This window comes from Gigantopelta aegis, chromosome 6 (assembly GCF_016097555.1).
Source record: "Gigantopelta aegis isolate Gae_Host chromosome 6, Gae_host_genome, whole genome shotgun sequence".
In the NCBI taxonomy this organism is placed as follows: domain Eukaryota; kingdom Metazoa; phylum Mollusca; class Gastropoda; order Neomphalida; family Peltospiridae; genus Gigantopelta; species Gigantopelta aegis.
In genome coordinates, this window is record NC_054704.1 from 55,590,083 (window position 1) to 55,653,750 (window position 63,668).

At 37.5% G+C, this 63,668-nt stretch overlaps 1 protein-coding gene and 1 long non-coding RNA gene across 2 annotated transcripts in view; both read right to left on the reverse strand.

Moving 5' to 3' along the window:
- The window catches only part of LOC121376065, a 34,810-nt gene extending 31,465 nt beyond the window's left edge, over positions 1–3,345 (reverse strand). The window contains exon 1 of the long non-coding RNA XR_005958395.1: positions 3,286–3,345. This is a non-coding gene — a long non-coding RNA (uncharacterized LOC121376065). The remainder of the gene's footprint in view (positions 1–3,285) is intronic.
- A 19,092-nt stretch (positions 3,346–22,437) lies between these two features.
- LOC121375868 (glycine receptor subunit alphaZ1-like) lies at positions 22,438–60,520 on the reverse strand. Its single transcript, XM_041503544.1, has 9 exons — positions 60,462–60,520; positions 58,784–58,876; positions 42,347–42,411; positions 39,574–39,641; positions 35,344–35,570; positions 35,139–35,221; positions 34,482–34,619; positions 25,135–25,514; positions 22,438–23,730 (listed from the first exon to the last, which is right to left on the reverse strand). Exons 2-9 carry the CDS (start codon positions 58,852–58,854, stop codon positions 23,584–23,586), a joined length of 1,179 nt encoding a protein of 392 aa, XP_041359478.1. The 5' UTR covers positions 58,855–58,876; positions 60,462–60,520; the 3' UTR covers positions 22,438–23,583.
- Positions 60,521–63,668: the final 3,148 nt, after the last annotated feature.

Below are 63,668 nucleotides of genomic sequence, written 5' to 3' on the forward strand. Positions count from 1 at the left end.
CAAAATTTCACATTTTTCTGCAAAAGTACCGCTAAGTGAAATGTATTTTTTATTATTTCCTGCAAAATGCTGTTAAGTATTTGTTTTGTGTTCACATGACACATTTCATTTCTTTGGTGAACATATTAACCTTTATATTAATCACACCTAACTGTTTTTATCTAATTATTATGTTCGTGCACGGATAATCTCAAGGCGATCCTTTAGATCCACCTAATGGTACAACTCAGCTGGAAAGCAGTCTAGGTGTCATCGTCACTAACCGTGTTTGATTCATCATCTGTGTCCTCATTATCGCTGTATTCCTCATCTTCAGAATCAGTTTCTGTGTCATCCTGATGAATGGTCTCAAGGATGTCTACAAGTTCTACTGGGAGTACATCCTTCTAACTCCACTTTGGTTCCACTCCATTATCATTTGTCCATCCATGTCCTTCGGTTGGGTCTGGTATGGGTGGTTATGGCATATAAGCACGTTTCCATACCCCAACCTGGACGTTTACCCGTTTCAGGTGCTCCATCAGGGTGCTTTAGCATGGGGGCATTGACTCAGTGTCCCATCGTCTCCGCATTTTGACAGCGGGCGAACATGGCGAAGGTTATTTACTTTCTTTATTCCATTCTCCCCGTACATTTCGCATGTTGCCACTTCCGCAGGTATTGTCCATGCTTCCCCTAGTTCTGCGAATGCTTTCTGGAAGTTATCATTTTTCATCAACATTTTGAGGGGTTTGACGTTTCCTTTTGATTTAAAAGCACTGGTGCTATCACACCCCATGAAGCAATGCAAACCCAGCAGTGCTAAGCACAGTATTGGAGTATGTGACTCTGCTAAGTCACTAATGTCAATGCAACGCTTTGTGCGTCCCTTTCCTGTTTCGAACAGAATTTGCAGGTCGTTCAGCAAGGAAAAAAAGATACCTTTATCAGGGCTTTTCACTCGCACAGTTCGAAAACCTCGCTGCTTTGCATATGCACAATACAACACCACCCTTGTGTCCGTTGTGTCCGTGGTGGTGGTGGTGGTGAGTTTAAGGGGGGCGGAAGTTGGAATACGAATTTAGTAGTTACGTCAAGGGACCTAAAGCTAACATTCGACTCATGTCTGGATAAAATTATTAAATATTAAAGTGCTCGCCCAAAAAGTCATCTAGCATAAATCATTGTAGACTGTGGCCAGAGTGCACGCTACGGAAACGTTGATACATGTACCATTTAAAAAAAAAAAACATCGGACAACGTTGGTGCATTAGATCACAGTTAATGTCCAACTATTAAGTATAGGATGATGTATCGAACGATTACTACACAATAGCTGGTATTCCTTGGACTTTATTTTTGTTGCAAACAGCAAACAGAAATATGGTGCAAAATATCACCAGGATTTTATGTTGGAGGGACCACCGTGTGTGTGTGTGTGTGTGTGTGTGTGGTGTGTGTGTGGTGTGTGTGTGGTGTGTGTGTGTGTGTGTGTATTAGTAATGTTATGGGGCGACAGTCTGATTGGAATGGACTCTACTGTGAATCTGATTTTAATCAGATTAAGGCGACAAAAAATACATAACGTGGGTAAACCCCCAGACGTGATTGTATGTGTGTGTGGGGGGGGGGGGGGGGGGGGGGCGGGGGATCCGATCGAGACACATTCGCTTCTAAGTCGGACTGTATGACATACCTATTTTCACAGGTTTTGTTAACATTTAGTGTAAAAAAAACCCCACCTACATTATTACAGACATGAAAGCCAATTCCAGACACAGTTTGACACCCAATAGCCGATGTATTTTTGTGTGCTAGGATGCCGTTGAACATTCATTCATTCATTCATTCCAATTCCAGAAAAAGCCTTAAAATAAGGTTTTGATAAACGTATTTGTTAAAAGAAAACAACTGGTGTAATTTGATAGTTTACAACATTTCTCTTCAAAATTAATCTGGTTGCTATGTTGAAACATTGCCTTAGAGATAAAAATTGGGTAAACAAGTATACATTTACTTTTTTAAAATTATTTTAAATGATAAACTGTCGCCAAAGTATCACCTGAAATGATTATAAACGCCCACTGGTGTATTTTAAGTTAACAGTTAAAGTTTGTTATGTTTAACGACACACAAGAGCACATTGATTTCTTAATCAACGTCTGCTGGATGCCAAACATGGTAATTTTGACTCAGTCTTCAGAGACTAAACGGCAAGAGCTATTTTATAATGCAATTTTGCCACAGACAGGACAGAAAGTACCACGATCTTAAATATACCCAGGCCCGTACGCAGAAATGTATGGGGGGGGGGAGGGGGTGCGTAAACGACGACCCAAAAGGCGGAGTTGCTAAGGAGGTCCGGGGGCATGCCCCCCCCCGAAATGTTTTTAAATCTAGAATGCAGGAGATGCATTTTCCTGCATTCTGGGAAGTAAATTTGAAATTATTTCACATCGTCAGACTATTTTTTTTTTTTTTTACACATCCACGGACGGACCTCGGCAGACTATAGGGGGTCCGTACGAACCCCTCGCATCCCCCCCCCCCCTGCGTACGGGCCTGGTACCAGTCGTGGGGCACTAGCTGGGAGGGGCAAAAAACAATCAGAGAACAGGTTCGATTCTACCGTGAATTGTAAGAAATACAAACTTGAAAATGTCACTGCAAAAAGGAATGTACCGAAACTCCGAGTTTCATAACCCATTCGCAATATCTTCACAGCCCGAAATGTTGAAATTTATTGGCGTATGATGCGTCATAATATCGTGAAATGGCCTGTCTACCATAAATCGTTTTGAAGACTTTCGGAAGTCATTGGATGTTATAACCCTGATAAAACAAAATTCTCATAACGGTTTGTCGGTCATTCTCTATGATATCAGGGTCATTTTCCTAAAATATGTCATATTGCGGTACCCGCCCCTAAATACAGCTTCAAAGTTAACAACTTAGTCAGACTCACGATAGCCTTTTCATCACTTTACCCAACTTGTTTCGAATCACAGTATAGATACGCAGGCCCGTACGCAGGGGGGTGGGGTGTGGGGGCGGGGGTGGTGGTGGTGGTGGTGGTGGGGGGGGGGGTGGTGGTGGTGGGGGTGCGACGGGTGTGTACGCACCCCCCCCAAATTACTAAAGGTCCACTTTTCTCTATAAAATTTAAATAACGTTACGTAATCGTTGTTGTTTTGAGGGGTTATTTTTATGTTGATTGGTCCCATCACGAGCAATTCGTACCTACCCAATAAAAATCCTGCGTACGGGCCTGGATACGATATAGTAAGGTAACAAATTGGTACTTACCTTTAATATATTCATACGTCAAACAGTAAATCCAGAAAGAAAACCGAAGTAAAAATAAAAATTATAATAAAACACCATACTGATAGACGAACAATGCTCAGGCAATACGTTGCTACGTAAACGTCACGTGTAGACGTTTATGACGTCATAAAACTGTACGACAAAACAAAATGCAGTCAAAGGGACGTAACACCAGCCAGAGAGAGTTTAACGACGCAATCAGTGGGTGTAAGGCCATTACATCGACTTTTCCCACTCTAACCACTAACAACTAACCTACTCTCCTGGACAGACAGCCCAGATAGCCGAGGTTTGTGCCCAAGACAGCGTGCTTGAACCTTAATTGGATATAAGGACGAAAATAAGTATAAATGGAATGAATCATTCAGCGATACAGCAGGTGTTCGTGAAAAGATCAACGTATCATTTCCCATCAAGGTATGAAAGAGATTTTGTACTTTCTGTTGTATTATATTTCTATTTATTGTCTTAATGCGTGAAATAAATGTCAAATGTATCGAAATACCAAAACTAGGAAAATAGGGCCGGAAAACATTATAGAAACTTAAAGAAAATTCTCTTCTTAACCGTTTAAGGAGTTTTAGACTATTAACTACTCAGTTGCCCCCCCCCCCCCTACAAAATATCCTAGCTACCGCCCTGCATCTAAAGTGTGTGTGTGTGTGTGTATGTGTGTGTGTTTGTGTGTGTGTGTGTGTGTGTGTGTGTGTTTGTCTCTCATCTTTATTTATATAGACTTAGGAAAAGAACCCTGTACATTTTCGTTTTCAAACGAGTGAGTGCCGGGGGAGGGGGTCACGCCTCTAACTCTTGGTTCCTACGGGCCTGATCAAATATATTTGTGTGTGTGTGTGTGTGAGAGAGAGAGAGAGAGAGAGAGAGAGAGAGAGAGAGAGAGAGAGAGAGAGAGACAGACAGACAGACAGACAAACAGAAAGGGAGAGCTATAGAGAGATAAAAGGGAGGGATGTGTGTGGGTGTGTGTGTCCTCTCTCAGATTCCTCTCTCTCTCTCTCTCTCTCTCTCTCTCCTCTCTCTCTCTCTCTCTCTGTGTGGGTGTGGGTGTGTGGGTGTGGGTGTGTGCAAGAAGTATATTAAATGATATGAGAGCTTAGTGTAGAATATATGTATTGTCCATATGTATATGTATATATGATTTGTTGCAATCTACAATCAATCTATTGTGCTTAAAATATAATATGCAGACATTTTGACAGCAAAGCTAATTACGTGCAAACATAATTCATTACTTGTCTAGATCAGAAAAAAATTCGATTTCTTTTGATTATTTATTTTGGCAACATCTGTATTCATTTCCCAATGGAAAACAATATTGCACGAGTAATAATATTAGTTTACCAGAGTAAATTAATTAGTGTCGTTGTATTGCCTTTTATTTCGTTATTTGACCTACACACTGCTCAGCGAAGCTGTTACCAGCCATTTAGTTATTACACAAAGTTTTTTGTTTTCCATCGAACCCCCCCCCCCCCCACCCCCCCCCCCCACCCCCACTTCTATCTAAATTATGTGTTTCTCTTGGGTTATCTCACCACTACTGGGAATTATGATCTACTATATTTTCCTGTTATATCCAATAAAACACGCTGACAGTGACACGCAAGTTTCCTGCCAGAACAGAGAACTTTTAATTGTTTAGCGTGAGAGAGAAGTTTTGCTGTAGCCAGAGTATGGTTAAATTTTTGTGCCCCACCCAACTCCAAGTTAGAAGACGATTTAAGTATGGATTTGAATTTGATTTTTAAAAAATAACAAATTATTCCAACAATTCACAAGAATGTAGCTAATAAATCTCCATCTTGTTAGAAACTGTTTTAATACAAACAGAGGTAATTTACAAATATTCAGTATTTCATAACACCTTTAATAACTGGCCCCTCCAGTTAGCCCCTCTAACCCAGTTATCGGCATCTTCCGACGCCTATGTCTTTTCGATTTAATGTCAAAAATGGGATTCAATTTTCTTCAAGCTTATCAAGTTTTATAACAGAAACCGTGACAAAATACATGTAAAAATACATCGCTATATACATTGCTATAATTAGTACGAAACTATATGTAATTTCTTTCTGATGTTGATTATCACTTTAGTTTTGCATTGACCATAGTTTGACACCCAATAGCCGATATATTTTTCATGCTGAGGTTTCGTTAAACATTCATTCATTCATTCATTCATTCATTCATATGTAATTTCTTTTATTTGTGTTATTTAATTTATGCTAATAGCGCAGATATTACATTCTTTGAAGATGGAACTCCATACAATCAAGAAAATGTTCACGGCATTTTCCACGGCAATTTTTCCGTTAACATGTTTGCATCTCTGTGGATTGTAAGTAACTTTGAATGATTAGTTTGTTATTTGTGTTGTTTGCCAATATGCTGTAAGATTTATTTAAACCAGTGGCGGTATTCGTTGATTAAAAGTGACATAACAGTTAACACGCGAATGATACGTGCACGTTCAAGAATAATGGGGTTGCAAGGGGATGACAATTTATCATTATTATATAGGGTAGTCAGTCCGCAGTGACGTGCCAGTTTAATCTTTATATTTTAATTATGTTACATCAAAGTGTCAGAATATATTTAAAGCGATATAGAATTAAAATAATTTTCTTTAATAACGACATAATTTCTGTTAGGAAATCTGTCACCCAAGACCAACCCACAGCATTGCCGATTGCCGCGGCCATTTGCAGGGGTTGCCTGGGTAAGAAATAAAATACCCAACTCGGTTTCGTCAGATAGTCAGAAAGTAAGCTCGTTTCATAAAAATGATATTTAACGAAAACGAGTGTAGTATTCTATATTATACCAGTATTACGGACTTTTTTGTATCACACTATGGGTACTCTGTATCATAAATAAATATATTGACAGTATGTCAGCAGTATTTTGTAGAAAGCTTCTAATTAAACAAACAAAACGCATAGTATAAGTTGGAATTATTCTGGCACTTTGCAACAGCGGAGGAGGGGGTGTATCTCGACAGTAGAACACCCTGAGGTGCGAATGTTCGCAGTGTCGATCGTCCTGGTCGGACTTCTGTGTTTCTGTACCTACCTCAACCAATGCCCCACAACGGGTACATCAAAAGCCGTGGTATTTACTGTCCTACCTGTAGAAAAGTACGTATTAAAGAGCACTTGCTGCGTTAAGTAGTACTAAACCAAATAACTTCCGGCTGGGTCAAAGTTCGAGGTGCACCGACTTTTGATAGAGAAGTGAACACCACAAGTCCTGTGATTGGTGATAAATGTGAGTGTGTTGGTTGTAAAAAAATAGTTTCATCTAGGTGAAAAAAAGAGCAATTTTATTTCGTCTAGTACCACTGTATCAAGTATCCTTGTGCTTGAAACATGTATGGTGTACCTGTAAAAAAAAAAAGTACTCGAATTTTGTGCGGAACTAGGGTAGTCATAGACGCTACCCGTTATCTCAGAAATGAGCAGCTTGATTTTTTCTGATTCACTTTAAGGGTGAGGGGTGGTAGATTTATATCCGTGGCGTTTATGTCGATTGATACGCTGCAGGTAGGAGTTTTAATCACATATGTTACTATTGTCGTCTATGGGATTTGATTTGGTAGTATACACTCTTTACGATTTTAATCATGATATCGATATCACGTTTGGTTTTCAGAGTATTGGTAGGAGAAGCCGCTCTTTCTGTCGACCAAATATCGAAATAAACATATGTTGGAAACCAAAAGGCCGAAAGTTAAAATGTGCCGATTGAAAATATTATTTTTCTTTCTGTAAAAGTGTTCCCATCCAACACAATAATTGCACAAGATTTGGTATACCATTTGTTATACCAGCGTAAGTTCCTCATTAAAAAAACTATAAAAAAACTTGAGCCGCCTTTTGAGTTCTTTCCTTGATAACTACACGTAGTTTGACCTCTGCAGTATTTAAGTAGCCGATTGGTTTGAAGTTACTTGTTTACTGCCACTTGTATAAAAAGCAACACGAGGTGTTGATCTGACTCCCGCCTGTTACCGACTACGGTTGGACTGCTGTCCCTCCTTCACTCACCCCAACCCTTTCCTGGCCCGGACGGAAGAACCGGCCGAAGCCGGTACTTGTGCCCAGGACAGGCACGCGCTACAACAGCTTGCTCTGAATGTGCACGTTAAACAATGTTCCATTTCATTCCAGTTGATCTGACACGGTAGTTGTCAAGGGAGCGTACTCACTAAAACTAGAGGGCGGGACGTAGCTCAGTGGTAAAGCGTTCGCTTGATGCGCGGTCGCTCTAGGATCGATCCCCGTCGGTGGACCCATGGGGCTATTTCTCGTTCCAGCCAGTGCTCCACAACTGGTGTCACTAAGGCCGTGGTATGTACTATCCTGTGTGTGGAATGGTTCATATAAAATATCTATTGCTGCTAATCGAAACCAGTAGCCCATGAAGTGGCGACAGCGGGTTTCCTCTCTCAATATCGGTGTTGTTCTTAACCATATGTCTGACGCCATATAACTGTAAATAAAATGTGTTGAGTGCGTCGATAAATAAAACATTTCCTTCCTTCCACTAAAACTAGCAGTCACGTAGCTGTCTCGATATTGTTGTATTTTTCATAGCATATATTCTGACATGAAGAAGAAGAAGAAGAAAAAGAAGAAGAAGAAGAAGAAGGTGCTTTATTGTACTGCAGTGGCCTTTGCCCACTGTGCATATTACGTATATACTAAGTTTACAAGGACTCCATTCAATAGCATAACTTCTTACACACCGTTTGGTGAGAACGCCATGCGTTATTTTTGATAACACACACCGTTTACACACGTAAGTGTTTTGACAATTTCAAGACATGCGACTGGCTGCTCCTAGGTGATGACCAGGTCGCCAGTGCCATATATCCAATGGAATACAACACGATGGAAACCGATTATCCTGTGACGTATAATTAACCTGACAATTATGTGTGCAAAGGGTTGTAAATATCTTTTAGTCGAAAAAGATGTTAAAATTTGCTTAAAACCTGGTTTTTGAGGATATGTAGGAAATAGAATAATACATTCGTGTCTGTTAAATACCATTGATCTCAAAGCTCATTGTTTAAAAAAGTATCAAACTCGCTTTCGCTCGTTAGATAATTTTAAAACAACTCGTTGTGAGATAAATGGTATCTAACGGCCACTCATGTATTATTCTCTATATATTCAATAGCATAACATTATGACACAATATTATCGATAATAGGTAGTAAAATAACACCAAGTCATTGACTAGGTTTACAACAAACACCCCCCCCCCCCCCACACACACACACTGTTACTGTTACTGGATCCTTTAATATCAGCAGTAATAGTAGACCTATACACAGTAACACCAGCTCACTGCACGGTAGAAGCAAGCAGACATGGGGGGGGGGGGGGGGGGGGGGGGGGGGGGGCTGACTGAGACCGAGGGCGCAAAGCGAAGTTTGGGGGGTGGGGGGTGGGGAGAGGTATGCTCTCCTGTAAAATTATGAAAACTGGATGTCCTGCAATTTCCTGCATTCTACAAGTAAAATTCATCTCTGTCTTAAGGGTGTATACTACCAAATCAAATCCCATAGACGACAATAGTAACATATACGGCTAAAACTCCTACCTGCAACGTATCAACCGACATAAACGCCACGGATATAAATACTACCACCCCTTACACTTAAAGTGAATCAGAAAAAAATGGGGGTCAAGCTGCTCGTTTCTGAGATAACGGGTAGCGTCTATGACTACCCTAGTTTCGCACAAAATTTGAGTACTTTTTTTTACAGGTACCCCATACATGTTTCAAGCACAAGGCTACTTGACACATTGGTACTAGATGAAATAAAATTGCACATTTATTTTACCCAGATGAAACTATTATTTTTTACAACCAACACACTCACATTTATAACCAATCACAGGACTTGTGGTGTTCACTTCTCTATCAAAAGTTCGGTGCACCTCGAACTTTGACCCAGCCGGAAGTTATTTGGTATAGTACTACATTAAGAGTTGCTACCAATATTTTTGATTCAGAATTATTATTATTATTTAAAAAAAATTGGGGTGTGTGTAGAGGCCCCCAGCCCACCCTATCCCACCGTGCGTGCACTGACTATTTAGTTTACAAAACTCTACATACCGTTAATTAATCCTTCAACATTTCTTCTCTAATTTCGAACGCCGTTTTGTATACAGATGGCTAAGTTGTTCAAAATGTTAATATCTTTGCTACAAAATAGGCTTTGTACGTTTGCATTGTCTGGTCTATATCTGATATTACAAAAATGGTGTAAGAAGTTACGTCTGAAATCAGTTAACACTGTGCAGTTAAATATAAAATGTATTTCGTCTACAATGGTGCTCAAGTTACATATATTGCATATCCTCTCAGTAATGTGTATCTTGATATGCCTACCCTTTTCAACATTAAGATGATGGCTTGAACAGCGGAAAGATGCCAATATACTTCTCAGATGGTAATTAAGAGATATAGGTAGTCTTCGGCACAAAGATGGTGTTTTATAATGGAATAAAATTAAACTTTGTTTGTAGACCGAATGTCTGCTTCCCACCTTTGTTGGCAACTATCTTGTACCCTTTTTGACATAAAACAGTATTGGTTTGAGTGGAGTAATTAATGATGATGTGCAACCTTAATTGGAATGGTGATATAAAAGTATGTTGTTTTTATCCACTGCCAATAAAGATATTCCGTTTTACTAGGTGACGGGCCATGTTTGCATCAAAAGCAAGCATTCTTTGAATTTGCTCTGCTCCTTACTGTGAATTTTGTCAGTGTACACTGACTGTGCGCCACATTTTAGTGGAGTGTGATCATCTGAAGTGGACGAGAAATGATATATTTGGCAACAGAAATGTTTTGGCATCTTTTAAATTCTACCCAGAGTTAATTTTAAAGTGTTTAAAACACGCTGATTTCTATACAAAGTTTTAAAATAGGCTATACTTGCATTCATTTGTGTATTGTCTTATACTTTTTCCCACACACTGGTTTTACATAATTATATAAATAATATGTTCATATACTTACCATTTGTGACACCCAATAGCCGATGTGTATTTTTGTGCTGGGGTGTCGTTAAACATTCATGCATTCATTCATTCTTTCATTCATTCATTCATTCATTCATTTATTCATTCATTCCATTTGTGACGAAACATGCTCTTATCTTTTCGCCTGTGGCGATGTTAATTGTTTTAGATGGCCGTGTGCAGCTTGGTTACGTAATACCCCCGCGCGACCGTACCCCCTAATACACACTTAGACCAGGTGTGGAGGCCATGTGGCCAGTAGTTACGTAATACCTCCGATATTGCGGTTTACGACCATGGTATTTCTGGCGAACTAGGCGACAGTAAGTCTGGCCATCTAAGGAAATATACCGTCTCTGGGAGTTGTGGGAATATCACATGATAGGTGAGGTACCGCGCTGTGCCCCCAGGCGATATTCGCTGTCTCTGAGATTTTTGAATAAATAGACAGGATTTTAGATATATCGGGGAGAAACATTGGAAGTATCCAGGGGAACGGACGTCGTCCACTGAACGATCTATATAAGTTCAGTCCGGACGTGGTAAATATATTTTTCTGCTCTGTTGTATAACCTTGATGTGATTGATGTGACTTTAAATATTTTAATACTGTATTATACCAATATTCTTTAGACAGGTCTCCGGTAATCTGACGAAGAAAATTTTAGGCTTCACTGTTCTAATATTTTTATACGAGTATTTGGTAATATAAAGCTTAGCCGGTCATCCTAGAGGACCTAGGTAAACTGTAGGCTATTGTCTTTATTGTGATAGGTACCAGTATTAATTCTGTATTACAAGGTTACTGAATGAGTAGTTAAGGGTTAATTAAAAATTAACCAGTTAGGAATAGAGTTGTAATTCCTTTATTAATTAAGTTCCCCTGGCAGCGTTTCTCAATTATCACACGTATGTGTGTTGTATCACGGTGAAGTGATTAGAATATTGTGTAAACTAGACACCTAGTGATTAACTAATTAAGTGATTAGCTCTGGGTTGTTATCATATTGTTGTTTTTAATTAACTACTGCGGAAAATACATTTGTCAGCGTAGTGTTAATACAGATTCCAAAGTGTATTGTGTTTTGTTGTGTTTTCTAGTGAACTAAACGTGCTACATATATATATATTTATATAAGATCTTATCTCTGATCATACCTAGAGCCGACCCACTCGGGTATTAGACTGCCCGACACAGAGCGATCTAATAGATATACAGTTAGGAGAGATATTTGGATAATCCTATTTTATTCAGTTACGGGTATTATAGGATCCCCGTGACACCATTGATATTTAAACACCACATTACGCAGTATAATTATATAACATTTCAAATAGGCACGATGCTTGGAACAGTGCGGTCATAACCAAGCTTCTTCTTGTGTACTCACAACCACAATGTACTTTCAGAAACGTGAAAACAAACGATATTAAAAGTGCAATAATTTATTTGTAATACGGTAACACAAGTCACACAGTGACGTGTAATAATTAAATAATAACATTAATATACATATGTCTACTTCATTAATCTTATTTCATTTATTTACAATTATTAATCTATATATACAGCCGTGTCCGGTGTATCGGCGCGTTCGGTGATTCGGCGCACTTGGTATTTTGCTTAAGTATGCTTAGGAAGTTGTTATGTTGTCGGAGTTTTTAACGAATTAAAGTTCAATTCCCTTTTCAATGTTTAATCAAGTATCAACATATTTATTGTTAAGGGTACAATTAATTAACTTTTTTTTTTTTAGAGTTATCAATAATTATATCATAGTTTGAAAATAAATAATTCACCTGCTTTCGCGTATATGAACTCGAAGTAGGTCAGCCTTATTGATATTAAGAATGTTAAAACCAGTCTAAAAAAAATCTTTCCCGAATGTTTTAAATTATAGTAAACGGTATAATTTTTCTTTTTCGCTTATATTTATTTAAACTGAAAAGGCAAACACAGACAAATGCAAACAAAACGAAATTTTTACACCTTAATTGACAGTCATTCCAGTTCACAACTGTCACATTGTTACAAAAAATTAAAGCGAAATAAGATCCAAGTGTGTGCACAGTCTACCCGAGAAAAGAAATCGATGTAAGCATCTTAGCCATGCAAGACAATGAATATGTAGGCATCTGCAGTACTGTGCCACTCAAGAAAACGGTTCCGAAACTGATCATAAGATGGGTAATGTGTGATCGTTCATTTATATATTTTCAACAAAACAAAAAAGTACTAAAATAATCCTAGGACAATAGTGTAGTGTTTATGGGCTACAAAGTGAGGTCATGGGCGGTCTATAAATAGCGGGGTCACCGATCCACATCTACTGCGCCGAATCACCGGACATGCAAATCGTTTTGGATTCAAGGGGGTATCTACATTTATGCACAATTTTAAAATGTTTATTTACTACAGACATAAAACAGTTTGTAGTGTATTTCAGATTATGTACTTCTTCATTGGTGAGAGGCACATTTTATTAAGTATTCCACAGTGTTCACATAGAAAATGGTCTTTAAATGCTTAGATTCGCCGATACACCGGACATCACTGCAATATAATATAATATATAATATAGTATAGTATAGTATAGTATATAATAGTATAGTATAGTATAGTATAGTATAATATAATATAATATAATATAATATTATATAATATAATGTGTTAGACACATAAAACAGTCCTTCAAGTAATAACTGTGTAATGTTAGTTATTCTAATAATGTCATAATGGTAGAATATTAGAATACAAAACATACAGGTAAAATAAGGCGTACAGAATTTCAGCACTATAAAAAGCTAATCAATCATTAAATAGCATTAAAGTTTGAATACCTCCGCCCCCCAACTTGTCGGTCAATAAAGGTTTAAGCACGCTGTACTGACACATATGTAAGAAGGAAGGTAATGTTTTATTTAACGACGCACTCAACACATTTTATTTACGGTTATATGGCGTCAGACATATTGTTAAGGACCACACAGATATTGAGAGATGAAACCCGCTATCGCCACTTCGTGGGTTACTCTTTTTGATTAGCAGCAGCGGATCTTTTATATGCACCATCCTACAGACAGGATAGTACACACCACGGTCTTTGTTACACCAGTTGTGGAGCACTGGCTGGAATGACAAAAAGCCCAATGGGTCCACCGATGGGGATAGATCCTGGACCAACCGCGCATCAAGTGAACGCTCTACCACTGGGCTACGTCCCGCCCCCATATGTAACATGTCTGGTCAAATGCTGACTTGGTAGTGTAAGAACGAACTGTTGCTACATGGATTAGATAATAGACCGCTGAATAGGGAGGTGTACGACCACTACTGCGATTTTCCTTTCACTGCCCATGACTGTGTATTATGTGCTGTTACTCGTCATGGTTTTTCACGACAGTGGCCAATACAGCATGCGCATTCTCGGGTAACTCTTAAAGGCGCAGACACTAGTTTCACCCCTTAAAAATGGACACTAAGTTTAGTTAATCTATATTGTAACAAACCTGCAACACACATTTGGATAAGATTATAACAATGAGAAGCTAAAGTCTGTGATGTTTAAACATAGAAATACTGTCTAAAATAACTTGAGCTTGTTTCGATAAGCATTATAGTCAGGGAACCACAAGTGAAAAAGTGCTCTAATACAGGTTCAAGGTGAACCCTCCTGCTATACTTTTTATTTTGGTATTTTTAAATAGCTTAGATATTCTAAATGAAGGATTGATTGATCTGTAAGTCAATTTCTATTGCGAAAAAAAGTTATCCTATAGCAACTGAAGGCATGTAGACCATAGATTTTTAATAATAGCCGCAATATACAACACTATATTGCCCCGAAAACAAGTCTCAAAACATTTCTATTTCAAAGAGCGGGATTTAACTAAGTCGGTTGAATGCTCGCTTGAGGTGCTTGCGGCACAAGATCGAACCACCTCGATGGATTCATTTAACTGATTGAGTTTTTCTCGTTCCAACCATTGCACCACAACTGAACAAAGACCGTGGTATGTGCTTTCCTGTCTGTGAGAAGTGCATATAAAAGATCCCTTTCTGCGTTAGGAAAAATGTAGCGGGTTTCCTCTGATGACTACATCCAATAGCCGATGATTAATAAATCAATGTGCTCCAATGGAGTCGTTAAACAAAACACACGTTATCTCAAAACGTTTCCAAGAGCTTGCCCAGGAACCAAACTTACGACAGACCTCATTCCCTTTGGGAGCTCTGTTCCTTTGTCTTCGGCAGACTCTGAGTTTCCCTATTTAGACTATTGTGTGTCCCACTTATAAAATCCTGGATCCACCTATAAAGAATTCAATAGTATTTGTTTAACACCTAATAGTCGAAGTCGAAATATGTTTCGTGCTAAGGCGTGTTTACACATACATTCTCGGTCCCAACCATTAACCCAGCTCGGAAAGTTGTTGTGCATGAACAGCAAGCTAATTGTTGGTGAAAGACAACTAATACTAATCACCGTTCCCCACGGATATGTACACTCTGGGATACTCAGAATGTTAATGGTCAAAGAGAAGTTGGTGTATTGTTGGTAATAGTATTACGATTTTTCAGACAGACATTCAACATGGGTTGAGATACGAACTTGTTTCGTTGGTCTATTTTCCCTGTTTCCCTTACCCCTCTCCCCCAAAAACAAAGAAATCCTGGATCTACCCCTGCAGCAGGACGAATGTCAGTCAAGGAACCTGCAAGAACCAGCCTTAAATCTAATGGCGTCTGAGCACCGCGCCATATAGTGGGCAATGAGATATTCTGATTTACCAGCCAGCATAAATGAATGAGCCGATAATCGGGCGGCGTGTCCCAGAGGGACTATCGAGTTCTTCTCTATATGCTAATCAAGTGATTAGATATAAACAACACCAATGGCAAATCGAATGATTCACACGGTCTCTCTATTGGCGCAGTGGTTAAGTTATCGGACTACAAGCTGGTAGGTACAGGGTTCGCAGACCGGTCACAGCTCCAATCCAGAGCGAATTCTTAAGGGCTCAATGGGCAGGTGTAAGGCCACTACACCCTCTTCTCTCTCACCAACCACTAACCAACTAACAACTAACCCACTGTCCTGGACTGGACAGACAGCCAAGATAGCTGAGGTGTGTGTCCAGGACAGCGTGCTTGATCCTTAATTGGATATAAGCACGAAATTAAAAAAAAGAAGAAACGCGACGTGGTCGACACACCAAGACCACTGCCGTAACAAAGTGAGTTAAGGACACGGGGCAGTTTGTTTCTACATGTACCACGTGTAATCTGCAAGTTCCCTCTTTGTGTTTGTATCAGCAATAAAGGAAAATTGTATGTTGAAGGAAGGAAATGTTTTATTTAACGATGCACTCAACACATTTTATTTACGGTTATATGGCGTCAGACATATGGTTAAGGACCACAGAGATATAGAAAGGAAACCCGCTGTCGAAAAACGTGTTAAAAAACAACAGCAAGAACTACCACTACCAAGGTTTACAGTCACTTCGCCATCAAAAACTACATGCGTTAATCCTAAGACTAGATGCGTTAATCCTAAGACTATATGCGTTACTCCTAAGACAATATACGTTAATCCTAAGACTATATGCGTTAATCCTAAGACTATATGCGTTACTCCTAAGATTATATGCGTTAATCATAAGACTATATGCGTTAATCCTAAGACGATATGTGTTAATCCTAAGACGATATGCGTTAATCCTACGACTATACGCGCGTTAATCCTAAGACGATATGCGTTAATCCTGACTATATGCGTTAATCCTAAGACTATATGCGTCAATCCTAAGACGACATGCGTTAATCCTAAGACTATACGCGTTAATCCTAAAACTATACGCGTTAATCCTAAGACTATACGCGTCAATCCTAAAACTATAAGCGCCAATCCTAAGACTATATGCGTCAATCCTAAGACTTTACGCGTTAATATTAAGACTATATGCGTCAATCCTAAGACGACATGCGTTAATCCTAAGACTATATGCGTTAGCCCTAAGGCGATGTGCGTTCATCTATCTACTCACCATTAATACACATAATGGGGTTTTAAATATGTAATAGAATAGAATAGAATACATGTTTAACGACACCCCAGCACGAGAAATACATCGGCTATTGGGTGTCAAACTATGGTAAATGCAAAATTGGTAAATTGTGTACTAGAAGCCATAACATATGATGATTATGAACCAGGCAAATACCATACAATCAATTCCGTATCTCCACATAAGACTGATTCCAAGAGGAGTTATGATACAGCCGTGATGGAATACAACCATGACTCACTGTCAGGTGCTTTGTTTACAGAGGAGAGCTGATGATCTGGACCACGATACATGGTTCCAACTACATCTGTAGGACTGACATTTTATAACATGCGCCAATACAGGCGCCAAAAACCTCTACAAATTTCATAAATAACGGGACTAAATAAAAAACAATTATGTGCATAGAATAATATCTGAAGCAAGGAATTGTATTTTACAGAAATATTGCTCAAATTACCTAGAGAGCGAAGTATCGTTAAAGTAGTTAAAAGTATTGCGATAAGAACACACATGATACAGTTGTTACGAGATGAAACCTTTTGAAACACCTCTAAAGCAAAACCAGCCCTCATGGAATTACATACTGCGTAAACAGGAAATCGTAACATAAAATTTGATATTTTGGACAATAAAATACAATTTCATATATCTAAATCTAGAAGTTAATTGTGGTTTAATATACATTAATAAAATCTTCAATGTACATCTATTAGTATGTCAATATATAATGAACAATATGTACAAAATACTATATATGGAATATATATATATATATATATTTGTAATAATTATATGTGAAACTGGTGGAGAACAAATACAAACAATAACATTATATGCGTGTAACATGGTAGCAACACTGGTGACCGAAAAAAGAACAAAGTTTAAACTGTCAGGAAATTGTTTTGTTGTTTATTGAAGTAATTAGGATTGGGTATTGCCAGTAATTGTCGAATTGCGGTACTGCGATACGTATTGCAATATATTGAGGAATATATGAATATTTGAAAATAGTCATATTAAAGATAACATGTTCATTTAATAACTGATTACCATTATCAATGTCTGTATTGTTATGTTGGAAATGTTCAGACTACTTATAAACCGAAGTAAAGGTAAACTGAAAGAACGTTTTACTATTACTATTCTGTCCTGATAAATTAAGATATTGTAAGTATACAACAGGTTCTTGAAAGTATCTCGCTATATATCGTATCGGGTTTTTAAAATAATTGTCCCCAAACTGCCATAGTAGATGGGTCAATGCGTGAATTAAACTTTACATCAGCTGAGATAGTTAATGTATATTAGTTCATTTCGTAATTAATCAAGAAAATCATTAGTACCGGTATGTCAAATACAAACCATCCTTATTTATGTACCATGTATTGTCTCAACATTTGATTTTTTTTTTTTTGATACATTGTTACTTAAATGTTGTTACAGAAATGGTGAAGAAAATGTCACAATTCACAAAGCTACTAAATTAAATCGAAAGGATTTTTTGTCGATGCACCAATATCTTTTTGGAATAACAACAAAATATTCAAGTAAAATCTGCATTAATTCATTTCAACTTATTTTTGTGCTTATATCCAATTTACGGTTCAAGCACGCTATCACGGGCACACACTTTAATTAGCCATCTGGGCTGTCTGTCAAGGACAGTAGGTTAGTTGTTAGAGGCTAGTGAGAGAGAAGAGTGTAGTGGTCTTACACCTACCCACCGAGTCGTTAAAACTCGCTCTGGGTGGAAGCCGGTACCGGGCTGTGAACCCAGTACCTACCAACCTTTTGTCCGATGGCTTAACCACACCACCACCGAGGCCGGTAAAATCTGCATTGATATTTAATTTTTGCTCGTCAGACGACTCTCTATGAAATAGCGATAGGTTGAAAGCTCCGTGATGATCAAAGTAAAAGTTGTTTTGTTTAACGACACCACTAGAGCACATTGATTTATTAATCATCGGCTATTGGGTGTGAAACATTTGGTAATTCTGACTCGTAGTTAATAGAGGAAACCCGTTACATTTTCTTAATGCAGAAAGAGATCTTTTATATGCACTTTCCCACAGACAGGAAAGCTCATACCACGCCCTTTGACCAGTTGTGGTGTACTGGTTGGAACAAGAAAAAACCCAATCAGTTGAACGGATCCACTGAGGTGGTTCGATCCCGCGACGCAAGCACCTCAAGCGAGCCCTCAACTAATTTAGCTAAATCCCGCCCCTCCGCGATGATCACGTAACGGCAGTATTTATGAACGGAATGCTAGATGCGGTATGGTGATTTAGCAGTCGTAGAGCACCGGCTGAACACGGAGAATAACGAATTAGGGTCCACCGACGAAGATCAATCCCAACTACTACACCTAGGTCGCCTAGGCATTAAATATATTCTATTTAAACAGGAACGTCTGTTCAAATACTGTAATTACACTTCCCTCCCCTAAACACTATATATTGTTTAAACAGGAAAGTATTGTTCAAATACTGTAATTACACTTCCCTCTCCTAAACACTATATATTCTGTTTAAACAGGAAAGTCTGTTCAAATACTGTAATTACACTTCCCTCCCCTAAACACTATATATTGTTTAAACAGGAAAGTCTGTTCAAATACTGTAATTACACTTCCCTCCCCTAAACACTATATATTGTTTAAACAGGAAAGTCTTGTTCAAATACTGTAATTACACTTCCCTCCCCTAAACACTATATATTGTTTAAACAGGAAAGTCTTGTTCAAATACTGTAATTACACTTCCCTCCCCTAAACACTATATATTCTGTTTAAACAGGAAAGTCTGTTCAAATACTGTAATTACATTTCCCTCCCCTAAACACTATATATCCTGTTTAAACAGGAAAGTCTGTTCAAATACTGTAATTACACTTCCCTCCCCTAAACACTATATATTCTGTTTAAACAGGAAAGTCTGTTCAAATACTGTAATTACACTTCCCTCCCCTAAACACAATATATTATCTTTAAACAGGAAAGTCTGTTCAAATACTGTAATTACACTTCCCTCCCCTAAACACTATATATTGTTTAAACAGGAAAGTATTGTTCAAGTACTGTAATTACACTTCCCTCCCCTAAACGCTATATATTGTTTAAACAGGAAAGTCTGTTCAAATACTGTAATTACACTTCCCTCCCCTAAACACTATATATTCTGTTTAAACAGGAAAGTCTGTTCAAATACTGTAATTACACTTCCCTCCCCTAAACACAATATATTATCTTTAAACAGGAAGGTCTGTTCAAATACTGTAATTGCACTTCCCTCCCCTAAACACTATATATTGTTTAAACAGGAAAGTATTGTTCAAGTACTGTAATTACACTTCCCTCCCCTAAACGCTATATATTGTTTAAACAGGAAAGTCTGTTCAAATGCTGTAATTACACTTCCCTCCCCTAAACGCTATATATTGTTTAAACATGGAAGTCTGTTCAAATACTGCAATTACACTTCCCTCCCCTAAACACTATATATTCTGTTGAAACACGAAAGTCTGTTCAAATACTGTAATTACACTTCCCTCCCCTAAACACTATATATTCTGTTTAAACAGGAAAGTCTGTTCAAATACTGTAATTACACTTCCCTCCCCTAAACACAATATATTATCTTTAAACAGGAAGGTCTGTTCAAATACTGTAATTGCACTTCCCTCCCCTAAACACTATATATTGTTTAAACAGGAAAGTATTGTTCAAGTACTGTAATTACACTTCCCTCCCCTAAACGCTATATATTGTTTAAACAGGAAAGTCTGTTCAAATGCTGTAATTACACTTCCCTCCCCTAAACGCTATATATTGTTTAAACATGGAAGTCTGTTCAAATACTGCAATTACACTTCCCTCCCCTAAACACTATATATTCTGTTGAAACACGAAAGTCTGTTCAAATACTGTAATTACACTTCCCTCCCCTAAACACTATATATTCTGTTTAAACAGGAAAGTCTGTTCAAATACTGTAATTACACTTCCCTCCCCTAAACACTATATATTGTTTACACAGGAAAGTCTGTTCAAATACTGTAATTACACTTCCCTCCCCTAAACACTATATATTGTTTACACACGGAAGTCTGTTCAAATACTGTAATTACACTTCCCTCCCCTAAACACAATATATTGTTTAAACAGGAAAGTATTGTTCAAATACTGTAATTACACTTCCCTCTCCTAAACACTATATATTATCTTTAAACAGGAAAGTCTGTTCAAATACTGTAATTACACTTCCCTCCCCTAAACACTATATATTCTGTTTAAACAGGAAAGTATTGTTCAAATACTGTAATTACACTTCCCTCCCCTAATCACTATATATTATGTTTAAACAGGAAAGTATTGTTCAAATACTGTAATTACACTTCCCTCCCCTAATCACTATATATTATGTTTAAACAGGAAAGTCTGTTCAAATACTGTAATTACACTTCCCTCCCCTAATCACTATATATTATGTTTAAACAGGAAAGTCTGTTCAAATACTGTAATTACACTTCCCTCCCCTAATCACTATATATTATGTTTAAACAGGAAAGTCTGTTCAAATACTGTAATTACACTTCCCTCCCCTAAACACTATATATTGTTTAAACATGGAAGTCTGTTCAAATACTGCAATTACACTTCCCTCCCGTACACACTATATATTCTGTTGAAACACGAAAGTCTGTTCAAATACTGTAATTACACATCCCTCCCCTAAACAGTATATATTACAGTAAAGTACGTTTAGAACGAACACGCTTATAACAAACTACCGGTTAGAACGAACTGATTGTAAAGTCCCGATTTTCTCACCTATATATTAGTAATACATTTTAATGTATAGAACGAACTATGTATAGCGAATTAACTGTTAAAACGAACCAATTTTGTGGTCCCAAATAGTTAATTCCAGTGTAAATAAGTGTTTACATAACGAACCGTGAATACCGGAAGCATTACGTATCAAACCAATCAGTGTAAAACGCTGCAAAGCCGTGGGATCGACCGCACGACCGCACTAAAACAACAGCCTAAATAACTTTTGTTTGTCTGGACTTGGGAACAGGTATCAATTAAGGGATTAAGTCACTAATTATACCGGAACCGTTACGTATCAAACCAATCAGTGTTAACGGACAGCTGAGCCGTGAGATCAACCGTACTCCAAAAACAGTCTGACACGTTCAACTCAATATATATATACAATGATATTAATCAGCGGTAATTAATGGGATTCTCTTTGTTTGTTATAAATCCGTGTCAGTTTTTCGTTCAGTATGCAATCATGACGGACACGAAAACATTACTATTATATTGAGTTCAAAATTCAAAATGGCCGACTTTCGGAATAAAAATTACCAACTTCTGCAAATGTGTACAACGAACTACTGTTATAACGAACCAATGAAGCTGGTCCCTTGCAGTTCGTTATAAGCGTACTTTACTGTATGTTTAAACAGGAAAGTATTATTCAAATACTGTAATTACACTTCCCTCTCCTAAACACTATATATTATGTTTAAACAAGAAAGTATTATTCAAATACTGTAATTACATTTTAAACACGAATGTCTATTCAAATACTGCAATTAAACTTCCCTCCCCTAAACATTATATATTTTGTTTAACCATGATAGTCTGTTCAAATAGCGTAATCACACTTCGTTCCCCAACCACTATATCATTAACCACTATATATAGTCTGTTTAAACACGACAGCCTGTTAAAAACAGCAGGCCAAATTTACGCAGCTTGTTTTTCCTAAAGACATGTGTTTAAGCATTGTAACTGTATGTAGTTACACGTATTTAAGACAAAAACAGGCCTTGTACATTCGACCCAGTCTGTGTAAACATGTGCTCAAATACTGAAATCTACACCCTTTTCACCTAAAAATTATGTAGTCTTTTTCAAACAAGATAGTCAATCCAAACACAATAGTCTGTTAAAATACTGTAACCTGCACTCGATTCCTCTAAACACTATATATAACAGTCCATTTAAACACAATACTCTATTTAAACATAGTAGTATGTGTAGACACTGTAGTCTGTTCAAATACTGTATACTCTTCAAACACAACAGTATATGTACACTAGTCTGTTCAAATGATGTAGACTGTTCAAATAAGTGCTATAGTCTATTTACTCTGTAGTCTGTTCAAATACTGTAGATTGTTCAAACAATATAGTATATTTATACTGTAGTCTGTTCAAACACTGCACACTGTTCATACACTATAGTCTATTTACACTGTAGTCTGTTCAAATACTGTAGACTGTTCAAACAATATAATCTATTTACACTGTAGTCTGTTTAAACACTGCACACTGTTCATACACTATAGTCTGTTCAAATACTGTAGACTGTTCAAACAATATTTACACTGGAGTCATGGTCAAACACTGCACACTGTTCATACACTATAGTCTATTTACACTGTAGTCTGTTCAAACACTGCACATTGTTCATACACTATAGTCTATTTACACTGTAGTCTGTTCAAACACTGCACACTGTTCATACACTATAGTCTATTTACACTGTAGTCTGAAACACTGCACATTGTTCATACACTATCGTCTATTTACATTGTAGTCTGTTCAAACACTGCACATTGCTCATACACTCTGGTATGTCCAAATAACACTCTCTGTTTAAATATTTTACACCACAGTCTGAACACATGTTGAGTTCATTGGTTCCTGTGCATATGGCTATTTAGTAATAGTTATAAATTCTAGATACATTTGGGTAATGAAAACCAACAGTTTGTTTCTGAAGCAAGATGTACATTTGAACACTATATGCTGAGTTCATTGGTTCCTGTGCATATGACTATTTAGTAATAATTATAAATTCTAGATATATTTGAGTAATGAAAACCAACAGTTTGTTTCTGAAGCAAGGTGTACATTTGGACACTACACTAGGTAGACGATCCAATACACGACCTAAACACATGCTAAGATCATTGGCTTCTGTGCATATTACTAATTAATGATATTTATAAATTCTAGATATATTTGGGTAATGAAAAACTACAGTTTGTTTCTGAAGCGCAATGTACATTTAATTTTTTTTAATTTATTGTCCTCAGAGCTGTACATTTGGGCACTACACCAGGTAGAAGATCCAATACACACCACCGAACATCAGAAATATTGCTGGGAAAAAAGCCCGGGAAAAAAGGTCCACTCGTCTGGCGCGCATTTTACCCTTAGGGTCACTGACCCATTTAGACTGCACTTCATTGTTCGAAGCCTAAAACAGAAACAAAGACGTGGATTTAGTGAATTGTAATTAAATTATCTTGAAAATTAAATGCAACCCAGACTAAAAACAGATATCGAGCTCCACCCCAATCAATTCAAATACAAACAATACATCAATAAATTTGGAAAAATCCTACTTTATCTAAGATATCAATTATCCCATCCCCAAAACAACAACAATAAAAAACCCAACCCTAAACCCCAAACAAACAAACATAATTAGAAAAAACCCACAAAATCAAAACACAAAATAAAACCCCAAAACAACAAGACCACAACAAACCACCCAAACAAACCAAGCAAAAAAACAACAACATCAAAACAAACAACAACAAACAAAACAAAACAAAAAACCCACAAACAAACAACAACAGCAAAACCCCAACAACAAAAACCTCCACAGAAAACAAAACAGAACAAAAAGAAACAAATAAACACCCACTTGGCTGATCACACTAATAATTTCCATATAAAACGTTTTGTGTTTACAAGTAAAATGATTTTTATAAAGATGTAATAATACTATTTTGTTTTCGAACTATATATCAGCAACAAAAACAGTGAATAATTTTGGTGTGAAAAAAGATGTCTAACATCATCATATTTTGAGAGGTTATTATATTATTTTAATCATAAACTAAATTTAAACTAATTTATAGAATCAAATTAAAACTGTCCTGCGTTTTCAGCCCTAGCAAGACTCCCGTTTGTTTGTGTGTGTATTTAAAAAAACAAAACAATTTAAACACTGTCTGAATTACAAGTTTTAAGTATAAAACATTATACGGTTATATATATTTGAAACTTCCTTTGGCCGAATTATTTCAATAATTCAAATTTTGTTTGGCCATTGGAAGAAGTAATAAATTTGAACATATGAAATTATTTTAGACAAAAATCAATATTGAGATGCATCAAAACATCAGTCGTCTGTAAATGCATCTGCTGTAGAGATATTCATATTCCAAGCAAAAAATATAAATAAATTGTAATTTTAATTATTTTCCAAAAACATTTTGAATGGCTACAAACTCAGGATAGTCCATTTAAAATTTCAACCTCTTGAGGTTTAGAAATATGTGTGTGTGTGTGTGTGTGTGTGTGTGCGTGTATGTACGTGTGTGCGTGTATGTACGTGCGTGCGCATGTACGTGTCACTTCTATTTATAAGTTTGTAAATGATGTCTCAGAGATCCAGGAAATATTTTACGGGAGGGGGAAACTATAAAAAAAGAGTACAACGACCACCTCATCAAAAGGATATCCCAATTGAAACAACAACAACAAATTAAACGAGAAAAAGGGGGGGGGGGGGACACTTGAATATGTTAAGAGTGGGGTCCCCTGGTCCCCCCCTCCTTGGATCCGCCCCTATGTCTCGAGTTCATCTCACCCTAAGAGGAGATTTTTCATCTTCACTCGTCTTGTCCACCTTGGTCTCCTTTCTCCTAACTTGCCTCCGGTCGAGGACATTGACTAAAGCGAACTCCAGCAGCGCGCAAAATACAAAAGACAAACAGGCGGCCATCCAAACGTCTATAGCCTTGACGTAGGATACTCTCGGAAGTGACGAAACGGCCATGGATTTTTGTGTTGTCATGGTGAGGACAGTGAGGATACCAAGTGAAATCCGGGCCGGAACAGCGTCCACGTTGAGCCAGAACGAAACCCAGGACAGCAGGACGATGAGGACACTGGGAATGTAAATCTGTATCATGTAGAAACCGATGTTTCTCTGTAGGTAGAAGTCTGCCGCAATGCAAGTGAAATTTTCTGAAATATAGAATAGAACATAATGGAATGAAAAGAACAGACCGCAACGGGGCAGAACAGAACAGAATATAATAGACATGGAATGGAACAGAAATACAGAATTAGAATAGAATGAGAATAGAATAAGAATTGGAATAGGGATAAGAGTATGAATAGAACAAAATAGAACAGAACAAAATAGAACAGAACATAATAGAATACACAGAAGAGAAGAGAACAGAATATAATAGAAATAGAATGGAATAAAAATATAGAATTACAATATAATAATAATTAGACTTAGAATTAGAATAAGAATAAGAGTAGGAACAGAACAGAATAGAATAAACAATAGAACAGAACCGATCAAAACAGGACAGAATAAACCAGAAATGTTTTTGCATGTTGAGACCATTTCCACCCAGTTAATCAGTCCAGTAGACCATTGCCACCCAGTTAATCAGTCTATTAGACCATTTCCACCCAGTTAATCAGTCTATTAGACCATTGTCACCCAGTTAATCAGTCCATTAGACCATTTCCACCCAGTTAATCAGTCTATTAGACCATTGCCACCCAGTTAATCAGTCTATTAGAACCTTTTCCACCCAGTTAATCAGTCTATTAGACCATTTCCACCCAGTTAATCAGTCCATTAGACCATTTCCACCCAGTTAATCAGTCCATTAGACCACTGACACCCAGTTAATCAGTCTATTAGACCATTTCCACCCAGTTAATCAGTCCATTAGACCACTGACACCCAGTTAATCAGTCTATTAGACCATTTCCACCCAGTTAATCAGTCCATTAGACCATTTCCACCCAGTTAATCAGTCCATTAGACCACTGACACCTGGTTGCAAGGTTTCGCTGAAGTCTTCTTTAGCTCTAGGCACTTATACCCCAAAACACCTAAGGCATCTAAGAAATGTATTCAATGGCCAAAAATGGTTGGTTAGTTTGGCTTATGCATGCAAGTGTATTACTCCACTGGCTGGTCGAATCGCGCCCTGCGTTGCTACTGTATATACAACGTTATTAGGGTGTAAACATGTTGTTCTCGTACTAGTTTTGGATTGTAACTTTTAAAGGCGTAGACCCTAGTTTTAACCCGTAAAAATGGACACTAAGTTTACAAACCTGTAACTCATTTGGATAAAGTTACAATACAGTGAAAGAAGAGACTGTGGCGTTAAAACTGGGAAATATCCTTAAAAACAGACTAGAACTCGAATCAATAACCGCTACTTCTCAGACGCACATGCGTTTTTAAAAATATGAAAAATGCATTTTTGTGGTATTAGAAACACCAGGATGACCAGAAACACATCGGTTCTACGAAAATGGATAATCTAAAGAATAAAATATAATTAATGTTTTATTTCAGTGATCATAATCAGGGGTTCAAAAATCCCATCGTTCGACGCCCGTGCCAAGTGGAATTTTCATGCCAGGCAAGTAATTATGTTAACTGCAAATTTATAATTTCCGAGTTCGCTTGAACAAAGCATAAATATTATGAACTGTATGCTTATAAAAGATGCAAGACATTTTAGTTTAGATATAATAAACCTTGTAGCAGAAAATACTTAATGTGTTTCAGTACTTTGCAAATGTAAATCTACGTTCGTGTAAAATGAACGGGTAAGGTGAAGTTAGATTTCATTAGCCATACGCCGTAATCGTGATGGTGCGATGCCCTCTAAGCATACATGAATATATTCATTTGTTCTGCGTTATTAAGTTTTTAACAAATACATTATGCTCAATAAGTTAAAAATACAAGGCTGCAATCGATGTACTCCCCGGCTATTGTTTACCTAGCCTGCACTAGTTAAAAACATTTGCAAAGTAACAGAGCTCATGTTTACTTTGAGCCCAGCAACGACTGTTTGCGAGAGATTTTTCTCAGCTATTAACAGGGTAAAAACACCCCAGAGAAGTGTTCAGGGGAAAAAATGTTTAAATAATATACACACAATAATGACACATGGGCCAAAATCCCTAAACATTTTTGAACCAATGCCAGCCATAAAAGAATGGCTCACGAGTGGAAAGGGATCTCACAACATCCACGGTCATACAAGTGGTCACCAAGGCATACATCGACACAATGATTATATTTAGATGAACAAGTGGACACTACCAAACAAATAACAAAGTTTAAATCAACAAATGGACACTATTTAAAACATAAATTTTAAATCAACAAGTAGAGAAGACAGTGGATACTACTGGACAGACATATACATGTAGTACTTCCTAGTTAAGTGTTGTAACCTATTGGCAAAATTCTTCATTTGTGCAATTAAACCAATTACTTTCAAGATTATTACACTATTAAGCACTGTATTAAATTAAATAGGAGTAACACAATTGATTACCTTAAGAAGTATGGGCAAGTGGAAAAATATATGAGGCAAGTGAATATCTGATTGGCACTTGCCCTATGGCAAGTAATTTTTGTTTTTGTTTTGAACCCCTGCATAAACGGCTTTCTTACACACCCGTTGTGGGGAACACCATGCGTTATTTTTGGTTACACACTGTTTTTATCACATTTACGTGTGTTAACATTTTCAAGACATACGATGACCAGGTCACCAATGAAATACAAGATATAAAAACTACATGATGGAAATCAATTAGACTGTGACGTATAGTTAACCTGACATTCATGTGTCTGTGACGCGTAAGTCAGCTACAAAATGCAACGGCTGTAAATAACGTTTAGTCGAAAAAGATGTTAAAATTTGCTTAAAAACTGGTTTTTGAGGATATATAAGAAATAGAATAATACATTCGTGTCCGTTTAATGCCATTTATCTCGTTGTTTAAAAACGTATCGAACTCACTTTCGCTGGTTAGATACATTTTAAAGCAACTCGTTCTGAGATAAATGATATTTAACGGGTCACTCATGTATTATTCCCCATTTAATAGTAAACACATATGTTGTAGTGTTTAAAAACTAGGGTCTGTCCCTTTAAATAAAATGATTCATCACCATTAACATTTGATGACTACGAATAAAAGTATAAATAAATATTGATTCAGTCGAAAACGAAAACATATTTTATTGTTTTTATATACTTAAATAAATTTCTTATATATTTTATTTTAAATATAAATGATTATGCTACATTACTGAATGTTTTTTTCTGTCCAATACTTATTTTGCTGCTTGAAACAGTACTTCTTATATTTAGTTATGTGAAATTTATTTCTGAATGCATACCCATCTACAAACAATTATTCGACCACTCCACAATACAAATGTTTCAAATCGTTTGTGTAATACTTATAGTTAACTGATCAAAGGCCCGGGACCCCGTTCCACGTAACAACCTTAGCCCTAAGATCACCTTAAGTGCGTAGTTACCTTATACACTTAAAGCAATCTTAGCGCTACGATCGCTTCGTGGAACGGGCCCCTGTTAAGTGATTTCCTGTGTAGCAAAGTGCATATGAAAGACCCCTTGCTGCTAATGGAAAACAATGTAACGGGCTTCCTCCGATGACTACTTGTCAAAATTACCAAAGGTCTGACATCCAATAGCCGAAACTAATGAATCAATGTGCTCCTGTGGTGTCGTTAAGCAAAATAAACTTTGATAAACGAGAAATAGCCCAATGGGCCCACCGACGGCGATCGATCCTGGACCGACCGCAATTAATCAGTGTGATATAATGGTGTCGTTAAGCAAAAGAAACTTCAACTTTATAGTTTAAAGATCGATAGTGTACATAAATTGCTCTGCTCTCATCATCAAAATGGAAAGCAAATCTGCGAGGTGTTGTTACATCTACCTAATATCTAAAAAAGAATATCAGCATGTGACAAGACGAGCAGTGTTTCGCCGACGCAGTTGCTCGCGTCAACCCATAAGGATTGCTTTATGAGACGAGAAACGGACACATTGATTACAGAAAACAATATTCTAAACCAGAAACCATAAAATTCAACCTAGTCAGGTATTAAAAAGGTGCTTATTTGTCGAAGTACGAGCATTTCTTTAGGATTATATCAAACATACTTCTGTAACTTAATTTGGGGGTGCTGAATCCAAAATAATATGTTGACCATCTGAGAAATTACATTTAAGGAGTCAAAATGACAAAAACAAAAATGGTAGTATACGAAATTAGGATTGTGTTGAAAATGCATTGTATCTAAGTATAACAGAGTGTCACAGATTAAGTTTTTATCTATTTTTGTGCGATAATTTCTTTAAGATTGTATCCAACATATTTTTTCTAATCAAATTTAAATATGCTGAATCCAAAGACATATGCTGTCCATTTGAAAAATAATGCTTATGTAGTCAAAATAACAAAAACAAAAACACGCCTCTATATTTGAATACAACGCATTTTCGACACAATAATAATGTGCAGACGTTCATATTATGAAACCCCTAAATAGAAAAACAAAACATCTATGTTTTCAAACAATGCAGATACAAATGTGTTTACAGACAACGAAATTAGAGGCGATCGTCAAAACGAAATTTGGAGAGAAGGATTTTACGATCTCAGATAGGGAATTGTATTTTTTTATTTTTTTAAATAGTTAAAAAAAAAGTATGCCTAAATCTACATATTGACATAAATTTTTGGAAGATTTTATGTCTTTACCTACCATATACAGGCGCAGATCTAATTCATTTGTTTGTTTGTTTTTGGGTGGAGGTGGTGGTGGTAGTGGTGTTAATATCAATGTAATGGAGACTGACTGGTTAATATAAGTTTGAATTTATAGGTGATAAACATATTGACGCCCTGAAGCTAAAATCAGAGGATCGATATTTTAGACCTTTATTTTGCATAAATCTGGAAGGGTTAGGCTATGCGTTGTCCCACCCACCCACCCCCACGCCTACTGAAAGGCAATCTAAACACAATAATATAGGCCTAGCTCATAATTCTCCATGTTATTAGAAACTATTTTAGTACGGCCAGAGTTGATTAAAGACAATATATAATGTTTTATAACAATTATATGGTAGGTAGGTAACTAGTTTAACGTGCTCATATACCACTAGGGTTTCGACCACGGAATTGTATGTGTACATATTTTGTTTACAATTATGTAACAATTACAAACACAACCGCACATTCAATAACTGATCCCTCCAGTTGCCAATCGCCCCCTGTTACTGGCCCCTCCCAACGCTTATGTGTCAAGGACTTGTTTATATCCAACCTCCTAAAGTGGATCAGCAAAATTATGAAATCATGCCATACCTGGCAATGACATGGCAAAGATTGCCTCCAACATGATTGATATTCAATTGGTATATTATTATTAATCCCAAATTAATACCAGATTAATGTCAGATACATATGCCCATTTTTTAACCTCTATACCTATAATGGGAGGTTCACACATCGCTATGAAATAAAGTTGTCTGACATCACAGAAAAGTTCAAGTATATATGAAATATGGATAGAGAATTTTGACCCTGTAGCTGTTGATCAGGAATTGGCAGGAAAACAATACACGAGAGAAAAGAGAACTCATAAGCTAGCATCTCAAGCACTCCAACGTTTCATATTTTTGCAATTAATGATTTTCATAGAATAGAAATACAAAAACATTCACCAAAGACTAATTAAAATAAAGAAATTGTATGACAACGATGTATGTTCTTATTGCTGTTTCACAAGTTACTTCACAAAATTTAATATTAACCTGAATGCTGATGTCAAATTTTGATTAATAGTTTCAGCGTTTACAAGGACAGTGCTTGACGATCACTGGGATCAGTATCTGTACTCGTATTGGTGCATGTTGCCATGATTTTATAGATACATTTGTATGATCACATTAACTACAGTCCAAAGGCCCAAAGCGCCAAACTGCAATATAGTACAATCCGGATTACAGATATACAAACCCGTAAGAAGGATGCCAATGTCTCATACTGAACAGAAAACAATGTAAAATTAACTAATTTCACCTTTGAAATTTGTTTGAAAACTTTGCATTAAATGCAAAATGGGTGGGTGGTTTCACCGAGGACGATACAGTGTAGAGTAGTAACACTGAGTTGAATGTTGAATAACCAAAGACCAAGCACGGGGAATCTGATACCAGAATAGTAGTTCATGCAATTCACTGTTCAAAACTATCTGACTAAATATTGCTGTATATATTAGTGAGACACTGATATATCAATATCCTGTTGGTTTTTGCTTTTTCACATGTCAAATGTCCACGTAACAATTGGACAATGTTTGGAAAACCATTCTATAATACAATATTGGAAAACACACCTCTTAGTACCAGAATGTTGAGTTAGGTTGCTTTTCATGATCTGAGATGCAATACTATTATTTCAAGGGAAATTGAACGATTCTGAAAAATGGCGGTTACTGAGACCAAATAGGCATGCATTAGACAATTAATTTGTAAAGTGTATAATGTAACAGTAGGCAGCAGAGACGAAGTACGAAATGTTCTACCTGGGAAATTGAAAGATCCAAAATATGGTGTTCGCAGACGAGCCTGCTTGTCTCATGTCATTACCATATAAAGTAAGCTTACATGTACCACTCTTATCTAAGCTTTCCATCATCTTCAGCAGTGGGTGGACTCGTATGGATGAATATCCCATGAATGCCATCTGATTTTGATTCCAGTTTGTGTTAAAGTATTAGAAAGGTTACTGCTGTTGTTAAATAACCCTTTCACTAAATACCCATACATGTTAAAAAACTCTTAGCATCATATGTAATGTAATAAATAAAAAATACAGTAATGAATTATTAAATAGACTACGTTTTGGACAATATATTTCCACCCATTGCCAATAGTTATGATATGGCGGCCATCTTGAATCATACCACACATATGTTGAACTCATTTGTGTTATATGCTGCGACACATTCTTGCATTTATGGCAGCAAATAATGCCCTTCATAAAACTTGGATGTCGATTTTATGACAAATGGCCACCATTTTGTTTTCCGCCATCTGGATTTTCAACTTTTTGACACAAAACAATGTTTTCAAATTTTCAACATAGATTTTTATAAATTAAATGTATCCACATATATGCTAATGTCAAAACAAATCGTATAAAAATCGTTGGGATACCAGTTACATACGTTTTATTAGGCAATTTTCCGCCATTTTTGTTTTCGGCCATTTTGAACTATAAAACATAATTCCTCAGATGATCAACATATTTCTTTAGATTCAGCATAGCAAAATTAGGTTAAAAATCTATGTTGGACCAAATCCTAAAAAAATGCCCGTACATGTCACATTTCTGGAAAATGGGACCTGACTAACCGTACAGTGGCATAGCAGTTCAGTCTATGTTCGTGCTTATATCCAATTAAGGGTCAAACACGCTGTCCTGGACACACACACACACGCACGCACGCACACGCACACACGAACACCTCAGCTGTCTGTCCAGGACTGTGGGTTAGTGGTTAGTGGTTAGTTGTTAGTGGTTAGTGAGAAGGAAGTAGGTTTACGGGCCTAACACCTCACCATTGAGTCGTTAAAGCTGGCTCTCGGCGGGTGCCGATACCGGCAGGTGAATCAATTACCTACCAGCGGTATGTCTGATGGCTTAACCACGGCACCACCGACTTCAGTACCGTTTTTGTTTTTGTTTTGTTTGTGTTTTTGTTGTGTGTTTTTTGTTGTTGTTTTTTTGCGAAGTAAAACGCAGACAGATCTTTATCTTTTCCGGCTGTGTAGACGTATCACTTTATTTATACCAGACCATACATCTATATTTATGTTAAGCTGTTTGGTGATTTATAGCATGCAAACCTTAATTGGAAAACGTAATTTTCGTTGCGCCCAGGGAAATCACCAATATACCGCCAAGAATTTGCATATAACTTAACCCAATACAACATTTACGACTGGCACATACGTGCAAGGTGTTTATTTATGACCTAAACATAAAACGAAATGAAATACATCTCAAGTTAATGTCGCGCAACCTGCAAGGAAAATTGACCATTGTTCGATTTGATCATCGTGTGTTACGAGAACGACAAACAAGTAAAAAGAACAAACGATGACGTTCATGGAATTGCTCTTGTAGTCTAACACATTTTCCAGCTATTCTCGTCGAGGAAACGTTGGAGAATTTATTACATAGGAATTTGTTTCGGGCGTGACAGCCTTAATGACGATCCCCTGTCGCCAATTCTTACTTGCAAATCATAATAAATGAAATTTATGGCTAGACATTATTTTGAGAGTCCTACGAGCGATATTCACAGTCCTTGCAGCTAATTTATAAACACAGGATTAATGGTCGTTAAAGCGATGATATTGGGAATATTTTTGACCATTAAAATAGATAACATAGATCATTTGCCTTGTTATGTATCGTTGTAGACGTGTCCAGCTTCTTACTATACTAAAAGATGTCGAAAACATACGCATGACGTCAATTAAAACATCATCCATACCGCAATATGATCTCTGAATGTCTGGCATAAACAATATTGATAGCTTCCAGAAGCCTCTAGGTCTTGTAAGTCTGCGTAATAATGATATGGTTTAGTTACAATTAGCATAAATTGAATACAGCAGTATCCCAGAAGCAGACAGTAAAAATTATTGCAAAAATGTTGGGCTATATATTCAGTGCTAATTAAAAGGCCACACAGTGATAGCCACGTCATGTAAAACAAAACTGTTAGCACTAAATAGATCTGATTTAATTTAAATGTCCATGCGGTATAGCGATTTCATTGATGATATTTTGTGGGCGATTATATTTAACTTTTTAACTTTATTATGTAGATTGTAGATATTACAAATTGGCACCAACGTTCATTTCTAGCGATTGAAAAAAATAAAAAATAAATACATGTAGGATGGAGTGGGTGTAAGCTATGAGCTCGTGGATCTAATAACGCTTAAGCATCATGGATGTAATATTTTTAAAAATATTTTATTGCCCCAGATCATTGGCAATGTCAGAGTTGGACAGAATACTTACCACTAGCTTCCAATTCCGTGCAGTTACGAAATTCAATGCCCGTCAGCATAAACTGTGGAAGTTCAAGATGTTTTGGCATCTTGATGGGTTCTTCATCATCAGCCCATCTGAACATTATACTTTTCTTGGTGAACGAAACTGCAAAACAAAACGAATGACGATCGCTTTTTGCACATACAAGACTACTTAATTAACATAATAATGTATTAGAAATCAGTGTATGACAAGCATATGGTCATAATGTACGCTGCGAATATATACTTATAGCTGATTAGGGAAAATTACAGACCCGTAGGAACGAGGGGGAAAGGGGAGAGGGTGTGCGAAGGATGAATGTTTTTTTTTACCCTAATCTATATAAATACGTATAAACATCTAGCTTATGCCTTCCCCACTAGAGACTAGGCCTTCTCTTTTATATGCACTTTCACACAGACAGGAAAGTACATACCACGGTCTTTGTCCAGCTGAGGTGCACTGGTTGGAACGAGAAAAAACCCTAATCAGCTGAATGGATACGCCGAGGTGGTTCGATCCTGCAACGCAAGCACCTCAAGCAGACACTCAACCGACTGAGCTAAATTCCGCCCTTGAAATGACAAAATATCAACAACAACAAAAACAACAACAACAACAATTATTCAAACTATTACTTACAACTCTGAATAAAGAGGTGACATACTTGGCTATCCATAGGGTATTTATGTAATACCATTGGACACGAGGCAGTCAAGGAAATTCTGAAAAACAAGATATATATATATATTTACTGGTTGGCAAAGAAAATGCCTACATTGATATATAGTTGATATGTCTTCCAGCTAAGGTAACTATACTATCTGAAAAACTCAAATGCGTATACCTGAGCCGATAAATGATTTTCCCATTGCTGTATATGTGGAGCATTTTGTTGGGTACGGTCACGGTGTGGAAGGAAGCGCTCTTCTCGTTGAGGAAGAAAAGGTCAGGGACCCATATGTCATCCATGAGCTTCGTGTCCAGTTCCAGGTACTCGGCGTCGATCAGGCCCAGAAATCGCAGACGGCGATCCACCCATTCCTGCGTCACAAATGCGTTCAGCGAGAAGTCCTAGAAATGAACGAAATACTGTATATTGTATATAGAGTATACTACACGAGTAGCCGTTAGATACCATTTATCTTACAACGAATTGTTTTAAACGTTTTTAAACAACGAGTTGTAAGATAAATGGTATCCAACGGACACGAATGTTGTATTCTATTTCTTACATAACCTGAAAAACAGTTATAAAATAAACTAAAATGCTTTTTCCAACGAATACCTATTTACGGTCCTTGCGCTTATAGTTAACTTGTGCGTCACAGCCAAGTCAATTTCAGGTTAGCATATACGTCACGAAGCGATCGATTCGACTTTTGTTTTCATTGGACGGTAAGATATTGGTGACCTGATCCTCACCTGGGAACAGCCCGTTGTATGTCTTTAAAATGTTAATGCATGTTACCAAAAATAACGAATGATATTCTCACCGACGGGTGTGTAAAAATGTATTTGCGTCAAATGAGAACCGATGAATTAGCATATACCTGTATACAAACTAATGCTAAAAAACACTATTATAAAAACATATTATTAACTTTTAAACCCATATCATCGCTCATAACATTCGTATAAAACATTTCTATGTAAATAATAAAAATGTTTCTTAACATATCACCATCAAATTATATAAATTAACTAACGTTTTTAATACAGGTATAAAGACAAAAATGCTAAAACAGCTAAAGTTTGCAGCTTCAATGATACCGTAAATTGTGTTTCTTTTGTTTAACGACATCGCTAGAGCACATTGATTTATTAATCATCGGCTATTGGATGTCAAACATTTGGTAATTTTGACATATAGTCTAAGAAGGAAACCCGGTATACTTTTTTCATTAGTAGCAAGGGATATTTTATATGCACCATCCCACAGACAGGATACCAATCATGGTGCACTGGCTGGAACGAGAAATAGCCCAAATGGGCCCACCGACGGGGATCGATCCCAAACCGACCGCGCATCTAGCGAGTGCTTTATCAATGGGCTACGCCCGCACTGATACCCAAGAAGTCGACAGTGCAGTATACCGAGACTACATGTAGAATGGTGCGTGCTTTACCTTGGCTGTTCCATCAGTTGCCTTCACACCTATATCATAAAAGAAGATTTTTTTTTTTTTTAAACTGTTAAGTTGGTATGATTTTAAAACGTAATATGTTTTTGTATTAACATTTAGTTTACTAATTGGTTCCTTTTTGACGGAAACTATAAATCTAGAAAGTTGGCCGAGCGATAACGTACGGCAGCGACTGCGAGCGTAGTACTTTACCCACGCAATACTATGATTGTTTAGTGAAGAAGTGAAGACACAGCTATCAGTGACAACAAAATGAAACCAGTTGCACGTCTGCCTTATACGCTAAATGTTTGAAATTATTACTCATGGCAATGCGTTACTAAATTCACAACATTTGGTTTTATTTAGGAATATTCAGTTATTACGAGCAATGGATAAAATTCCATTTACTACAATAAATAATAACAAGTATAAAAAAAAAGCAAATAGAATTTCAACTAGTGCAATCAATACTATTACAGGTGGTTTCTCAAGTACGACTTTCTACTACACTTTATCACGCAATCACTGTATTCATTGTCAAGATATGAGGACTATATAAATCTCTCTGCATTCGCCATTCTAACCTTAGCAAGATAAACCGATATCTTAAGACAGTAACCAGTTATTTCCTATGTATCATCATTATGGTATGTGTTTTTATCTATTTCATGATGTTTCCAGCCTGGCACTGTCTGCTACCTATGGGACGAGATGGATTACTGCATGTCTGTTTACTCTATAGCAATCGACCGGCCTCGGTGGCGTCGTGGTTAGGCCATCGGTCAACAGGCTGGTACAATTAGTTATATTTTATTTGAGCAATAAAGGGACATTCCTGAGTTTGCTGCAATGTTTAATATATTATCGACTAATAGAGACTTTTTAACGATTGTAATTGCATATCAAATATATTTTTCTGCATAAAATATTAGTGACTGTATATTAAACGTGTTTCTGATAGTTCTAATATTTGTACTAGATTAAATTTCATTTTATTTCCTAAAAATAAGGTTTTTTCGTACGTACGAATCCAGTTTGGGCTTCTTACAAATATCAAAACGACCAGAAACACATTGAATATACATACACTGATATTCTAAACAAGAAAATATATTTAATGTGTAAGTGTAATCGTAGAAATATTTTATTAGTCGGAAACATCTTACAATGGAGCAAACTCAGGAATGTCCCGTAATACTTTATTTTTATCGTCCGACTGAAAAACCACTTATTTGGTGTCAAATTTGTCATGTGCTCAGAACGGTAATTCTATCTTTTGTGTCCACTAACTCTCGTCTGATATTTTGTTCTCAATTGCAGATGTAGTTGGTCGTAACTGATGATTTTTAATTACTGTCATTTGTTTATTCGGCAATTCTGTATAAAATTTTAATTTTGGGGTTTCGCCGCTTATAAAAACAATGAAAGTGGTAGTGTTCATTATTAAAATAATTTATCATAAACTACTTTTTATCACACAGGCTGGTAGGTACTGGGTTCGGATCCCAGGTCGAGGCATGGGATTCTTAATCCAGATACCGACTCCAAACCCTGAGTGAGTGCTCCGCAAGGCTCAATGGGTAGGTGTAAACCACTTGCACCGACCAGTGATCCATAACTGGTTGAACAAAGCCCATGGTTTGTGCTATTCTGCCTGTGGGAAGCGCAAATAAAAGCTCCCTTGCTGCTAATCGGAAAGAGTAGCCCATGAAGTGGCGACAACGAGTTTCCTCTCAAAATCTATGTGGTCCTTAACTATATGTCTGACGCCATATAACCGTAAATAAAATGTGTTGAGTGCGTCGTTAAATAAAACATTTTTTTTTTCCATAGCAATCTGTACCTACTGGAAGAGACTCCAATCAGTTTGTCACTTTACCTCGAGCTTCATCGGCGGACCCATCCAAAACCAATTCCCCACAACTGATGCATCAAAGGCCATGGTATACGCTGTTCTGTATTTGGAAAGTGAATATAGAAACTCCCTTGTGGCTGATGGAAAAATATAGGGAGTTTCCACTAAGACTATATGTCAGGATTATCAAATGTTTTCCATCCAATAGCCGATGATTAATAATAAATCAATGTGCTATAGTCATGTCGGTAAACAAAACAAGCTTTTCACTGCATTCATTACTATTAGACTGTTTGCAATTGTTCCATCGATACCGATTAGGAGAGGTTGGTTACCTACCATCATCTATATCTTACCATCGACAATATATCTTAACATCGTTAATATATCGTGCCATCGCCTACATGCTACCACCGTCTACATCTCACCATCGCCTACACTTACCACGGTCTACATCTTACCATCGCCTACACTTACCACCGTCTACATCTTACCATCATCTACATCTTGCCATCGCCTAAATCTTACCATCGCCTACATCTTACCATCGCCTACACTTACCACCGTCTACATCTCACCATCGCCTACATGTTACCACCGTCTACATCTCACCATCGCCTACATGTTACCACCGTCTACATCTCACCATCGCCTACACTTACCACCGTCTACATCTTACCATCGCCTACATGTTACCACCGTCTACATCTTACCATCACCTACACTTACCACCGTCTACATCATACCATCGCCTACATCTTATCACCGTCTACATCTTACCATCGCCTACATCTTACCACCGTCTACATCTTACCATCGCCTACACTTACCACCGTCTACATCTTACCATCGCCTACACTTACCACCGTCTACATCTTACCATCACCTACATGTTACCATCGTCTACATGTTACCACCATCTACATGTTACCATCGTGAACATCTTCCTATCACCTACGTCTTACCATCGTCTATATCGTAATATCGTCTACATCTTACCATCGGTGCCTTTTGGAAGAGACTGTCAACGTACCATCGTCTTTGTCACTTCGTATTATCTATACAAAAAGAGAACTTTTTTTTTCTAACCTACCATCGTCTGTTCGCTGATGGAGTCTATACTGTTTATGAAGATTGAAACGTCCACTTCAGTTGGCGTAGCTTAAAACAAAACAAAAAATCCAGTTATGTTGAAATCTATTAATTACAAACATAACAGGCCACACCCGCGTTGAAGTAAAAGAGGAGAGGGAGACAGGGAGATGATGCGAAAGAGTAGAAGAGAAAAAGATAGAGATGTGTATGAGAGAAAAAGGACGAAACAAAGAGAGAGAGAGAGAGAGAGAGAGAGAGAGAGAGAGAGAGAGAGAGAGAGAGAGAGAGAGAGAGAGAGAGAGAGAGTCGCTGCTTATAGTAGAGACATTGATATCCTAATTAAAAACATATAAACAATATGCATTTTTATTCGCTTAAAAGGAGTTGGAAAGATTTTACAACAGCTACAAAGACAGAAACGTTCATTTAATTCAAACCTTTACAAACTCGAGCATCTTAATCTTGGATCGTGAGAGAGAAAAAAAAGTTTACAAAATAAAAAACCCTGAAAAAATTACTTAATTACATTAAAACGTCATTTCAGACAAATTTAAAACTAAAAAACAATTAAAATTTAAGTGTCTCTGATTTGCCATTTGCTCACGAAGCTGTAATGAAATTTAACAGCAGACTAATAACACAGTGTGACTAGAGCGTAGGTGACAGTAAACGAATTAACTATATATTTTCACCCTTGCTCTGTGCAGTACCAGCCGCCACATATAGCAGACGACAGTATGTTCTCGACACACTGTTCCGCTCAGCTGTCAACCCTTAACGTCATTCTAAATAATCATATGTCTGCCGGCCTGGGAGGAATACAAATTAAAACTATTCACTTAAAGGTGACAAGTGCTGTAATGACAGACTGTTGACCACATTAACTTTAATACCAGTTATTTGATCGATCTGAAGTCACAATTTACTAAAAATATTGATCGCTTGTGAATACACTGCTCCCACTCCGAACTTTAAGATAGAACTGTACCAAATAAACATATCATTGGGTCAAAGGTCAAAGATCCTTCAATTGTAAAGAAAGCATATAATACTGATATCAGTGGCGAATCCAAGTAGGGGCCCGGAGTCCGCCCCCTGTATTTTGCTCCTTTTTTTTTTTTTTTTTACTTTGCTGAATCCTAGGAATGCCTTTGGGAACGGGTGTCATTGGATTTTCTGGATCTGCTACTGAATATACCTACAGTTGGTGAAGTAAGTGAGAGGTAAGTGAGATGACATGTTATCATGTACTGTTGATTAATGCATACGTATACCGAACTGCATTTATAGTTCAGTTTTTAAAGTTCAAGGATACCATCCTGGGCCTACACCTCAGCTATCATGAACTGCCTCTCCAGGTCAGTAAAGTTTGTTTCTTTTATTTAACGACGCCACTAGAGCACATTGATTTTTTTTATCTTATCATCGGCTATTGGACGTCAAACATATGGTCATTTGGACACTTTTTTTTAGAGGAAACCCGCTGTCGCCACATAGGCTACTCGTTTACGACAGGCAGCAAAGGATCTTTTATTTGCGCTTCCCACAGGCAGGATAGCACAAACCATGGCCTTTGTTGAACCAATTATGGATCACTGGTAGGTGCAAGTGGTTTACACCTACCCATTGAGCCTTGCGGGGCACTCACTCAGGATTTGGAGTCGGTATCTGGATTAAAAATCCCATGCCTCGACTGGGATCCGAACCCAGTACCTACCAGCCTGTAGACCGATGGACTAACCACGACGCCACCGAGGCCGGTTCTCCAGGTCAGAGGTTAGTGGTTATTTTTTAGCGATTAGTGTGATACCAGTCATAAACCACCCCCACTGAGCCGTTAAACCTCGCTCTAGAGGTGAGCCGGTACCGAGGTGCGAACTCAGTACCTACCATAGGCCCGTAGAAACCGAGAAGGGGGGGGGGGTGGAGAGGAGGGACCTGTGCCCTCCAATTGAGGACAAAAATATAGGTGGTTTTTTTCCTACTCTATAAAAATAATGTTAAAAATAGTATGCCTTTTGATGCACCGGTCGTACGACACAGGAAATGGCATAAAGCCCAGGGTGATCGATTCTGCAACCCATCGCCCCTCAGACGAGCGCTACACCAGTGAGCTACAGCCCGGCGAAACCCACTGCTGCCACACAGAATACTCCTTAGGAATAGCAACACGTCATCTTTTATACAGTTTTTACCAACTGACATACTAGAGCGGTCCGATACGAAAATAAGGCTCCACAAAATACAGTCTGTTTCTGTGGTCGGACCAAACTTCCAGAATTAAGTCGGTCTTTAAAAATAAGATTAAAGGAAGAGCCTGGATTGCACAGATAAGATTGTTTTATGCCCTCTTCATTTGCCTTGGTGCCATTTATGCTTTCCTTCACATTGTTTTCATGTAGCCAAGGCAACATTTTGTCTTCCAACTTTGCCATCAAATAACGTCATTCGGACACAAAGTGTCATGATGCGCCAAAATATTATTATTTGAGGCGGCGCAGTATTATTTCTGGTATAGATGGCGCTGATGTAGCTACCACGGAAAATGTTAATTTAAAAATAAAAGGTGGAGACAAGAGGTCAAAATGGACGCGCGCGCGGACCAGAGGTCAGACATTTTTGTTTGGACCTAAGCCAATCAATGAACCAAGGGTCCTTGATTCTGCAACCTGCCTGACCTCAGAAGAGGTAACTACAAGAGTGCCAAGGAGATTAATTTTGAAATTCCTATATAGATATAGTCAATAGTTTTACAATGAACAACAGCATACCTCTGTCAAATGTCGGGATGATTTTGTTGTCATAGTCCATCAGCAACGCCTTCACAAACTCAGTTCTGAAAAAAAAGAAGGTTAAAATAAAGTTAAAACGCAAATAGATTCATTCATCATCGTCTATTAGTGTCATCTATTTGGTAATTATGAGGAAGGAAAGAAAGGCACTCAACACTTTTTTACGGTTATATGGCGTCAGACATATGGTTAAGGACCACACAGATATTGAGAGAGGAAACCCGCTGTCGCCACTTCATGGGCTACTCGTTTCGATTAGCAGCAAGGGATCTTTTATATGTACCATATCAAAGACAGTGTAGTACATACCACGGCCTTTGCTATACAAGACGTGGTGCACTGGCTGAAACGAGAAATAGCCCAATGGGCCCATATACTGGGATCGATCCCAGACAGACCGCGCATCGAGCGAGCGCTTTACCACTGGGCTACGTCCCGCCCCCGGTAATTATGAGGAAACCCGCTGCATTTTTACATTAGTATCAGGACAGCACACATCAGACCTTTGATATACTAGTTGTGGAGCACTGGTTGGGTAGAAAAATATCCAGTTAAAAGAATGGGGCTTCAATCCTACCAACAAAGCACTTAGCTATAGGCGAGCGTTCTACCGACTCCAATAGATGTGATGGAAGAAGATACAAACGTGGCGTATAAAAATGAGTCATAAAACTATGGTCGACTTCTAGCCGTACTCCATGTTAATAGCTTCTAAATGATCGTGCGACGTACTACATAGCATCGTTTGGTGGACATAAAATAGTGTGGGTCATTACAAGGCCCTTACTCCGTGCGACTTGTGATATGATGATTTCAGAATTCCAAATTAGATCCATCTTTTTATCTGATAAAGTAGGTCCACCATGCGATGACGCGACAGAGAAACGAATAATTTTTGTATCGGCAAATATTTATAGGCATAAATAAAAACTGTGATCAACTGAAACGAACAATTATTAGAATTAATACATTGGCAATTTGAATTATTGTTAAAGAAATGTTTTTTTTTTTATAACAACGAATTTTTATTGTTAGTAAAACGAATGTTTAGCACGTTCCAAGTGCTTAAAATCATTTCTGTATCCCAAAGGAATAGCAGGACCTTAAAACGGACAAGCATATCTGAGGAAGGAAGCAAAGAAGTGTTTTATTTTACGACGCACTCAACACATTTTATTTACGATTATATGGCGTCGGATATATAGTTAAGGACCACACAGATATATAGAGAGGAAACCTGCTACCACTTCATAGGCTACTCTTTTCAATTAGCAGCAAGTTATCTTTTATATGCACCATTCCACAGACAGGATAACACATACCACGACCTTTGATATACCAGTTGTGGTACACTGGCTGGAGCAAGAAATAACCCAATGGGCCCACCGACGGGGATCGATCCCAGACCGACCGCGCATCAAGCGAACGCTTTACCACTGGGCTACGTCCTGCCCCAACATGCCAGAGGATTCATGTCTTTATTTTCAATTGAATGAAATTAAATTCGGCGGTTTCTTACTTTCAACTTTTATATTATATTACATTATTGTAGTTTTGACTCGGTTAGACTTGAATAAAGTGTCTGTCTGTTTGTCGGTCGGTCTATCAGTTTCATGATCCTTGACCGTTAATCAAGACGAATAGCCTGTATAACAAAAACGTTTTTCTTCAATTCTCTAAACCACATATTAAAACTATTTTCTGTTGTACGATTTTCAAAGTGTGATAATCGTGCGTGCCTTATTTTACATTGTGATAGATTAGCCGTCAAGACAACATTAGGCTAACATACACTGGATGACCAACACCCTTGATTCTTCAAAACCAACCAATGACCAATCCAGCAAAACTGATGTCTAATGTCTGTAACAGATAATAACATCGACAGTGGAAAGCTATACCACGATGTGACAACAGCGCACACGTTTTAAAATGGATGCCAAAGATAGATCATGGTGTGAAATGATATAATGAGGTAGATTTGTCGTAAATCATATTGAGTAACACCTCTTGAAAGTCTTTTGAATGAAAGAGCCTTAATTAACACAAATACAGACATCCAATATTCATGTGGGCAGCACATTTACTTGAGAAATTGTGCCAGTTATCCTTTAGGGTATATTAAATTTGGTCAATGGCATTCTTGACACAATCTGAATACTCTATTGTCACGCACTCTATGGATACGATACGTACCGAACTGCAATTCCTCAACAATCCATGTTCTAGGCAGTTATATGTGTCTAACAATGTATTATTACAAAATGATATATATGATGTGAATATATGTCATACGATAAATTCCATATAGTATATAGAGATTGTTATACGAGCTTGTGTGTTGTACTGATTTTACGAAACCAGTGTCAGGATTTTTGTATTGCCCGAGCGAGAGCGATGGTAATACATGAATCCTGACAGAGTTTCGTAAAATCAGTAGACTCACACGCAAGTGTAATAATTTCTTTTATTATCCATATTATTATTGTTGTTTTCTTTATGAATAACAATACCCGAATCAAAATGTTTCAGCCACATATGACGTCATATTTCAAATGCATTCTGAACTAGGACGGGAGAAGCAACGTCATGTTATGACGTCATTACACTTGGTATTACACGTGTGAATCGTATGATTATTATTAACTCGGTTATGTTGAACCATATGGAGAATAAGACATGGTACGTGATATAATTGTGATGCGATGCAATGTGATGTGACGTAATTTACGATATATTATCAAAAATTGTATAATATGGTATACTATGATATGACATGGTATGGTATGGTATATGTTATGATATATTTTAGCAACCAAAATGTAACTAACGAGTCTTGCTGAATCCAATTGTCACGGGGATTCTATAATACCCGTAACTGAATAAAACACGATTATCCAAATATCTCTCCTAACTGTATATCTATTAGATCTCTCTGTAACAGGCAGTATATACCCGCGTTGACTCGTCTAGGTATGATCAGAGATACGATCTCATATAAAGTATATATTATTATAGCACGTTTAGTTCACTAGAAAACACAACAAAAACACAATACACTTTGGAATCTGTATTAACCTACGCTGACAAATGTACTGCCGCAGTAGTTAATTAATAACAACAACAATAATAACAACCCAGAACTGATCACTTAATTAGTTAATCTCTAGGTGTCTAGTTTACACCCACACGTGTGATAATTGAGAAACGCTTCCAGGGGAACTTAATTAATAAAGGAATTACAGCTCTATTCCTAACTGGTTAATTTTTAATTAACCCTAACTACTCATTCAGTAACCTTGTAACACAGAATTAATACTGGTACCTATCACAATAAAGACAATAACCTACAGTTTACCTATGTCTTCTAGGATGACTGGCTAAGCTTTATATTACCAAATACTCGTATAATGTTAGAACAAAAAGTCTACGATTTACTTCGTCAGATGACCGAAGACACTGTCTAAAGAATATTGGTATAATACAGTATTAAAATATTTAAAGTCACATCAATCACATCAAGGTTATACAACAGAGCAGAAATAATATATTTACCAAAGTCCGGACGGACAACGTTCCCCCGGGATACCTTCCTATGGTTCCCCTAGATATCTCTAAACCCTAGCTATTTATTCAAAACTCTCAGAGACAGCGAATATCGCCTGGGAGTACAACGCGGTACCTCACCTATCATCTGATATTCCACCTCTTCCAGAGTCGGTATATTTTTCTCTGATCGTCAGACTGGCTGTCGCCATCGTCGCCAAATCACGGTTGTAAAAACCGCACTCGCGGAGGTATTACGTAACTACTCGCCACATGGCCTCCGCACCTGACTGGGTGTGTATTAGAAAGTATAGCTCGAGGACCGTCGCGCAGAAGTATTACGTAACAAGTTGCCCACCTGGACTAAGTGCAATGAAACTGCACACGACCCTCTAACACAGTTAATATCGCCACAGGCGAAAAAAAAATTAAGAGCATGTTCCGTCACACACCCCTACCTCAAAAAGGATATTTCCTCTACTCTAGGAATAGGGAAATATACTACATTAAAACAAAAAGGTGCGTTAACCGACGCATACGGGCATTTATAACACATGCAATAATAAGGTGACTACCAGTAATCACACTGAGTCTCTGAGTCCCTGGTATACAAATAAAATATATAAAAACAAAACTGAAATCAAGAATGTCAACACATTATCATAACGTTCAACTTCGGGACAGGGCATCAGCGATTACATTGGATGTGCCCTTGATATGTTCAATGGTAATTGGGTATTCTTGCAGAAGAAGACTCCATCTCAAAACTCTCTGGTTGGAGGCTTTCATTAGGATGGTCCAGTCCGTCTTCGTCTTCCTGGAACAGCACAGCTCCAGCTCCCACGTCACTGGCATCCACAGCTAGCTTGAACGGCATTCGGTAGTCTGGTGCTGCCATCACGGGAGACGAGTAGCGCCTCTGCTTGAGACGGTTGAATGACATCTCGCATTCATCTGACCACTGGGACTTCGTTTCCTTCTTTTTCAGTGGTGCACGTTTGCCAGTTTTTCTCCGATAGGCATGCTGTCGAATCGGTGTAGCGTTGGGTTCCAAGAGCACATCCTGGCTTAAGGTATTGGTAACCGTTGGAAGGTTCTGACAAATGGAAACATTGTCTTGTTTCAACGTAGTCAACTTTGCTCGCTGGGGGTTCAAGTCTGCTAGAATCTGGCTGTTGGTTAATTTTCTCTCTGCAGTCTTGACGTCATCACAGGAAATTGAGTGCATATTAGTATAATATTTTCTTAATTATTCATTTACTACAGAATGACATATTAAAGGGACATATCCTAGGTTTTAAACACTAAGGCATATTTTAAACTATTAGTGCCGTTTTTTTGATAATCGAAATCATACTTTACTTAGATTTTATTGTTTAGAATATCCATTTCCATACATTCGAAGTGTTTTTGGTCATCCTGGTGTTTTTAATATCACAAAATGGATTTCTCATATTTTTAAAAACGCACGTACGTCTGAGACGTAACAGTTATGGAGTCGAGTTTTAGTTTATTTTTAGAGGGTATTTCACCATTTCAAAGTCACAGACTCATAGTTAACTCAATTGTAACTTTATCCAAATGTGTTAAAGGTTAAGATTAACTAAACTTGGTGTGCCTTTTCATGGGCTGAAACTAGGGTCTGTCCCTTTAATGACGTACTAGGCCATGGTGGACGAATTCCTTTAAAACGTATTTGACTGTAGGCTATTAAATGTCGAGAGAGTGGTGTAAACACAGGGTTGATTCTTGCATCTATAGTCCGTCCCAAAGGAACGCCTTTTTTGATGCTATATAATTTACTACAAGTTAGTTATTTTTGAGCCGATTGTTTTCTAAATTGGACACAAAAAAAGTAATTTTGTTTTGTTATTTCCTAAAAACACTTTTACTTTTCTGAAATTATTTCCAAAACACATTTTTGTAAGAGTATGGGGCTGACTGTAGAACTGAATGCCAAATCGTGCATTACGTTGTCTGCATACCAAGTTTTAATGAGAGTTGCTTCCCTTTTCGATCCTTCGAACTAGTGATGTTCCAGAGATCGATTATAATCGAAAATTGTGATGATCGATTATCAAAATCCATAATCGATTATGATGAAAAATCTTAACTGTAAGTATACACCCAATTTAGATGCTAGAATTGATTTAAATATGTCGGGGTTAGTGTTTATTTTTATGTCTACATAAATTACCTTTATTATTCAAATCCTTCTTTTGTTCATATAATTGTAACCGATTATGTAATCGAAAGTTGATCGGATGGTGCCAACCGATTATAAATCATGATCGATGATGGAATTCCAACCGATTCCCATCACTACTTCGAATTAAATAGCTGTAATATAACCATTTTTTTTTTCTTCAAAATAACCCCCCCCAAAAAAAACAAACCATTGGGTCTTTTTGTTTAATTGCTAGATATTAGTCCATGGGCTATGGGGGGGGGGGGGGGCACATGCATCCCCCCCCCCCCCCCACTGAACTTCTTTGGTATTTTCTTATACCCATGTGTCTGGTGACTTGGAAAAAGCATGTTAACAGGGAAAAAATTGGGTCTCAAAGTACCTCCCATGATCTTTTGTGACTACGCCCATTTTTTCTGGCTTGCCACAATTTTCGGGGTAGGCCAAACTAAATTGCTTATAGCTTCACTTCAAATGGACCAATTTTCACAAACCTGGTGTCAAAATGTTGGTATTGTATTGCCCTATATTCCACTAATAGATGACATCATTGATGACATCATCGGACGTAAAAAAAAAAAAGGCACGGCGCTTTGGCGAAAGTGAAAATCTATCATCCCGTTTACTAAAATGTCAAAAATATGCAAATATAAACTGCCAATGAGGTAAAAGATGTTATAGATCTCCACCTTTGAAACATCCGAAAATAAAAACAGGCTATCATTGTATTGTTAGTCCATTCTTTCATTGGTGAGATGTTACAAATTAATGGTTAGAACTGAAATGACCTAAATTGAGTAAAATACAAAATTCCCGTTTTCCACAACCATGCCAGTCCCCTGGACCCCACCCCCCCTCCACTCCTGGATCCACTACTGCGGGCAGTCGTTGTGCCGTGGATAAGACTATTGAGGAGACATTCATGAAGGTGGGGGGCGGGGGTGTCGTGGGGTGTGTGCATGTGGACCCCCCCCCATAACCCATGTACTATATATACCTCCGTCCCCATCCCATTCTGACCCGAAGCCAGTTACTGACGAAGTCAGAGATTGTGCCCAGGACCGTAATTGCATATAGGCACGTTAATATGGTTTAAGATCTGAAAAGATCAATAACTGTCTGATTGGTTTTAATAAAAGCATTTCACAATAAACCTGTCTAGCCTGTATGCTAATCATTGTTATATCTTACTATTATTTTGATTATCTCAAATGTAGACACTCAAATCGATATATCGAATTGTTAATGTGTATTTAACGAGCCTTTTGCGACACAAATACTGATCAACAGATATTGTTATTGTTGATATTTTAAATACCAGGGGAAAATCTATTTATTATGCAACCCATATACCAAAGACAATAATTATCTTTTATTATTATTATTATATAATAATTATTAGAAACACATCACCAAAGGAAATGAATATTTATTTAATAACACCCCAGTGGTCTAACATATGGTTATCTCGACATTTGGTATAGAGAACTTTTAGAGCTCACTGGCACACAGATGCGAAGAGTGCGTGCAGTGCGGCTATACAAATTAAAATTACACTCTTTCTGATGGACCGGCCTCGGTGGTGTAGTGGTTAAGACTGGTAGGTACTGGGTTCGCTTCCCGGAACCGGCTTCCACCCTGAGCGAGTTTAACGACTCAGGGGGAAGGCAACTCTCTCTCTCTCTCTCTCTCTCTCTCTCTCTCTCTCTCTCTCTCTCTCTCTCTCTCTCTCTCTCACTAGCCCCTATGTTGGACAGACAGCCTAGATAGCTGAGGTGTGTGTCCAGGGACGAAGTCATCACCCCACCCCACCCCACCTCATCCCCGATCGATCCGCCGAGGGTGTTCGATGCTACGACCCACGCACCCCAGGCGAGCACTCCACCGACCGATATATAAATCCCGCCCCTTAACGTAAAATGATTGAACTGACTAAATAGACGAGAAAGCCTTTTTTTACGTGGTTAGGCCATCGGTCTACAGGCTGGTAGGTACTGGGTTCGGATCCCAGGTCGAGGCATGGAATTTTTAATCCAGATACCGACTCCAAACCCTGAGTGAGTGCTCCGCAAGACTCAATGGGTAGGTGTAAACCACTTGCACCGACCAGTGATCCATAACTGGTTTTAACAAAGGCCATGGTTTGTGCTATCCCGCCTGTGGGAAGAGCAAATAAAAGATCCCTTGCTGCTAATCAGAAAGAGTAGCCCATGTAATGGCGACAGCGGGTTTCCTCTCAAACTTTGTGTGGTCCTTAACCGTATGTCTGACGCCATATAACCGTAAATAAAATGTGTTGAGTGCGTCGTTAAATAAAATATTTCTTTCTTTCTTTCATACCACGTATCACCAGTGACATTTAATTTACAGCAGTTAAAATTTTATTTTCTATTTATCATTCCATATCAATATTATCTCATTGGAATAACATGCTTCTACACGATTTCAGTGTAGCTGTTTTGAGTACAATCATAATAAATAACAACATACACGACAACCTTGTTACGTCCAAATGATAATTAATGGATATTTCTATGGAAGTTTTAGAGTAAAATTCTTACAAATGGCAAAATGTACGAGAAACTGGTTCCCACTAAATAATATTAATGGATCTGAGTACAGATAGGTTGTAGTAAAATCACAATAAATACATGATAAACTATTAATCCAATCAAAATAATGATGAACACATCGCAAATTGCAACAAAAGGTTTTTCTTCAGTTTTGTCATTAGAATGGTCTTCAGAATAATCTAAAAGTCTAAAAAAGAAGATGATGGAGAAGTTCACTTGTTTAGCACAAATTCAAGATAGCCGCCATAATACTTCATTTCACAAAACTCTTGACTTCAAAATTTGTAAAAAAATGTTTTACTGATTTTAAATGCTGAACCATTGGTAATTATATTATCGAAGACAATTAAACACATTATGATCTTATTTTTTCTTCTTCGCATACTTAAGTTCAAAACTGGTCCGAACTAACTTAATTGTGTATGTGACGGAACATGCTCTTATTTCTTTTCGCCTGTGGCGATATTAATTGTTTTAGAGGGCCGTGTGCAGTTCCAATATGCACTTAAGACTAGGTGGGCACTTTGTTACGTAATACCTCCGCGCGACCGTGGTCGAGCTGTGCCTAATACACACCCAGCCCAGGTGCGGAGGCCATGTGGCCAGTAGTTACGTAATACCTCCACGAGTGCGGTTTTTACGACCGTGATTTTGGCGACTAGGCGTCAGCAAGTCTGGCCATCTAAGGAAAATTGTCGTTTTGGTCGCTGTGGAAATATCACTTGTAGGTATTCGGTGCCGCGATGTACCCCTAGGCGATAATGGGTTTTTATAATAAATAGCTAGGGTTTTAGAGATATCAGGGAGAAACATAGGAAGGCTTCCAGGGGGAACGTTGTCCGTCCGGACTGGTAATTATATATTATTTCTGCTCTGTTGTATAAACTTGATGTGATTGATGTGACTTTAAATATTTTAATACTGTATAATACCAATATTATTTAGACGGTGCTGCCGGTAATCTGACGCAGTAAACTGTAGGCTCACTGTTCTATATATATAAAGCTTAACCAGTCATCCTAGAGGACCTAGGTAAACTGTAGGTTATTGTCTTTATTGTGATAGGTACCAGTATTAATTCTGTATTACAAGGTTACTGAATGAGTAGTTAAGGGTTAATTAAAAATTAACCAGTTAGGAATAGAGTTGTAATTCCTTTATTAATTAAGTTCCCCTGGAAGCGTTTCTCAATTATCACACGTGTGGGTGTTGTGTCACGGTGAAGTGATTACAATATTGTGTAAACTAGACACCTAGAGATTAACTAATTAAGTGATCAGTTCTGGGTTGTTATTATTTGTTGTTGTAATTAACTACTGCGGCAGTACATTTGTCAGCGTAGATTAATACAGATTCCAAAGTGTATTGTGTTTTTGTTGTGTTTTCTTGTGAACTAAACGTGCTATATTATACATACTTTATATAAGATCGTATCTCTGAGCATACCTAGAGACGAGCCACGCGGGTATAACTGCCTGTTACAGAGAGATCTAATAGATATACAGTTAGGAGAGATATTTGGATAATCGTGTTTCATTCAGTTACGGGTATTATAGGATCCCCGTGACAGGATAACAATTCTATTTATGCGAATCTTCGATTATATGAACTACTAAGAAATATGTGTATTCAGTTTAGGGATACGGGATATATTACACAAAAATACAGAGCAGAGATTTAAGAAAAACACCAATAATTAAACTTATAACCGATTCAACAACATCTGCAGCATAAAGTACAATGTTACCATATGTGATGTTGCCGGCCAATTATGTCATTGTACGTCACACATTTGGTAATAATGACCACCTACATTTCGTTTCAATCAGTAGCAAGGGTTCTTGTATATGTAGATGACAGCACATATCACGGCCTTTAGTATACCAATCGTGGTGCACTGGTTTGGTCGAACAAAACTTCCAATCAGAGAATGGGTCCACTGAGATGATTCGATCCTAGGACGCAAACACCTCAGTAGTACATTGAGCCGCATGGACGTATGTTCCGCCACACATCATATGCAGGACTATAACTTATACCAGAATGGTTATTGTAAGTCTAAAACATTAGATCTCACTACACAGATGACTTCCGGGTGAGAGTTCATTCATCACGGTCCACTATAGTTCCTAATTGTGACACATGTTATGGTTCACATATTCACTTCTAGGAAATGGTGAAGAATTAAAACAATATGTATGTTTAATGGTAAGCCTTCTGGCTGTATTTTGCCCATGTTATTTTCTAATATTGTGCATCGACCTTTTGGGACATGGGTATATAGCGCAAGTGACAACCGGAGTGAATCGATTAATGAACCACCTGTTCGGACCGGTACTACAGCCAGATGCGGTCATATAGCCAAAAACTGAGACGGAAATGTTCTCAATTTTGCAGTGAAAATAAATGCTTATATAATGTATGTTCGCAATGGTGTATGTTGTTGGTGCCAACGAGAACCCGTTCTATGGGCAATCTTCACTTGAAGTTGGGCAGTTTAACATGGGTTTCAATGGCAGATGACATCTGTGTAGTGAGACCTTAGCTGTGTTCATACTTATTACTGGCGTAGGAAGCGGGATGGGGGTGGGGTGGGGTGGGGGGCAAGGGGGTGGTAGGGCATGTGCCACTGCTTATACAACTTAAACTGGTTTAGCTAAAAAAAAATTGGTTCGAAATGAAGAGCGTTTACACATACAACAGCTATACGGTGGAAGTGTACTTATAGATCTGTACATGTAATGTGTAATTAATAAATCAACGTGCTCTAGTGGTGTCGTTAAACAGACAGTAATGTTTAAGACATCATCACAGCAATGGACTACGAGTCGGGGACCGCCCTATAGTCCGAAGGTTCAATGGTCCGAACGTTCAATAGTCCGAAGGTTCAATGACCCGAAGGTTCAGTAGTCCGAAGGTTCATTGATCCGATACACTGTACTCCGTAAACATAGGCTAATGTTTCATTACGTCTAATATGTGTATGGTATAAATACGACGTTACACGTTAACATAATCATGCAATTTATCCTCAAAGTTTTGCAACAGCTTTGCTTCAGTTGAATTCGTAGCCTTGCTTAATTCAAAATGACGGTACATTTAACTGTTAGAATAATCCAGTGTCAAGCCTTTAATTGTCAGTCGGCGTTGTAATTTCCCTAACTAGTACACGTTGGAAATTAACAAGTTTCAATAGAACTGTTACGACCCATTTTGTCGCCATCAAACCATTTTGTCTTCAGCGACAAAATCGTTCGATACTACACATATTTAAGGATACAATAATTATGAGGTATATAATCATAATTTTTGTATATTTATTAACTCGACACACATGATGAAATATTGCTTCCAAATGTGTTTGTGCGTGTGTTGGTTTGATTTTTGTGTTGCTTAGGTATTATTTTATTGCAAATGGCATGCGGAATGTAAGGGAATCTGTTTATAGAACTTGTCATTACTAATGATGCTTGATATAATATCATCTGTGACTGGTTTTTTTAAAATTGGCCATACTGGTTCGGGTTGCGTTATATCATATATCATACATACATACATACATATCTATATCTATCTATCTATCTATCTATCTATCTATATATATATATCGTAAGCATATTATAGGAGTCTAAAAGGTACTGTGTAATATAATTATGAAAACAGTCATCATCTGAAATGTTACCTAGCAAACCATTCATACATTCATAGAAATCATCTGCAAAATATAATCTGTCGATCAGTCTAGCAGAATTAATAAGAGCTACAAAGTTGGCTTCAAATGTACGTATAGTCAAACTGGCAACAAAATGGTTTGAGAGCGACAAAATATGTGACCATTTTGTCGCCGGCCTCAGGGATCATGGGCGTATACATTTGTCTGACTCAAAATCAAAACAAATTGTATAGAATATACATCTACTTTCATGAAAACGAATGCTTCCCTGTTGAGGGCAGAACTCCGATGACGTCAGAGGATGTGCACAAGATAGGCGTACTTGAACAGTGTTTTTATGGAAGCACACAAAAATGACACATATACATTCTCTAGATGCTTATAATATTATTAAACTTATACTTTTCATATTCTTATGTACAACTTACACAATAAACAGATCAAGCGCTGTACATTCAGTAAATTAATTATGAAAGTATTCGCCAGTTTATTGTTTGTTACCAGTATGATAGGTTACTTAGTGCAGAAGTCCCATTTGTGTAGTAAAAACGTACTGAAAACGACCATTAGCAGGCGGAATCCGTAATAGCGAGTATTCTTAAGACTAGTATTTTATTACTACATATCCATATGGTCTTAGTATATGAGTGGTCGTTTGGAGGAATTTCACTGTATAAAAATGTGTGTGTGTATGTGGTATGTGTATAAAAAAGGTTTCGCACGCTGTATATTACCTTTTATAAAAAGTGAATTCGCACGCTTTAATTTGAAAATACTTTTTAAGATCCGAAAACAAACATTTCCTTACGTTGGTCGCCCTTTTGTACAGTTATTAATTAGAGAAAGTGAGTGATGTACGATTGAAAACGCATTCATAATAGTTAAACATTGTCTGTTACAGGAACTCGTTTATATTTATTTAGTATTCTATACTGACGTCCAGAAAAAACCTACACCAATAACAAATTGTTTAAAACCCTTTATAATTTGAATAATGGAAACGATATGATAGTTAAATATATTTCTACTTTTTGGGGGAATGACATTTTCTTCACATCATGTCAATACACCACATATGAATACTAATGTATAGCTTTGGAACATGCACTGGGTTGTCGTTAAATATCTATTCTATTCTATTCTATTCTATTCTAATGAAACATGCAACATGTTTTGTTGTTTTTACTTCAGTAGTCTCTCAGTCTTGGTGTGGTTTCTTTTGGACATACTATATTTATTACAACACACATTACTGAAAAAAAATGGGCACATGCTAACCCATGGGCCACCCTTATTGGTTTTTACAATAAAGACATTTATAAAATGGTAGTACATGGAATTATTTGGATATAGTATTTTGTGGACATGGACCTCAAGGTATAGCCTTTAAGTTTCAAAGACAAAATTGAATGCATTATGTGATAGCCAACATGAGTCATATCGTCGTGTGATAACATATATCTTACACTGTTGCCTAAAACATTTTACACAGACGTACGCGTAGTGACTACTGTAAATAATTCACATTTGTTTAGTGCATTTGACACTGTTCTTTTGCCATTCTTCGTGATTATAGTTAGGTCTATAAACCTTCGGACTACTGAACCTTCGGACTATTGAACTTCGGACCACTGAACCTTCGGACTACCGAACCTTTGGACCATTGAACCTTCGGACTACAGAGCTGTAACCCTACGAGTCTTTTAGGCCGTTGCTAATTAACGAAATTACTGTCTATTCTGACTTAAGTCACTGTCATTTCCGCCTTATACTAGTTTAACTAAAACAGTTTGCGTCCACAGTTACATTTTAAACTGGTTTAGCTATACACGAGTTTTTGTTAAACTAGTTTAAAGTATAAATGTGAATGCAGCTTAAATGCATACTGTCACGGATTTAGGGACCTTATTTTTCGAAAAATGGATACTAAATAAAAATTACATTAATTTTTGGAAACCAAATCTAGCTATCGCATCACCTTAACTGAACCATGATAGAATGAAATCCATGTCAACGCTCTCGGCAATTTTAGTTTTTTTAATTATGGACCATTGCCATAATTCAATTATTTTTACAAAATATCGTTAGTAAATGGAGTATGGTGGTTATGAAGATGGTTGAATAAAGTACATTTATTGACAAATCAAATTATATTTATTCAGGTAATACTTTGTTACGCCATTAAATAGGTCAGTGGTCTGTGACAAAATGCCTTTAACACTAACCTTAATATTCTAATAGTACAAACAATGAAATTACACAGCAGCCGCAATAGTTTATGCCCAGAACGTATGATCGCTGCCTAGTCAATGACAGTCACTAATATTTGACATGTCATTTCATTCAACAGGTGTGTGTGTGTGTGTGTGTGTGTGTGTGTGTGTGTGTGTGTGTATGTGCATGAATGAAATTGTTTGTTTAGAGGGGTGGGGGGATCGGGTCATGTTGAAAAAATATATTTAAAAAAAGAAAATTTACTTGGAGCGCGCGCGCATGTGTGCGTGTGCGAGTGTGTTTTTTTTCTACTCTCCAACCTCTCCTTCTGGACATGCGCATTAAAAGCAAACGTGTCATGATCTATTTCTAAGAGAACAATCAATACAGACGATTTGATAACTTACAAACCGCGAATAAACGAATCACCGATAAAAAGTTATTTTTAGGTTACAAATACGAAAGTATTAACGTATACTTAGCGTGAGAGCAAGTAATTCTGATTTATAATGACTGTGTCGTCATTAGATTAATAAAACAGGGAAACGTCACACAGTCATAAGATAAAATGATAAGGATATATAATAACAATGTGAAAACTATGTCTGTATTATAAGAAGCCTAACTAAGTGATACCATGATATAAATATACATGTACAATGCAAACATCTTTACCTGACCATGAACCTTTTGAAAGTGGGTGAGTTTATCTGTCTACTAACCTGGTTTGGGTGAGTTTATCTCTCAACTAACCTGGTTTGGGCGAGTCTGTCTGCTAACTTGGTTTAGTAGAGTGTATCTGTCTACTAACCTGGTTTGGGTGAGTTTATCTGTCAACTAACCTGGTTTGGGCGATTCTGTCTACTAACCTGGTTTAGTAGAGTGTATCTGTCTAGTAGCCTGGTTTGGGAAAATGTGTCTGTCTACTAACCTGGTTTTGGAACATGTGTCTGTCTACTAACCTGGTTTGGCAAAATGTGTCTGTCTAGTAACCTGGTTTGGTAGAGTGTATCTGTCTACTAATCTGGTTTGGGGGAGTGTATCTGTCTACTAACCTGGTTTGGGGGAGAGTATCTGTCTACTAACCTGTTTTGGCAGAGTGTATCTGTCTACTAACCTGGTTTGGCAGTGTGTATCTGTCTGCTAACCTGGTTTGGGGGAGTGTATCTGTCTACTAACCTAGTTTAGTAGAGTGTATCTGTCTACTAACCTAGTTTAGTAGAGTGTATCTGTCTAGTAACCTGGTTTGGGAAAATGTGTCTGTCTACTAACCTGGTTTGGCAACATGTGTCTGTCTAGTAACCTGGTTTGGGGGAGCATTTCTGTCTACTAACCCGGTTTGGGGGAGCGGTCTGCCTACTAACCTGGTTTGGCAGAGTGTATCTGTCTGCTAACCTGGTTTGGGGGAGTGCATCTGTCTACTAACCTGGTTTGGTAGTGTATATGTCTAATAACCTGGTTTGGGAGGTGTTTCTGTCTACTAACCTGGTTTGATAGAGTGTATCTGTCTGCTAACCTGGTTTGGGGGAGTGTATCTGTCTACTAACCTGGTTTGGTAGAGTGTATCTGTCTACTAACCTGGTTTGGGGGAGTGTATCTGTCTACTAACCTGGTTTAGGGAAGTGTATCTGTCTACTAACCTGGTTTGGGGGAGTGTATCTGTCTACTAACCTGGTTTGGCAGAGTGTATCTGTCTACTAACCTGGTTTGGGGGAGTGTATATGTCTACTAACCTGGTTTGGGGGAGCATTTCTGTCTACTAACCCGGTTTGGGGGAGCGGTCTGCCTACTAACCTGGTTTGGCAGAGTGTATCTGTCTGCTAACCTGGTTTGGGGGAGTGCATCTGTCTACTAACCTGGTTTGGTAGTGTATATGTCTACTAACCTGGTTTGGGAGGTGTATCTGTCTACTAACCTGGTTTGATAGAGTGTATCTGTCTGCTAACCTGGTTTGGGGGAGTGCATCTGTCTACTAACCTGGTTTGGTAGTGTATATGTCTACTAACCTGGTTTGGGAGGTGTTTCTGTCTACTAACCTGGTTTGATAGAGTGTATCTGTCTGCTAACCTGGGTTGGGGGAGTGTATCTGTCTACTAACCTGGTTTGGGGGAGTGTTTCTGTCTACTAACCTGGTTTGGGAGAGTGTTTCTGTCTACTAGCATGGTTTGGTAGAGTGTATCTATCTACTAACCTGGTTTGGGCGAGTGTTTATATCTACTAACCTGGTTTGGGCGAGTGCACTTTTCCACCGAGATGCGAGTACCAAGATAAACAGATGCTGAACGAGGTCCATGCTGCAACCACTTGTCAGTGACCTGCAAAACAGAGAAGAAATACGATGTTAGAGACACGCCGACACGGTGTTAAACAGCCAAGAAACTGCTGGGTGTGTAACGACATCGTGGTCCATTGAAAACAAAAGCAGAAAACAACAAAAAACAACAACAACAACAACACCTGACAAAAGAACTGATGTCTAATAATAATATTTCGACATATTGACAACCACTGGCAAAAGTATTTATATGGTTGTATAACTGTATTTTGGTACAAATTAAAAACACCGACAAAAGAATAGTTGTCAACGACATTTCGGTTCACTGAAAAACACTAAACAAGAATAGTTGTTTACAACAGTTAGAACAGAACAGAACAGAACTTTATTACACTCAGGCCGTTCCACAACGGCATTAGAGGAACATACATAATAAATAGTATAAACGTGACAAGATGGTTTACAGGAGGATGAAATAATAACATATGATAATACATAATACATGTATTTACTTGTATATGATATTAATTGATAATAACTGTAACAGTAGTAGTAGTAGTAGTAGTAGTAGTAGTAGTAGTAGTAGTAAATAGTATAAACGTGACAAGATGGTTTACAGGAGGATGAAATAATAACATATGATAATACATAATACATGTATTTACTTGTATATGATATTAATTGATAATAACTGTAACAGTAGTAGTAGTAGTAGTAGTAGTAGTAGTAGTAGTAGTAGTAGTAGTAGTAGTAAATAGTATAAACGTGACAAGATGGTTTACAGGAGGATGAAATAATAACATATGATAATACATAATACATGTATTTACTTGTATATGATATTAATTGATAATAACTGTAACAGTAGTAGTAGTAGTAGTAGTAGTAGTAGTAGTAGTAGTAGTAATAATAATAATTACTACTACTACTACTACTACTAATAACGGTGGTAGAAGTAATGGTAGTCGTAGTAGTATAGTAGTAGTAGTAGTAGTAGTAGTAGTAGTAGTAATAGTAATGGCAGTACATGGTACAGTAATAATAATAATAATAATAATAATAATAATAATAATTGTAATATTGCTAGGAAACAGTTTTGATTGTGACATGAGTTATTCAGTTATCAGGTACATTGAAAACACAACTCTAAAAATATCGTTGTCTTAACGACATGACAACACAATGTTAAAAAGGGAAACTTCGGCACATCGAAAACACCAATAAAAGGCATGGTTATCTGGCAACTTGAAAGACATAACATTTCAGCGTTACAAAAACAAAAACAAAAAACCCTTTAAAATACGGTTGTCTAATTCACCCCCGGTTTAAGGAGTCGCTAAAGTAAAATCTTGTAAAATCTTAAGTAGCTCTCCCCATAGATTTTTGAAATATATCAATATAAAGCAACATTTTTAAAACGCACGCGCGTTCTAAGAGCTATATAAAAACATCACAGAACTGAGAGAGAGAGAGAGAGAGAGAGAGAGAGAGAGAGAGAGAGAGAGAGAGAGAGAGAGAGAGAGAGAGAGAGAGCGAGAGAGAGACTGAAAACCACTTACCAATATAAATGAAATGTGTTAAACAACAACAACAACAACAATAACAACAACAACAATCTTGACTACCTATAACTCAACACCAGCCTCTGGTTCCTCCTAATTATATTAGGAACTTGACGAAAGCCAAAATCGAGCCGCCGCGAGCTGTCACTTGAAACTAACTGATTGATAGTTACTCAATGGACATCGGCTCCAGCTGCCGGCTGCGCGATGACATCTCCTGGGGTTTATTCCGCACGGAACGAGCAATCGGTAATCGGCAATAGTCCCAGTCATTCGCCATTATGGCATGCTTTATAAAACACAAGCCATTCGTCATTCGTGGCCAATGGATTTCAACCGACTCTCGGATTCTACTGGCTCCTTTTGGCAGTCTGAATAGGCTCTCTCAGACGTTAAATTGCAATTATCAAAGACAATTTGGAAGTCTGGTTCAGGTAGTCCATTCTCTCAGCTGTTAAATTGCAATTCTCACAGACTGTTTGGTATTCTGATGCAGGTAGCCCAATTTGATGATTTGTTAACATTATAGTCTCATATATAGTCCAGAATATTATATAGATATATATATTGCACACTTTACATATGCTTATTACATTCTTTATATAACACAAAGCATATCTCAATGAAAATTTTATAATCTGATGCAGGTAGCCCAATTGATTGTTTTTGAAACTGAAGTCAACGTTGAAGTGCCAGACAATCACAAATATTATTTTGGCACAGTTTGTACAAAGTATATGTTGAAAGTGTAGATATGGATAGATTGCTGTGTAGTTTTGTCTTACGTCTTGAGAATAATATCGTCAAGGCTATGAGTGACAGTCTAAAACACTAACATATTAGAGCTTTTCAGACACACGTTTCCTATGTGTTCACTTCTAAAACAGCCATATAAATGAAGACATATAGTTTATTCGTACACTCAACTCCCACTAAATAGCAGAACGAAGGTAGTCGACTGCAACATGCACTACAGATGTTCCTGATTACTTCCACCGTTTTGATGAACGGCAATTTCCAACATAAACATCATCCCAATACACAATAAGTTATTAACGGCATTGACGAGTGTTGTTCACATTATATAAACCTGATAAAATAGATAGTGACACTGGCATTTGGCATTGTGTATGAATGTCTCATGGATTGGATCTTAAGTTAGGCGGGACAAATTTGCCACTCATCTGAAGACAAACATCGCCTACGTTCACAACTGAATACACAATTGTACATGGACACGGACTAATCGCCCAGCTATACACAGAGTGTCTGAATACTTTTCTAATTATGAAACAGACAACAGTTTTCGCTTGCGTTCACAATAAATGACTTGAAATGCGCCAAGAAGCATTTGCCTAGGAAAGGATACCAACGCTGATAATAATACGTTGAACTTCGGAGTACCGAGGTAGCAATTAGGTAGTTTCAAAGATTCCAAAATAAACACTGAAAGGTTTTGTTATGGATATCAGATAATCGTTAGATACGTTACTTGGAACATCAGTCATTAGTAAGCGACACACGGCAACTTTTGTTCACTAGTCACCACGACTTATCGACTGCTCGTTATAAGATTTCCTTTTTTTTGTAGTTTTGCAGCCACGAGTAACAGAGTAATTGTCAGTTGTAAACATATTACAATGGCTGTAAACTCGGAACAGTTCCTTTAAAGTCGCTAAACAAAACAAACTTTAACAAGATATGTCTGTCACCGTTTTTTTTAATAGCTTTGCAACACAAACCAGCTAAATAAAAAATCTGCAATATATGCCAGGATGAGTGATGGCAATAATATAAAAAGTAGGAAACGCCAAAAAACATTGATCAGGAGAAATACAACACTTGGCGGGAAGCGCTAATAGAATCTGCTTCTCTTCATGTGAAACACAAACGTATTATCTGGAGCAACTTCTCTCCTCGGACATCTGGAAGCGATAACGTGGTCTGAACAACGGAACATCGCCTTACAAGATGTCATCACAGTAAGACGGAAGTTGTGAAGTTGATTACTATCAACGCGAGTTAACGTTGCAATCGACCATTGTGACGCTGATTCATCCATTTGTCTCGCTGTTATTGGCATCGAAACTGACAACGGCTCTAGAGATGGCACGGAGTTGCTCTTGGTCAGATAGATCCAGGACCCATTCCCGTTGATTGTAGGCCTACTGTGTCTCGTTAACACAAACACGCATGCAGTCTGTAGTAATTTGAAATGACTACACTAATTCCTTCTGACCTCATGGCTGTTTGGATATAGTTAAAAGTAAAAGCTAAAAGTTATTGTTTTGTTTAACGACACCACTAGAGCACGTTGATTTATTAATCATCGCTTATTAAATGTCAATCATTTGATAATTGCAAATTATGGGCTTAGAGGAACCCATCTTTCCATCAACATCAAGAAATCTTTCATATGCACTTTCCCCACAAACTTAACAGCAGATACCAAGTTCTTTGACGTACCAATTGTGGGGACTGGATAAATACAATCAGAGTATGGGTCTACCGATGGGGTTCGATCCTTTGATAAAAAAAACACCAGGCCCCGTACTTATAAACCTTTTAAAACCCAGACTTAACACTTTAACTAAAGTCTAGACTTTAAATCAAGATATAAAACTTTTAAAGTTTCTATTTGAGACTTTAACTAAAGTGTAGACTTTAAATTTAAAGTCTGGTAACCCACCAGACTATAACGTAAAGTCTGAAACAATCTATCCCACAATACATCATCCGAAATGGCTGACAGCAGACGACGCCGGCATCTACGAGACAATTTCAGGGCCCTTAGGGTGTTTAAAGATCGTTCGAACCCATTAGAAGAGATGTCGCGAGAAAACGTGTTTCGAAGATTCTCTGTTATTGGTATCAAAGCATCGTTCGACTACTAGAAATGTGTCTCTGCCTCCGCTTTTTAAAGTATTAATTGCCCTAAGATATTTGGGATGTGGTGCGAACAACATAATTATAGGTGACTGCATGAACATGTCTCGGGCAACAGTAGGTCGGATTGTTATCGACGTATGTTGCGCAATTACAGCCATTTCCACACAGTTCATTTCGTGGCCAAATCATGAACACATTCGCCAAGTCAAACAAACTTCCCATAATATTGCTGGTAATAATTATACTTTGAAACTTATTTGCTACAATGTCTTGAAAGGAAATGACACATAAATTGATCGTTCTGTTAACAAGACTGTTATAAAGGGAAACAATTTGGACGAGGACGTTACATCATTCAGTCGACAAATACAGTTCATTGCC

Excerpts from the sequence above, each read along its gene's own strand:
- LOC121375868 (XM_041503544.1), bottom strand. The coding sequence starts at position 58,854 with ATGGACCTCGTTCAGCATCTGTTTATCTTGGTACTCGCATCTCGGTGG. Across the intron at positions 39,642-42,346 it reads CATCCCGACATTTGACAGAG|CTACGCCAACTGAAGTGGAC; the intron begins GTATGCTGTTGT and ends TTTTGTTTTAAG. Across the intron at positions 35,222-35,343 it reads AAAATCATTTATCGGCTCAG|AATTTCCTTGACTGCCTCGT; the intron begins GTATACGCATTT and ends CTTGTTTTTCAG.